General features: G+C 45.7%; 1 protein-coding gene across 1 annotated transcript; it reads left to right on the plus strand.

Moving 5' to 3' along the window:
• Window positions 1-27,355: 27,355 nt before the first annotated feature.
• Window positions 27,356-27,874, plus strand: LOC138505159 (protein LDOC1-like). Its single transcript, XM_069625432.1, has one exon. It carries the CDS (start codon window positions 27,356-27,358, stop codon window positions 27,872-27,874), a length of 519 nt encoding a protein of 172 aa, XP_069481533.1.
• The last annotated feature ends 44,215 nt before the right edge of the window (window positions 27,875-72,089 follow it).

Genomic DNA, 72,089 nt, shown 5'->3' on the forward strand with positions numbered 1-72,089 from the left:
AGATGGGACCACCGAGCAGGACACAGGGCATCCATTTTTTGTGCCCCCTTTCGACTCCATCTTGGTAACCAAGCCTCACTGCGATAGTACAAAACGCATCCTTTTGCCCGCCGCTGTAGCTCGGAGCACATGGCCCCCAACCTCGTCCCCACTCCAACTGGAAAACTCTGCGGCTCCATTCTCACGCTGAGGCCAGAGCTGCTTGCAACAAATAATAAATGTAACACATCCCTTTTCCTCTGAGATCACTGTCCTGCATGTGAACCAATGTGAGCCAAGCACAGAGCTCGTCCATCTCCACAAAAGTGTCCTTGCCCTCTTACCCTCGCCAGTTGAAACTTATTGCCATTCTAACCCTGTGACCTTGCAAGGCATCCCTTTCATGTGCCAGACTGCCAACCTCACTATGAAGCCCACCCAACAGACCCCCCAACTAACATTAGACCCCTGTGTAGTATATCTTGCCCAACACTAACAAGTGCCACATACCTGAGATTCTTGTGAGACTAACCCTATAGTCCAACAACAATATTATAGTGGTCAAGGCCCATAAACCTGTGACCTGTATAACCCAAGTGTGTAGATAACATAAACTCTTGAGTGATTTATATAACGACATGATACACTACTGAGAGTCTTTTGATCAACTGTTATTTAGTGCATGCATTACTCAGAATGTATTGTCTTAGCTTAGATAGTGACCACCATGTTGCACAGTGACCTGACCATCACCCATTCGGAGCGCAAATGTCTGACGTCAAACATCCCGCCAACCAAGTAACCAACCCGGAGGAAGAGATGATGCCCACACCTAAGTCACCATCAAGGCTGACCAATCCGGTCCAACGTAGCATCATATGTTAAAAATGTAGATGTACTATATAAATGTGATGTAACCTTGATGTGGCCAGAGTGCTCTCATAGATCTAGATAAACTTTTCCTTGAACTCTCGCTGCCTGCTCTTTTGTGCCTTATTCCCTGCCCAGGGAGTGTCTGTTTTATTCATTTTACACGTGTGAGTCAGGGTGGGCACAAACATTTGGTGACCACCTGCGAAGTGATCGGAGAGGTGCCTCGAGGACGGCGCGGTGCGGCGAGATCCGGGATGCCCCCCAGCGAAACCATCGCCTCCACGGCCGACCAGCCTGTGCACACTATGAAGAAGGGTCAAGGGTTCCCAGTTGACGAATACCCGACTTAAAAGCTGCTTGCTGAGGCGGGCCACGGCTTAGTTGGGGTGCGAGCCTGACTGGGGTCGGACTGCGAGCGGCGACCTTCGGGTCACCTGACTGAACACGGGAGTGCCCGTTTGGAAGGTTCCGAAGGAAATTTAAGGGGGGAAATAGGGGTGACAGGTGGTAACGGGTGATAGGGAAGAGTAGGGCCTGTGTGAGTGATGATGAGGCTTTTCTGATCTATCCTTTATATGGCCATTAGGTTTTGGTAAAAAGTGAAGAGAAAAAGAGAAGTGGTATCCTAGCCCGAATGGGGTAGAAGGCGGCGCCGCGTAGCATTGTCTTGTCCAGTGCAGAATAAATAAGTGAAGATAAGGAGAAAATAGTAGGAGTCTCATATATTGAGTAGACTCGAAGTAGTTATTTAGAACATTCTTTTTCTGGGCACAAAAAGATTCTTGGAAAAGAGTAAGAGTAAGAGGATGTAAGAGGTGGGGAGTGAATGAGAAGGGTAGGCAAAAAGGGCAACGGGGAGAAAACGCGTGCAGGTAGTGCATGTGCATGATAAGTGTTATATGTGCTTTTGTGTTCTGTCCATTTCTTGTCAAGGATATCCAAGTATTGTGATTAATTGTGGTTAAAGTGACAAAATATGCAACAATGAACTGTTGAATTTGAACATGCAATAACTAAAAGTTAACGTTGAAAAGGGGGTTGATATATATATATATATATATATATATATATATATACAAGCTGCAGCAGGAGCACGACACGACCCAGCCAGACACCTTTTTGGAAGTTGTAAACTTCAAGTGAACGCAGCCCTGCTCGTAAATGCAGCATAAACTCTGAAAGCTTCCGTGTGAAGGATTTCCACTGTGGTCAGAGGTCAGCAGCCTTCTGTGCTGCACGAGTCGGAGGACCCGAACAACACAGGTAAGGCAGCTGTTTTCCTGACATTTTCATCAGTGTTTAGAACATAGATCGTTTGTATCCTTTCTATTTAAAACACAGAACGGCACAAACACGCCGTATACTCAGAGTTTTCTACACACGTGGCAACATTCTTTTTACATCTCGGGATAGCAAATAAAAAGACTATTGACTTTTTAGTCCCATTTAAAAGTAAAAAGGAAGAAAGACGTCAATTCTATCCACCGCAGCAATGTGTAAGTGTTTGTTTATTCAGTAAATGAAACGTATTATAGCACTATAATGGCAGACAAGGAAGGCAGCATGGATGCAGAGACGTCCATTCTATTTAATGAAACCTTGCAACTACTACCAAAACAGGCTGAGAAAGCAATGCCACCACAAATGAAAACGATACAACAGAAGATGTTAAAATTGGAAAAATTACATAAAAAGGAAACAAACAAATGGTGGGAAATCAAGTCCTTACAAAATTATCTGGACAATCGGAGAATACCCAGAGGCCTTAGAATCTTTGCCATACCAACATATGAAGACCCAGATCCGGCAATGCTAAATGAATGGGGGGAAGCCACCAGTGAATGTTCTTTTAAAATGTTGACAATATTGGTTAAATATGCCAAAAGTGACAGAACAAAAGCACTCAAGGAGATTGAAATGCTTGAGCAGGACGTAAACAATGGTCCAGATGCTGAAGCAGCAAGCAAAATAAAGACCCAAATGCAAACCAACATCGGCAAATATGAAGAAGAAATAAAGGAACGTAAACAAAGAAAGTTTTTAAGAGACAAAGAAGACTATGCCACAGGTCGTATTTATACATTTGCAAGAAAATATGATAATGTTCGCAAAATCATTAAAAAAAAGGCAGAGGTTAATGATGAAAATGCAAGTCCGATAGAATCAGAAGTCGAAGAGGATGCTAGCACTTCCACAGATATCTCAAACTCAAGCAGTGAGGACACCCCAATTAGGCTAAATTTTTTAGAGGAAATGAGACTTTTACACCAAGTGGGAAAAACAACACAAGTGTGAAATACAAACAAAAACAAACAATTTCAAAAAACAATGTCAGCAAAAGGAGGTCAACAAGGGGGCGCCGGGGGAAAGAGGAAAAAAAGGAGAGCAATCGACAGGCCGTCTGACACGCTCTGGCAAAACCAAGAAGAATATTCAGTAAAGGACACAATGCAAGTAATTAACTTATCAGACAGACCCCTAACTCAATGCGAGCAGGAAGTACTAGGAAAGGGTCTGACTTTTTGCCCTACAGTTAACTTTGATTACTCCCAAGCAAGAATTGATCTATACTGCTTTATCCGCAAACTAAGATTGACCAAATTTCACGCCAATTTGAACAACGTGTCAATGCCTGGACTGAACATAATTCCTTCACATCTAAACATCAGTGACATACCGGCCTTAAGAGATCTTGTAAAGGAGATCATTCAGATTCCTAAACATGCAGCACCAGATGAATGGCAAATTGAATTACCAACAGAAATAGATACCTGCATGGCAGCTCCCAGTGGCATGAAAAACAAGTCCAAATTCAATCCCTCCAACTTGTTTTGTCCTACAATAGATCTATTTGAAGATCTTGTTATAGATGATCTCAAAAAACTGACGATCAGACGAGGTACAGTCCAGAATATGACGAGACTGCCACACACAGCGATGGAAAATTTACAAGCGGACACATCGATCATTATCAGATCCTCGGACAAAGGTGGAAATGTGGTAGTTCTTAATACCAAGGACTATTAGACAGAAGCAGCTCGGCAGTTAAATGATACTAGTAATTATGTCAAACTGCCCTGTAACCCCTACCCGGAGTATAAAGTACAATATGACACCATGTTGGACCGATGGTATAGTTTGGAACTCATTACCACTAAAGAGAAATAATATCTAACTAAAAACCATCCCAAAACTCCAATTATACACTTTATACCGAAAATTCATAAATCCATGATTAGACCACAGGGAAGACCCATTGTGGCATCAATAGACTCTCTATTTGAAAATACCTCTAAATTTGTTGACAACTTTTTGTTCCCGTTTGTGGAAACTTTACCTTCGTATACAAAAGATACTACAGCATTTTTTAACCAGATTGGACACATTCCTTGGCAACCCAACTTTCTTTTGGTCACGTTAGATGTTGTTTCCCTTTATACATGCATTACTCATTCAAAAGGTTTAAAAGCAGTTAAAAGATTCCTGTCAACCAGATCGCTGAGTTTTCGAGAACATTCCATTATGCTCTCAGATATGCTTTCTTTCATTCTAACACACAACACTTTTATGTTTGATTCCAAATATTATAATCAAATTTGTGGCACGGCAATGGGCACAGCAGTGGCTCCAACTTTTGCTAATCTGTACATGGGTGCATGGGAAGAAGATCTTTTCCATAATGACAACTACAAAGAACACACAGACAAAGTAATTATGTGGCAAAGATACATTGATGACTTATTTATTATTTGGAGCGGGACAAACACTCAATGGACAACTTTTTTTCACATTCTGAATCAAAACCAGCAGAACTTACAATTTACGGAACATCATAGCAAAACAGAAATAGTTTATTTAGATATTAAGGTGAAAGTCATTGGAAATAGCATAAGCACAGAGCTGCACAGAAAAGAAACAAGTACTAACACATTATTACATGCAACCAGTGCGCACCCACAATGTCTCAAAGACAGTATTCCATACGGAGAGTTCTTACGGGTAAAAAGAAACTGTAGCGAAAATGAAGTATGGGAAATAAATGCCAAAAAAACTGCGGCCAGATTCTCAATCCGAGGCTACAAGAAAACAGTTATAAATAAAGCCTGCGATCAAACCTGCAACAAAACCCGAGAGCTGATCTGGCTAAAAGAAGCACAGCCAAGGATCAAACAAAGGATCAACCGTATGAAGATTGCTCACTTAGATGTATCACCACATTCAATTCTGGAGCAAAGGAACCTAAACAGATCTTAAAGAAACATTGGCATCTTCTGAAACGAGATCAGGACATCAGTCCACACTTGCCAACACATGCCACAGTGACTTATAGAAAACCACCTTCTATACAAAGCAAACTATCACCTAGTATGTTCCAATCACCTAAACAAAGTACCAACACCTGGCTAACTACCAAAATATCAGGTTTTCATACCTGCGCTAAATGTAAAGCATGTCGTCATGGAATAAACATGAAAATGTTCTCACATCCTCGAACGAAGACAGAAGTCAAAATCAAACAAGATCTGAGATGCTTTACACAATTTGTTATCTATGTGATTACTTGTGCCTGCAATTTATGGTATGCTGGTAGCACCAAGCTGGAAGCCAGGCTAAGAATATTGCAACATCTATGTGCAATCAAAAATCATGATATGTCCTACCCACTTGCAAAACACTTTGAAGAGGTACATCAAAATGACATCAGTTCTTTTAAGTATTTCATTATTGACTCAGTAAAAATTCACCCAAGAGGAGGGGATAGACTGCGAACCCTTAGACAAATGGAATCTAGATATATAGTAGATTTTAATACCAAGTATCCTGGAGGTCACAATCGTGACAAAGAATTATATGCATTTTTGGGATCTTGAAAATTCCAAGACTCCAAAATTCCAATCATTGGTAGACCTGAGCCTGTCCTAATTTTTCCAAATACTCTGGCACTTTTGTATATTTGGTGTGCATGCACAATGAATAAGGTTTTTAGGAAATTATGTTTGATTTGGACGTCTGTGCATCTTTATGCGGTTTTTTCTGCAAGTACTTTTTACTTTTATTGTGTGTTTTTTATATCACAAACAATTTTAAATCAATAATTTAGCAAAGGGAGAGGATGTTTTATTTTTAGTTTCATTGAGTGCTGTTTTTATCAATATGTAAAGTGCATTTATCACCCAGTTGTTAATCGCATCACAAGTCTCCCCAAAACAATGTTTATCAATTGCAGGATTGCTTTGAATGTAACTGATGGGATTGAGGTATGGGAGAGGGCAATAATTTGAATGTTAAAAATATTATGTTCCATATCTACTAAAAACTTTAGGCATAAAACACTGACATATGAATGTGACATCTAGCACTATGCACTTTAATCTCGAGTTGTAGGTTTCATTTCTCATCGAGTGATATATTCATACATTGTGGATCATATTATATTTTAGATTGTTTGTATTTGAATTATAAGGTGTGATTTTAACACACAACATCAAGCACTTTAACTTTTTAGATATGTCCTTATAACAATTTGAAAAGGCAACATTTATTCTTGTATTTGCATTAGTTACCTTTTACCACATTATCGAATATACAGGTTGGCCAAGTTACAATATATAGGCGCCCGCAAGGGTAACATACTGCCTTTGTGTCTGTACCAGACCAACCTGTGTGTTTTATTATGAATATTCACAATATATATTATGGACTCCATGTTTTCCTTAGTATATTTATGTACAGTGGAATTGACCGGTGTATGACAGGAACACACCATAGAGGCGCCCGCAAGGGTTACATACAGCCTCAAGTCACAGCACATAGGTGCCCGCAAGGGCAACACACTGCCCATTTTTGCTGTATTAGATCAACCTATGTGCTTTAGTATAAATACTTTTGATACTTTTGATATATATTAATGATAGTTTTATGCCCCCCCCTTTTTTTAGCATTTTTTAGCGCTTTTCAGCGTTTCTAAGTAAATTTTTGTGGAGTTGATGCGATCTGAGTATGATAGAACATACCATAGAGGCACCCACAAGGGTTACATACAGCCTCAAAGGTCAAAGTACCAACTACTTGTGATTTTGCAATATGCACTTTATATTATGCACTTTATTGATAGCACTCAGCACTTTAGTGAATCAATAGTCCTTTAATGTTTACATAGCACACAGCACTTTATTACCTATGAAATATCTGCAAATTTTAATTTTGATGTCTGCAACATGTATTTTGTAAACTTTTTTGACACCACATTTCAGTTCATGCTAAGACACTTTGTCGGCCCTTTAGGGCTGAATAAAACAAGCCTAGTACAATAGAAGACGATGTACAATCGTTTCTTTTAATTTTAATTTTGTTGGCATTGGCGAACACTAGGATGGAAAAAATAGCATTTTAAACCAGTAATTCCGTGCAAATTGTCCATCCCCAACCCACATGGGTTAATTGGTTTGTTATGACAAAAGCGTTTCGAATTACTATAGTGCCTTTAAAACAACGTGTCTTTCATGAATGCACTGAAATGGGCGGTCATGCAAGTTCCAACATGGCTGCATTCTTGTCTACCAATTGTTACTTTATTTAAGTGCAAAACACTGAAAATGGACTTATACACTTTTTTCTATAACACTACAGTCCTCTCTCTGTGTCACATACCAGACGAAGCCCGAGTAGGGTGAAACGTGTCGTTCCTTTCTTGCATCCAAGACCGTTGCTGCCTCCTTTGTCCATGCATTTCAATTAATAAAGGACACTTTGACTGCACGGTACACAAGCCTGTGTGTGGATTTGTTAGAGGCATCCAGTCTTTCTTTATTATCACAGCCGGGCCGGAGTGCCGATGTAACTCGGATTGGTTTCCAGTCCACCTTCTTTTATACATATATATATATATTTATATAAATCTGATACATATATGTGTATACAAATTGCAAGTAATTGACAAGACCTGTGGTATATTATCCAACAAGTGAAGAAGTGATTAAGGGGAAGGGAGGTCGAAGGTAAGTACAGACAAAGGGAGGAAAGGAAATACATCATCATGGGGGGAATAACACCACTAGCCCATATTTGTCAGCACCTTCCGTTATACAGTGAACAAATACAAAAATACCATGATCAGTGGTTGACAGAGATAAAAGGGGACAGTGTGACGCCAATTTGGCCAGAAGGAGGGTTATTCGACAAGAGAGTATTGGATTTAGTATCTACCCACTTGTTAGCAAGGTATAAGGGGAAACAACTGCAAAATAGAAGGGAAGCACGAGACCTATGGCGAATGTTTGAAGAAGTTACGCCTACAACAGAGGTAAATAAGGACAAAGTGAATGAAGCACAGAAAACGCAGGAAGAGGTAAGTGGAACGCCAAAGGGCGAGTGCACAACCACTACAGCTGAAGGTGATACAACTAAAATATAACCTTGAACGTCCAGACCAACGGTAGGATATTGTGAGCCCCTGTACGTACCAGCATGTCCCACTCCCACACCCACAACCGGAGCAGTCGCCACAGCACCACCCCCCTATGATAAAGGAGGTTTGTATGGCCCAACAAGTGCACCCCCCGTGAATTTGGCACATATCACTGGAGAATTAGACTGCCAGCTAGCGCATGCACAGATGGAGATAACGCGGGTATGAGCGTTATGCGATAGGAGCCAAATGCTGCCTGATGGGGGAGAGGTGCCACCATTATCCATAGCGGATCTAACACCAACATTGAGCACAACAGGGGAAGTGGCGCAAGCGATCTCAGAGCCAGCACGGTCAGTATCACCACAAGGAACACGCACACCACAAGGGCAAGAGAAAGAGTGGCGGTCAGGGGAGTTCCTGTTCCATCTAAATGACAAACCCGTGAGGATTATATGCCCACCCACCCCAGAAAGTGAGAGAGAGGAAGGATGTGAAGGGAACCATGAGCAAGAATCAGAAATAGAAGAGGTGTGGATTGACTTAGACGAATATGAAGAAGCAGCGGCCGAGACCGGGTCACCACTGCCAAACCGCCGGTACCCAGATACACCATCGCCACCACTATGGCAGGGTAGATTGAGACAGCGAGGGGGAAATGTGATGGTAAGTAAAACAAGGAAAGGTGCGGTAAGTAAGGTAGTGAAGAAACACAAGTTACAAATGCCATTGATACATGAAGGAGCAGGTAGGCCACATTACATTCCATGGGCGCAAATGGATAAAAACAACTTGCTAAAGGCCCTCCCCCCACTGTCAGGCAGGGCTGGGAAATGGATACACGCTTTTGAGAAAAACACAGCAGGAGTGCCGCTAGCGATAGGAGATGTGAAGAGCTTATTAGTGTCAGCAATTGGTGACCAAGCAGACGCAGGGTGGGAAAAGGCTGGATTCCCCGGAGTAACAATGAGTTGTGACTGCCATGATGGATCGGCGTTCAATAACGTTCAAGCACAAGTATGGGATGCATTGAGGCGCACGTTTCCGGATATTCCAGATTTACATTTAGTGATGCAGTGCACAATGGAGGAGAACGAGGATCCTACGCAATTCATACTGCGAGTGCAGGATTTATGGAGAAGCAAAACTGCCACGGCGTGGAACCAGTCCATCGCCTTGTTTTATTTTATCATCAAGAAGGGGCTCCCGAAGGAGGTGCAGAAGGCCTTGGACAAAATAGCTGGGATAGAAGCCAAGGGCTGGCCTGAAATACAGAGTAAAATTGTGCACCACTGCAGGAGGATCAAAGAGAGAGAAAAGGAGATAGCACAAAAAAGGCTGGCAGACGAGGCAAAGCTGGTGCAGAACCAATTAGTGAAGGTTGCCGCCGTCAACGCCAGCGCAACCACAGACCGATAAAACGAGGGGGACGATGGAGCGGGAAATAGACCAGCAACAATAGCAGCACTGCGGGCCGCAGGAGGACAAGGGCAGTGGAACGGAGAAGAGCAATACGGTGGGCAACAGTGGCAAGAAAGACCAGCAAGAGGAAGAGGTGGGTACCGTGGCCAGAGAGGAGGGTTTGGAGGTATGGGAAATAGGGGATTTGGTGGCCAAGGAATGAGAGGCGGACCGCAAGGGTCATGTTGGAACTGTGGGAGATAGGGACACCACTCTAGAGATTGTAGAATGCGGCCTTCAGGGTATTTCCAGGGGCAACAGCCCATGGAGAACGACCAAGGTTGGGGGTGTCCACACCCAGGTAGCCCCTATGGGCTACCCATGGGAAGCGGGAGACAACAAGATCTATGCTATAACGAACCTCAGGAACAGCAAGGGCAACAACTATCACCACAACCAATGGCAAGACAAAACGCAGTGGGAAGTGCAATCCCTAATTGTTATGCAACATCTACAAACGGTGCACCCGCACCGTACATGGCGTGACCGTGATCGGAGATAATATCTTCTCAGTGCCAGGGCAAGAAAGACATTCAGATTAGGACAGCCCACAGGGAACACTTGCGTGTCGAGTCCTGTCCTCGACCCTATGTGCAGAAGAGGAACCACTAGTGGGGGCAGAGATTGGAAATAAGCAGTTTATCTTTATGGTAGACTCTGGAGCGGAGAAATCATGTCTTATGGAAGGGCGGTTTCCACTCTCAGGCAGGAATTTAGAGACGCAGGGGTTCTCTGGGGCTATTTTAAAAGTTCCTTACACTAAAGATCTTGATATAACGGTGGGGGGAAAATCCGTGCACGCACCCTTACTGTACCACGAAGACGCACCAATCAACTTGCTGGAGAGAGATTTGTTAAGCAAATTGAATATAACGATCTTGTTTACAGAACGAGGAATAGTGTGCTCAACACCAGGAGTATGCCCAGTATGAGCAATGTTGATGATCAGCACAGTAATGAACAAAGTTGTGGTGCGAGGAATACCCATTGATATAAGCATGTTTATATATGGTATCAAGGTGTTAGCATGAGTGGTGCCAGAGATAACGAGAAAAGAATGGAGAACACCATCAGATTTCATATTCTGCCCAATTGCACACACAGACATTGTACCAGGCACGATAATGTCCATAGACATTGAGGCAGTTCAAGTATCCAACAAACGTATCGTGGTCATAGGGTTGGACGCGCAAGGGTGTGAGTGGAGGACTGTGTTATGCATAGATCCAAACATAATGCTACGAGACATAACAGATGAGGAATTATTCACTGATGGTGAGGATGATGGAGAAATAATAATGGAGATAAGCATAACATGTGACATTATGGTTCAATACAGAGAGGTACATAACCCATTGATGGCTAGCATTAGGTCCCCACTGACTATATTTGAGGAAGACATGACAAAAGTAGCACCTGAAATTTGGACCACTGGGCCCCACGATGTAGGGCTGCTGCATGAGGCGACACCAATAAAAATAAAACTCATACCAGGTGCAATGCTGCTGAGAGTAAAACAATATCCCATATCAAAAGAAGCGGAGGAGGGAATTATAGAGACCATAAATGCACTCCTAAAACAAGGCATCATAGTGCCATCAACCTCCCCATGTAATACAGCGATTTTCCCGATCAAGAAAGCAAAGGGAGGGGCGTGGAGGATGATCCAAGATATCCGCCCACTCAATGATGTCATTCAAAAAGAGTTCCCATTAGTGCCTAACCCGGCATCAATATTGTGCAGTGTGCCAAAAGAATCAACATGTTTCACTGTAATTGACTTGAAGAACGCTTTCTTCTCCATACCACTCGACCCAGGATCCCAGTACCTGACAGCGTTCACACTAGGGAACAACAGGTATGAACACCGCCAACTCCCGCAAGGGTATTGTGAAAGCCCCAGCATTTTTAACAGGGTGTTACGGGAAGACATTGGAAACATAGGTGTAGAGAGCACTATCATTCAATACGTAGACGATTTACTCATCTGCAGCCATACAGAAGAAAAGTGCAGAGAAGACTCGATAGCACTACTAAATGTGCTAGTTACCAAATGATACAAGGTAGATAAAGGGAAGTTACAATACTGTCTCGCCGAGGTTGTATACCTTGGACAGTTAATATCAAAAGATGGAAAGCGAATACTCCCAGACACAGCAGCTGACATACGCAACATAATAATACCAAAAACTGTGAAGGACATGCACAAATTTCTTGGCATTTGTAATTATTGCCGAGCATGGATCCTTGATTACGTGGCATATACACGCCCCCTACTACAAGCATTAAAAGAGGCACAGAAAAATAGAGTGGCAATAAAATGGACGCAGGAAATGATAACACAGTACTCAAAATTAAAAGACCCAGTCCTCGCAAACCCAGACTATGAGAGGGAATTTTTCTTGTTTTCACACTGCAACGGGACACTGATGACAGCAGTACTGATGCAGAAGACATCACTAGGTCACAAACCATTGGCTTACTACAGTGGGACACTAGATCCAGTAATGCAAGGTCATTTTGTGTGCGAACAGGGTCTCGCAGCTGCAGCCTTTGCGATTGAAAAAAGCGCCACTATTGTCATGGGATGTTCAGTAACGCTATATGCGGAGCATTCCCTGTTCGCCATCCTTGAGCGATCAAAATCAACACTAACGACACAAAGAGCAACAGCATATGAAGTAATAATTTCAAGCCCCAACGTACACGTTGTGGGGTGCAAGACAGTGAACCCAGCAACATTTATTACAGAGCCATGCACGACAGAGGACATACAAGAACACGATTGTGCCGCATATGAGGGGGAAGGTGAGGACATCCCAAAAGCAAGTGAGAATGCCCTACAGGAGGGAGAAATATATTTCATAGACGGGTCAGCCTCACTAGACCCCAAAACAGGGGAAAAACACGTTGGAATGGCGGTAGTACGCATGGAAGAATATGAATATGAGACAATTGTACAAAAGCGCCTCCCATCCCATCATTCAGTACAGGCAGAAGAATTAACTGCCCTGATTGAAGCCCTGTGCACAGCCGAAGGCTGTGCGGTGACAATATACTCAGACTCAGCCTATGCAACTACCAGGGTGCACTCAGGGCTGTCACGGTGGCGTAGAAGAGGATTCAGAAGGGCAGATGGTTCTGCAGTACAGCATGCAACATTGTTGAATGAGCTGATAGATGCATTAGCAGTACCATCGGTAGTGGCAGTGCAAAAATGCCAAGCCCATACCAACAACACAGATGCAATCTCATTGGGAAATGCGGCAGCCGATGCAGCCGCGAAGGAGGCCTCGTATTTCAATGTGACACCAACACTCGAATACATCACAAAAGCAACCACCACAGATTCACGAGAGGAGGCATACAACAACACCCCAATAGCACACAAAATAGATTTGCAAAGAAGAGCATCCCAATAGGAGCAAGAACAGTGGAACAAACGGGGATGTAAACCATCAGCCACGGACCTCATTTGGAGGCGGCAAGAGACGACAGGAAAAGTTGTGATGCCCATAGAATTACTAGAAATAGCATTCCAACAGTTGCATTTCCCCAGCCATGTAGCAAAACAACACATTGCCGCAGACATCCAGGAACACTGGTTCGCCCCCAATTTGCAAGAGCACCTGTCAAAATTCATTGTAGAATGTATAACATACCAAACATATAATTCAGGAATGACATTAAGAACACTGCGTGGTACCCTGCCCCGACCAACAGGACCGTTTAGAGAGCTCCACATAGACTATGCTGATATGGGAGAACGGTGTAACGGAGCAAGATATTTGATTGTGGTGGTGTGCCCCTTTTCAAGGTGGGTGGAAGCGGGCCCATGTCCCCACCCAGACGCGAAATGTGCGGCCAAGTTCCTCGTGCGGGAGGTGTTTTCACAATGGGGGATATGCGATGTGATCAGATCAGACAATGGAACGCACTTTGTGAATGACCTCTTTAAGGAAGTGACATCACTCTTGGGGGTGAAGCACAAATCATGCTCAATTTATCACCCAATGGTGAATGTGGTGGTAGAAAAGATCAACGGCTTACTGAAGAGTAAGTTGTCTAAGTTAGGTAACACATTAAAAAAGAATTGGGTGTATTGCTTGCCCCTAGCACTGTTCCAACTCAGGACGCAACTGTGTAAAGACCACCATTTAAACCCCCACAAAATTGTAACTGGGAGTAGAATGCACACACCAGTATTCCCGATTAGAAGATCATCGGATGCACACATGGCTGCCACAGTGCTGGGGGAAGAGTTCAAGGAATACCTAACCCAGTTAACACGCGCAGTACGCAGCATAGCGAAACAGATAGCACCGCTTTTTACTGAAAATGTGATGATTGATACTACTACACCGGCCACCGATAGTTCAAGTGGGCCAGTGATGCCCGGAGCACATGTGTATGTCCGCAGCTTTGTGAGAAGGTGGAATTCACCCAGGTTTCATGGCCCCTACGAAGTAATTTATAGTACATCCACCGCAGTGAAGGTGAAGGGATTGAAGTATTGGGTGCACTTATCCGATGTGAGCAGGGCACACAATAGTACAATCCCCCAGGAGGAGCAAGACAGCACCACTGGGACAACAAATGAGGTCAAAAGCAAATAACAAAATCATCAGTAAAAGAGAATATGTAGAGATAAAATTGATGATATGTATTTTTTGTTTTGCACAGCTTACCTCCTCCCTCCTTCTTTTCTGTCTCTCCCTCCTCTCCTCTTTAATTGGCCGACATATTGTCTATACACCTCAACTATCTCTCCCTCTCTATCTCCCACCTTCATTTTGATTGTTATCACTATAACAAAGTACATGAGCAATTGGGTAAAAGAACAAGCCTGGCTGAAAATAATGATTAAATGTGAAGTTAAACAGGAATGTAAATATATTTATATATTGTGATGGCTTAATGAATTTATATTGCCCCTCCAGGTGAACAATGGCCCAACGACCTACGACCGGAGAGAGCGAAATAATGCTAGATAGTGATAGGGTCGCCATTAGGGCTAAAAGATTCAGTGATGTTGAGTGCGTTTTGAAATGTGCTGCAATTTTTATGTCAGTGATGTTGTTTTTGGCAGCTTGGTACTATACCCTTTTATCTCTTTTTGATGACTTGCAAAAGGGGGGGAGCGGGGCTAACATGATAAGAGAAGGATCACAAATGATATGGACTGGGGTGAAGACTATATGGCAGGAGTCACGTGAAATTAATGTTAACAAAAGTACAAATGGAATGCAACCCTCAGACTACAGCACTGTGGGATCAACAAGTGTGCCAGTGTTACATTTCAATGTAAATATGAGTAATGCTTATGGATATAACGAATGTGATGGAGATTATTATTGGACAAATGATTTAATTAACACTAGTAATACTGCTGCTACCGATGATGATACATTTGCCATATTGAACAGTAAAGATACAACATGGACTGGGATGTTTCCAATACATTACAAAAGGGTGAAAAACAATGACCAGGAAGGGAGGAGGAGGAGAAAAAGGGGGGGCGGGAGGGAAAATATACATCTATCACGACCTGGGGTTAGATGAAATAGAGGATCCCCGCCACCCTGATCAATCAAATAAATGGTATTCTGACATGAGTGCCACGGTGAAGCAAGCAACAAATGAGAGCTGCTACGTCTGTTCACTCATCCCGCATGCATCAGGAACACCGGAAATGTTAGTGCCACAGGAAGTGCCCTTGTCGGAGGCCCAATGTTTAATTCATCTGTTTTTATGCAGAATAAAGAGCACATTCCAGGCGCAAACTGTCACATTGGAAAAGCTGGAGAATGAGAAGACATGCACAAGCCGGCGTCAAGGAGTAATTTGCCTCGAGGAACCATTTCTTGTCATTAAGGGGACACGATTTGCAGAAAATAAATGGCACGTAGAAACAATCCAATGCAAAGCGGAAGCACTTCGAGGCCTACCAAATGACACTTTCCAATGGATAAAATAAGCATGTGACCCCATCTGGTCGCAACATGTCGCAAAGCTAACATGGGTCATATCATTAGAGAAACCTATCAAAATACAAAAAGAAGTACCACATGAACTGTGTTTCCGTGGGGAAGGGAAAGTGAGCATGGGGGAAGCAAGGAAATGTAACACAACGGTAATAATACCTGACATGAAGAAAGGCACAGCTGCACTAATGGACATGTATTGGGTTTGCGGCAAACAAGCTTACCTGCACCTCCCCGCATCATGGAAAGGAACTTGTGCACTAGTAACCCTCCACACGGGCCTGATGGTAATACCAGAAAGCCATATCCAGGGGGCAGCAGGACAATCGGCTGGCATATCGGCAGCAGGACAATCGGCTGGCATATCGGCAGCAGGGCAGTCGGCTGAACCAACGACAGCGCCCCAACTAATAAGAGCAGAATCTCCAGCATATGAACTATTGTCAGAATATGAGCTAAAGAAAAGATTGACGCGGAATAAAAGGTCCTCCAACTATATCTCATCCGAATCGTCGAAGCTCCTTGCAGAGATCCCGCAGAAATACAAATGGTTGCAGATAGTACGGTGGGAGCTCATTCAATTGGCCAAAGACACTGAAGAGGGGTTCAACGTGATAAAGATAGAGCTCCGCGCGTTGCGCCTAATGACAATGCAAAACAGATATGTCCTCGATCTCCTCACGGTGATGGACAGTGGTGTTTGCCGGAAAATTGGGGGGCGTGTTGCACATTCGTGCTACCTGAAGATGCTGATAACGGGACGCTCGCCCATGTGATAAACGCAGTGCACAACCTAGGGGAAAGAATGAGAGCGGAAGGAGGAGCAGAAGAAAGCACATGGTTCGACAATTTGTTCAGCTGGATACCATCATGGGTAAATGTGGCAATGAAAATACTGATCCCCATCATTGTTTTTGTGCTTCTGTTCTTTTGTGTGTGCCAACTGGGACTACGATGTTGTGAGAAAAGCATGCCAAACTCAGCTATGATGATGGTAACAATGGGCCGACCGACAACGGTAGCTACTATGATAGATGCACAAATGAAAACAGGGGAATACACCACACCACAATACAGAATGTCAGCAGTTTACAGGCAATATGGGGATTTAGTGGATAATTTGCATCATACAACAATAAAAGAACCGAGAGAGTTGCAATGGTACCAAGAAGTATGGGTAGATCTAGATGGAGATGGAGGTATTTACCTAATGTGTACACCAGATGAATATGCTAGAAGAGGAAACAGCCTTAGAAGCGTTTGTAGAGCAGGGATGCCCATAAAAGGCACCCCCGCATGGGACGAGGCGGTAGCAGAAGCTGAGTATTACCGAAGGGAGAATGAAAAGAATAAAAAATAGAAGTATTCGTTACTTTAGATGTAACGAAAGGGGGGAATGTGTGGGAGGGAGGGGCCAATGGGCCCCTCTCAACCATCACTTCACAGTACAAAACTTGGACCAAGTGCCTCTAGTGGTGGGTACGCCCCTCGCCCTTATGCGATGCTAACCGTTGGTTACATACGCGTAGATGGGACCAGCAAGTAGGACACAGGGCATCCATTTTTTTGTGCCCCATTTCGACTCCATCTTGGTAACCAGGCCTCACTGCGATAGTACAAAACGCATCTCTTCCTTTTGCTGCCGCTGTAGCTTGGAGCACATGGCCCGCACCCTCGTCCCCACTCCAACTAGAAAACTCTTCGGCTCCATTCTCACGCTGAGGCCGGAGCTGCTTGCAACAAATAATAAATGTAACACATCCCTTTTCCTCTGAGATCACTGTCCTGCATGTGAACCAATGTGAGCCAAGCACAGAGCTCGTCCATCTCCACAAAAGTGTCCTTGCCCTCTTACCCTCGCCAGTTGAAACTTATTGCCATTCTAACCCTGTGTCCTTGCAAGGCATCCCTTTCATGTGCCAGACTGCCAACCTCGCTATGAAGCCCACCCAACAGACCCCCCAACTAACATTAGACCCCTATGTAGTATATTGTGCTCAATACTAACAAGTGCCACATACCTGAGATTCTTGTGAGACTAACCCTATAGTCCAATGACAGTGTTATAGTGGTCAAGGCCCATAATCCTGTGACCTGTATAACCCAAGTGTGTAGATAACATAAACTCTTGAGTGATTTCTATAACGACATGATACACTACTGAGAGTCTTTTGATCAACTGTTATTTAGTGCATGCCTTACTCAGAATGTATTGTCTTAGCTTAGATAGTGACCACCCTGTTTCACAGCGACCTGACTTTCACCCATCCGGAGCGCAAATGTCTGACGTCAAACATCCCGCCAACCAAGTAACCAACCCGGAGGAAGAGATGATGCCCACACCTAAGTCACCACCACGGCTGACCAATCCGGTCCAACGTAGCATCATATGTTAAAAATGTAGATGTACTATATAAATGTGATGTAACCTTGATGTGGTCAGAGCGCTCTCAGAGATCTATATAAACTTTTCCTTGAACTCTTGCAGCCTGCTCTTTTGTGCCTTATTCCATGCCCAGGGAGTGTCTGTTTTATTCATTTTACACGTGTGAGTGAGGGTGGGCACACACAATTGTTCAACCTTCTCCATTTCCAAAATGTTCTTCATGTGTGTTTGCATCATTTTCAGGTGAGTTTTGCTGCCGTTTTATATATTAGGTACCGTTCCGGCCCGTTCCGGGTTTTACAACGTTCCACAAAGATATTCTAACACATTCCACCCCCAATTCCACCCCCAATGAACATTACGCGTGCATGAAAATGCTGCTAAAATACTGGAGTCACGTTCCAGAGTCACGTTCACCAGAGGGATTCCATGCAAGTTAGCGAGTGCGCTCTTACAGAATCTTTGCACCCGTGCATGGACAATTAGAAGTACGGCAAAAATGACCTTAGTGCAAAAATCATGTCCTTCCAATGCATTTTAGCAAGAGTGTCCTACGCCAGGTGATTTGCCCAGGTGAAAACATTTGATGCAGTAAGGCAATTGTTGCCCTAGCACTAATTGCACTTGCACATATTTCTACAAGATGAGGCAATTCAACTGTGGAGGCACCACAGTTAAATCCAGTTCAGCTGCTGATGTCTCCGTCCTTATAGTCTTTTTGCGGTCATTTAATATAAAAACAAATACAACAAGTCCAATTAACAGCGTCGCTTCTTGCTAAGGTTTGATGGCGTCTCAAAAAATTCATTTTCTGTGGCTGTGCGTCGGGCAGGAGCAGGATGCAATGGCCTGGAAAATAATATCCCGCAGAATTGCGTTTTTTTCCCCCTAGCAAGCATCCGTAGTATTAACAGCCGCCAGCTGGTTTCCATTAACGTTGGGAAAAGACTTGAGGTCCGTTCGCAGGAGGAATTACGCTTGAAATTGACTTGCATTCTGGAGGCATTAACCAACTGCACCTGGACACACATGGCTATTCCTTCCGCACCAATCATAAACAAGGCTTAGCTGTCCTGTACATTCTCACGTGACGCCTGCTTTTTTCTAAGATGCATTGAAACAAATCTTTGCATATGTTAACCCTTTCAGTACCCCAGATGATATGCTATGTCATGTTACTGGGATTCATGTCGCTCACCACTCGGATTTACATGGTCGCCAGGTACTCTGGATGATATTAAAGAGAGAGAGAGAAAGCGAGAGAGAGAGAGAGGAATGGGTCAGCCCACAATGAGTAGGGTTGTGCCTTACTGAGTTTAGGGGTGCACTGGCGCCCCAAATGGCCAGTTGTCTGCCCCCAAAACCTGGTGCCCACTGCAGTGAACAGCCAGCAGTCTGCCTTGCATGTAAATGTTTCTATTTTGATGGGACCCAGTCGAAAGTAGTGAATGCAAACAACACAAAAAGTAGATGGCTATGGCGTCGATAACATGAATTTGAAATGAATGCCAATACATACACATCACTGCTCAAAGAGATCTGCAAACACACTTTGATTGTACCCTGAGCTGTGCAGTGCCCTGGCACCTGAAGTGCACTATCATGCACTATCTAAGTAGTTACATGCTGCTCACCATCAGCATAGCTCCATTTATTGTAGTAAGCCAGGTGATGAAAACCACTAAGCCCCACTACCTGTGCAGACTGTGTCTCACCACCTTCCCGGGGCACCAGAACATTGTGACTTCTCTCCTGATCAGAGACTCGTGACCGGTGCAACGGGCACACTAAGGGAGCAAATGTATGTGTAATGAAAGCTGTGCGTGCGTGTGTGTGTGTGTGTAGAATGTCTGTATGTGTGGTAGGGTGGGTAGGCAAAATCATTTAGAGTTCACTTTTTGTGTGTATGCATATTCGAAGCACATTGGCTGGGCTTACATTCGTTTCCAGCATATTGTATGTGTGTTTTGTTATGTTCCGCATTGTTATGTTGCAAACCTTTTATACTATGGCTATCAACAGTAGGAGTAGGAGGGAAACGAGTTAGACGAACAAATGTAAAGTTACAAGGAACGTGAAGGGGAAGTTGCGTGTGTATAGATATTGTGACAAATCTGCAGACATTGGGCCTCATTAGGAGTGTTGTGGTAAGGCAACAACAGTGCCCGTAGTGCTACCGGCGCTGTTATTACCTCGTCGCAAAATTCCGATTTTGCTCGCGGGTGCCGCTCTGGACGCCTGGTCAGACTAGGATGGTAGCAGCGGTACCGTTATTAAAGGTACCGCTGCTACCATCCTACCCATTCCCATTGAGCCCTATGGGGGCTCAAATGGGAATGGGGACATACCGGGTCCAGAATGGTAAGTCCCCTTTTGCGGGACCCGGACCCAGACCCGGACCCAGACCCAGAACTCCAGTTGGGAGGTAGCCATGCCCTTTTTAAGGGCATGGCTACGTCCAAACTCGTAATGAGGCCCATTGTCCCTTTTTTCCGAGGCTCACAGGGACCTGAGAAGAGAGGTAACTGAAGATAAGAAGAAGGGTTAGAGGAGCCTGACAAACTCGAGCAGTCCAACCATCCAGAAGCATCACAGGGACCCACAAGAGCTGAGAGAGCCACACAAACCAGACTTCGCCAGAACCACAGATAGTTAAGTGAGACATTGGGACAGAGGAACCCAATAGAGCCACAGGGACCCACAAGCCAAGTGAAGAGCAGATACAAGTGGTGTATGGAGTGACCAAAGCATTGATTAAAGTTGGGTGAGATCAGCCAAAGTGGTGAAGAGGGAACAGGGAAATATCCCTCCACCTAAGAAAGTTTGGTAATGTTGCGTTTTCAGGAACATTAGACTTTTGTTCGAACTTTGGGTTAACTTTTGAGAATCCTTCATAGACTGCCAAGAATAGTTTCTTTTAGGGGAACTGTTATCAAGAGATAATTATTGGATCCAGAACCAGAAGGAATTCCTGGGATGCCTGAGAGGGATTTTGGTGGAAAATCCAGAGTGCAGAGCACTCAACCTCCTTTTCTTCTACATTTTTCTAAGTGGTAGGGCTAGTTTAGTGAATAGGTTTGGATGGAGGACCATATTAATTCGGGCTGTCGAAAAGAACCTTTGTTTAGTTTTGTTATGAAAGGACCTCCCTTTTACAAAAAGGGGGCCAAGTTATATGGGGTGACCCAACACCTTTGAAATCCTGATAGACACAATGGTGAAACCTAATTCCATGGTGGAGATTCACTATATCTGTGAGATTTCGGATTCATCCACAGCCCAAAAAAGGGCTAAACTCTTACATGGGTTCCGACAGTGGATTGTCGCACCAAAACCCCAAGAAAGGAAATCCCGAATACAAAAAATGCCGAATTATGAAGTGCAAATATAGACACACCAATGTGTGGGGGGTGGGTTGGGGCAATACAAAATATAAGGGGAGTATGATGAAGGCTGCAGGGGGCCTTCCCTGCATATAATTGTGGTGACATATGCGGTTGGGGGAATCAACATTTATTTCGTAGTAATCACACAATCCGATTTCCCTTTAGTAAGACAAACTGAACTGTTAGAACTGTTGAGTCTTCTGTGGGAAATGCAGTGGGTCTGAGGAGGTTCAGCACACTCGTATGTCAGAACTCACTAGTATTTTTGTTGGTGTTATTAGGCTGTAAGATCAGCAGGGCAAGATAACTTTTGTTTTAGAGTTTCTGTCTAGAATGCTTCTTGAATGCATCTGGCTCTCCTCTGTATGGTTGTATGTTTATTAGGTCCTCTTTCTTGTCTTTATTTTTTTCCCATTACTTTCCCTCACAAATAGTTTAAAAAACAACATGAGACCTTTCCCCCCTATTCTTTCCCCCTGATCATTTCTCCTCTCTGGCACCCAAAAAGTTTTAAAAACCCCAAAAATCCTCAAAAATCCCTTCTCTCTTTAGCATTTCTAATCGTCATGGGTGTGTATTTGTCCTATTAGACCTTTAGTAGCACTTACCCTGTTTTTTAATTGAAAAACATGAAATATTTGTTCTGGTTTGTATCCTGGTTTTTTTGTGAGGTCTAAAAAACGTGCCATTTGTTTGTCCACCAGAGAATCCTTTGAGTGTCTTGAATGAGTCCACTTCATTTCCCTAGTCAGTTCCTTGTCTTTGTATTGCTTTTCTTGCTTTTTTTGTTCTTTTTTTGTTCTGAAAGTGTCTTTAGCTATTAAATGAAGCCAGGAAGCTGAAGACTGGGCATTATATTGGGAGGGAGATGTTGAAGGAAAAGAAGGTTTACTTCTTGGAGGGTGAAGATATTCTCTAAGTCTTGGTGGAGTATGCAAGCCTGTTGTGGTTGAGGGGTTCTTCATCCTGCCCATTGCCCAAAGCCACAATAGGTGTTGCCCACGGAGGAAGAGTCATTGGGAGGAAGTGGAGAGGAGGTAGGGAAGAGTGATTGTCACTGCTATAGGATGAGGTATTGGAGGCCCTAATTAGATCACTGATGAAGGTTGTACATAAACAAATTAACTTACTGGAAAGTTGAAAAAGAGTTAAGGTGTTACTATGAGTAAAAGGACCTTATATCAAATCTATTCAAAATAACACATTTCACTGAATCGTATTGTCAGTGCATGATAGCATATGATTGTGAACGTGTGCTTTGTAATGCAGTCATCATATTCTCTGAAGGCAGAAATACAATTATTTATAGTCCACGTGTTGTAACATATTTGCATTTTTCACCCACAGCAGGCAAAAAACACTGTGAGCTAAGAATGGCCGTTGAGTCATTATTCTATCAGAGATGGAAGAAAACACAATGGACCCGATTCACATAATTTATTTATTTATTTTTTCATTTCTATAGTGCACAGAAACCCTGAGGCAGAATTAATTTTAGATATATAACTCGAAAGTGTATTTTGTTTTTGTGCCCATTTAAAACACACTGCAGAAAACACATAAAGCATTTTATAATGGCACAATTCCGAAGGAAAAAGCTCTGTGAATCAGACCCAATGTGTATTGGAAATGTGGAAGACTTATGGGAAATGTGCCAAGTCGCCACTGAACCCAAAGCCAATATTGACTGGGCTGAATAAAGAAGACGCCAATAAACAGAGTAATTCTTGGAATTATTGTGCACTGAAATGTCTAGCGCAAGCATGAGAAACGCAGCGCACGCTCCCTCTCTGCGCTAGGCAAGTGCGCTACTTCTGCGCTGAATTCTATGAATTGGCCCCAAAAGTGGGATGATATTGCACAGAACCGCATAGTCTCGAAAGGCTTCTTGAGCAACATATGTTGTTAGCTCTGCAAAGGCTGTATCTTTTTTTGATTGCTCGGGGATGATGTTGTGTTTCCTATAGCAACTGTTTAGATGTTTGGAATTTTGGCAAAAGCGCAGCAGAGTACTTAATACCACAGAACATGAAAATGAACAATAGAACATTGTTGAAGTTGAAACTTTCTGTATATAAAAATAGATGTCTGACAACATATTTCTCTCCCGTTGTTCTGTGACGAAACTTGAAAGACACTCCACCGAAAAATCATGTGTTCCTCCGTACTGGGCAAGCTTTGACAGGTGAACAAACATGTGTGTTCTGGCTGTCATGTAAAAGGGGCTGAGGTGGTAAAGAATACTTATGTTTTCAGTAGAGGTTGTGGCCAGTCAGATGCAGGAGATGGAGAAGAGGGCATGTCCAAAGACAACTTCTAGTTGAAATTAAAGTAAACCTTTTCGAAGTCTTACCACTATGATCAGATCCCTGCTCTAAAAAAACAACAAACTGGCGCACATCAGGACGTCGAACAAATAAACACGCTGCTATGTCAAAACTTTAGCATTCCTAACATCTGTCCTACCATGATGAAAAGAAAGACAAACAATCTAAATTTTAACTTAGAATAGGGTTGTTCTTCCTCTGGGTTCACTTAGTGGTGGCTGTTTTCCTAACCCCCACCAAAGAGATCTAAAAAGTCTCTTCCAGCTCTGAGTTGGGTGGTTCCAACGAACAAACAAAAATGTATTTACAACAGAGAGTCTCTTCCAGCTCTTGGCCTGGTGTTTCCGATAAACAACAGAAAAAACATCTCTTAATGTTCTTTTGGCACAACAGTGGCTGCCTCAGCTAGGGGAAACAATTCTTGGTTTACCCCCTCAGGGACATATTACACCTAATGAGTTCCACTAATTTGTGCTCATTGGCATTTAGAAAACACCACTGTCTTCTTGTTTCGGTTCAGATATTCCTGATGTTAAACCCAGGTTAAGAGCTTGCTTAGTGCAACTTGGGTTTTGCCTTTGGTCGTAGTTTATTTCAACCACTCCTGGGTTCTTATAATTATTAGCCTTGGCAGAGCTACTAGCCTGCTCGACCCAACTTTGGTTACAGTTTCTCTGGCGATGTCTGTTATTTCCCCCTCAAGTCTTCTGCCTATTAGCCCCATGTGGGCTCTACGCCTGATTGGCCCTCTTTGGTGGCAGTTTTTCTGGCAGTTTCTCTAATCCATTGCGGGGGGCTTCTAATTATCAGCCCTGTGTGGGTTGTGGGACTGCTTGCCCCCTCTTTGGTTGTGGTTACTCTGATGGTCACTCCTACCCCCCTTTTGGTTCTTCTGACAATCAGCCTTGTGTGGGCTTTGGGGCTTTCTCCCTGCCCTCCACCCACAATTCAAGGATTGCCAGGTATCTTCGCTCCAGCTGTGGTGCTCAGTGGTGAAGGTGGTCTCCCTGGCATACGTGGACCCATGTTCTCATACTGGCTCATGACTTTGTGGTCAGCTGCTTCTCTCGGTTCTTTCCTCCTGGGTTGTAGGAGCAGGACGCCGGTACACCCCTAGGGTCTTCTGCCTATCAGTCCCATGTGGGCTATGGGCCTGCTTGGCTCCACTTTGGTTGCAGTTTCTCTGGCGGTGTGTGTCTGAGACCATATCATCCACCTTAAAGGGGCCCTGCACATGGCACCCTGCTCAGTTCCTATATATACAATGAATGCCTTGGACTTTGCAGTGAGGAGAGGTGAAAGGGAATCCCAACTTCTGCATTCCTTGTCCCCAGAACGGGGTCACTCCAAATGGAGTCCTGCTTGCCCTGGCCCTATGGAGGGTATTGCATAGCAGCTTCACCTCCTTAGTCCTAAAGGGGGTGGCTCTTCCTTGGGATCATCACAATGTGAAAGACAATTAAAGGTTATTTCACAAATAATTCTAGATTCTCTCATTCTTTTTGATATGCTGACAGTGGTTGTGGTGGGTGCCATGCAGATGATGGACACTGTCTTCAGATGTAATGCTGCATTTATGAGCTCTCTGATTCCCTTCGTTGTGTTGCAGTGGATATGTGTGAATGATGAATAGTCATTTGGGACATAATATTGTATTTGTGGTGCTGTATTTCTGTTTGCTCTACTTCGCTCTGCTCTGCTATCATTGTGATAAGGGAAGAGATGGACGATGCTCAAATCTAAATAAATAGATACATTTTTTAACTTTAAAAGTGAATATCTCAGGTTCAACTAATCCAATATCTGAAATGTATGTTGTCTGCAGAAGTTCCAGTTAATGGTTAGGTGAGCGCTGACAATCTAGGGAAATGGGCCAAATGTCGCCCTCACAAATGCGACGGCCAAAATGCCTGACTTTTTTTTTTTGGAACACCCCCTTTACACCACATAGATATGTGGGGGGTATGGGATATTATAGTGATATGGGGGGGTCTCCCCCCGCATATCTATGTGGTGTAAAGGGGGTTTAATAAAAAATAAAAAGTCAGCATTTTCCTCTGTTGCAATTATGTGTGTTCGCAGTGATCACATAGATCCACAATCTAGAAAAGCAAAGCAGAACTTTTTGAGATATTCTGTCCGAAAGTGTATCTTTGTTTGTGCCCATCAAAAACGCACTGCAAAAAGACAAATCTTTCCAACCTTCCTTTTTGGCGTAACCCCATACTTGAAAATTCACCAGATTTGGTATATGCTTCGAGATGTGGTGAGATCATTGTCTTACCATTATCTTACAACATTTGATGAACGCGCACTGATGGCATTATAAATTACAGAGGAAGACAAACTCGTGCTCTTCTTTTTGTATGTAAGGGGTCATGCACATTTAACTCTAGTGTCGCTGTATAATGCTCATTTTTTTAAAAAGTATTAGGACCACCATTTTCAATTATAAAGCGCCTAATCATCAATAGTGCATCTGCAATAAGTGAACACATATAAAGTGCAAGGCCAAACAAACTAAATACACAGAATCAGTGAAATAGCCTTTGTTTAATAGATGTTATGGTTGTACCAAAATGTAAAACCACTGAAATAATTACAGTAAATATTCCTAACGCAACCAAACTCAGCCATGCCCCAAGCACTGCTCATGCCATTCTTTGAGGTGATAAATACAAGAAATCAGTTAAAAAATGTAAAATCTTTACACTTCGTATCAGCTTGCTTTTGTTGAGCCTCAAACCCCTAACTAATCTGGAATTGTCATGCGCCCCTTCTATGTGAGGGTATGGGACCGATGGCGACGCTGTCGCCATAGAATTGCTCCACTACGTTGGACTGCAGCGCTTGCAGTGGTCTAGTCTTTTCTTTCTGTCATGGCCGCCGCCGGCTTTTCAGCAGCTCTCAGCCGGCAGCGGACGCGTTGAAACTGTGTTTCTTTCTACTTTGTTGCCAGTGCTCCCGTGAGTTTCTCCCTTGGCTCTGCTGAGCCCTTCTTTCCGACAGCTTTCGCCACTTCCCTCTGTTCCTTCCCTGTTTCTCCTTTATGCTATGCCCTTTCTCTGGGTGTGTCCTTATCTTTTGGTTGACTTTCGCATTGCCCACTCTCCCTGGATTCCCGTTCCAACTCGAATCCCATGCCTCTCTTTACCTACCTGGGCTAACTGCCTTTTCTCTTCTTTTTTACTCCTTCCTCGACTTATACGGAGTGGAGCAGTCCTGTTTTGTGGATCGACAGCTTTCCTGTATGACCGGAAGACCACCACATTGATTCCTGAAGTGTGTATCGGGGTTTTTTGCCTACACAGCTTTTTCCCCTTCTGGCGGCTGCAGATCCGGGGCCTCTGGTTTCCGGATTTTTTCCGGTGACCATTCTGGCGTCGTTCCGCAGACAGCAATACCTGCAGAAAAAAAAATCAGCGATAAGAGAAAGGAAAAAGAAGAAGTCATCCTCAACGATATCCTCAGGTGAAGAAGAGAGTGAGACAATTCAATCAAAGATTGAAGTTGACTTATCTGACAGCTTGCAACACCAAATATCTCCCGCAATGTCGACTGCTGAACAGGTCCAAGAGCTGGTGGCGGCAGTTCAGTCCCTGAATATGGAGGTACAGAACTTAAACCAGGAGTTGCAGAATATCAAAGCAGAGAACACTGTGCTCCGACAGTTAGTGGCGAATCGTGAACCCCACAGTACGGCTCTTCCTCCAATGCCACTATCATCCGGGAAATACAACGGTTCTTCAAAGCATCTTAAGGAGTTCATTGAGGCGTGTAACATACAATTCGCCTTTCGGCCAACCACATTTTCTACCGATTTAAGTAAGGCCGGATTCTTGGTTTCCAATTTGACGGGGAATGCTCTGGGTTGGGCGAGCCATTTGGTTACGGCTGATGACCCTATTTTAAGGGATTGGAGTGCTTTTCTTGAAAGATTTAAACAGACTTTTGAAAGGCCAGAAATCAAGTATATGCCTTGTGAAGAATTGTTGGAAGTCCATCAAGGGCAGATGGATCTCTTATCGTACATTAATTACCAAGTTCAAACAACTTGCCACAGAGGCTAATTGGCAGGAACAAGCCCAATTTACCATCTTCCGAAAGGGACTTAAGGAGGAGTTGAAGGATGAACTTGCGAGAATCCCACGTGCGGCTTCTTTCGCTGTATTGTTTTCGGTTACTCTACAAATTGAGCATTGCATCAACAAAAGGAAGCAAGAAAAGAAGAAGAAGACAAGAGGGACCATCAGTCTTCCCAGTCCTTCCTATGCTACTCCCGTCTCCCATGGTCTCTCTAAAGAAGAACCCATGCAGATCGGCACAATGAGATCTCCCCTCACTCCGGATGAAAGAAAGAGGCGCAGAGAAGCGGGCCTCTGTATGTATTGCGGACCCCCTTCTCATTTACTTCGCAATTGTCCCGCGGTGCCTCGAAACTAAGTGGGACCACGGTTCGAGGGGTGAATGAAGGTCCCTATGTAACTGCTCCCTCTCGCCAGAATGAAGACGCTCGCCTAATGGTGGTATCCCTGCATCTGTCCTGGGGTCAGAAGTCGGTAGACACACTGGCACTTATTGATTGTGGTGCAGCGGTAAACTTTATGGAAACTTTATGGACACACTGTTTGGGCCAGCCAGATGGGTATCCAACGAGTGCAGAATAAAAAAGAACTCAAGGTAGAAGGAGTGGACGGTACTCTTCACTGTTTGGGACCCATCACACATTCCATTGAGGCTATCCAGGTTGCCATCCAGGTTGCCATCCAGGACCACAAGGAAGAAATGTCTTTTGATATCATTAGGGCAGCTCATTTTCCCATCATTCTGGGCATATCTTGGCTCAGTCATCACAATTCAACTATTGATTGGGCCACCAATACCCTCATTTTTCTCTGTTCCTACTGCAGTCAGTCGTGTTTGTCTTTCCAGCGGTATCAGACTGCCTTTTGCAAACCTTAGAGTCTCAAACTCGAACCATACATTCTGTACCACCCCAGTCTTCTAAATATTCCCAAGTGTTTGTGGAGAAGGTGGAGCATGATTTACCCACCCCCACCGCCCTGAAGACTGTTCGATTGACCTTATTCCAGAGGCCTTAGTACCATTCAGTAGGATGTAATCCTTGTCTCTCAAGGAGAAATTGGTTCTTCGACAGTATCTGGATGCCAATCTCAAGAATGGTTTAATTCAACATTCCAAATCACCAGCTGGGGCTTCTCTATTCTTTATCTCGAAAAAAGATTCAGAGGAACTCAGACCCTGGCTTGATTATCGTGGACTCAACAAGGTCACCATCCGAGACAGGTATCCTATGCCCCTCATTTCAGACATACTCGAGGCAGTCAAAGGAGCTGTGATCTTTACCAAGCTGGATCTTCGGAACGCATATCATCTCCTGCGCATCCGTGCAGGAGATGAATGGAAGACCGCCTTTAGAACACGGTACGGGCTTTACGAATATAAAGTAATGCCCTTTGGCTTGGTCAATGCGCCTGCGGTGTTCCAACAGTTTATGGACCGTACCTTCTCAGATTTATTATTCGATTCGGTCATCATTTACTTGGATGATATCCTAGTCTTCTCCAAATCAGCCCAAGAGCATTCCACTCACCTACACAAAGTACTCAGACGTCTTCAAGAACATCATCTAGTGGTCAAACCCAGTAAATGTATGTTCCAGGTATCCTCAGTTCCCTATTTGGGATTCATTCTCTCCAGAGACGGGATTCAGATGGACCCTAAGAAGATTTCGGCAATCTCTGACTGGCCTTCTTCTTCTTCAGTGAAGGAGGTTCAGAGATTTTTGGGATTCGCCAACTTTTATCGCAACTTCATCAAGAACTTTTCTTCTACGGTGATTCCCATCACTTCTCTTCTCAAGAAAGATCAACTACCATTTAAGTGGTCATCAGAAGCGGGAAAGGCTTTCCGAAGCTTGAAAGGGAAATTCAGTTCAGCCCCTGTGTTGAAGCAACCAGATCAAACCAAGAGGTTTATTGTTGAAGCCGATGCCTTGGCAGATGCGGTGGGAGCAGTCCTTCTTCAAGAGCATGAAGGAGTCGAACACCCTGTGGCATATCTCTCTAAGACTCTAACCACCAGTCAAAAAAGTTATTCAGTGATTGAACGAGAACTCCTGGCCATTAAACTTGCTTGTGAGGACTGGAGACATCTTCTACAAGGAGGGGTAGGCCCTTTCACCATAAGGACAGACCATACAAATCTCAAATCTTTACATAACATGGAGTGTACCAATTCCCGACAGGCAAGATGGGCTTGCTTTTTTGCTCAGTACGACTTTGAGATCACCTATTTCCCGGGCTGTCAGAATGTGGTAGGTGATGCGCTGTCCCGTCGATGGACCATTGAAGGAACCTCGTCCCAGATCAAGGAAAAGATCTTTCCGGACCAGGTGTTTATTGGAGCCACAGTGGCCTTTCTCTCCCAAATAAGGTCATCCACCGAGCGATTGCCTCTACCTGACTTCAACTCACCCAAGTTGAAGGTCGTGATGAAGGATGGGCTGTGCTTTGTTAACAAGAAGTTATACGTACCTCTACCTGATCAACGTCTCAAAAATTGTGTCGTGGTGTCATGATCATAAGACGGCAGGGCATCGAGGTATAAAAAACTCTGAAGACCTAGTCCGGAGATCATTTTTTTGGCCAGAAATATCTGTGGATGTCAGGAGACATGTCCAGTCCTGTGTCCAATGCGCTCACAGTAAACATCGCTATCAAAGGCCCATAGGACCCCTGGAACAGATCCCGTTACCTAAATTCCATGGGAGCAGATATCCATGGATTTCATTGTGGAACTACCAGTATCTCGAGGACACACCTGCATAATGGTTACTGTGGATTCGCTTACTAAATTGGCTCACTTTTCTCCACTTCCAGGGTTACCCTCTGCATCTGAAATGGCAGACGTATTTATCCGAGATATTTTTCGCCTAAACAGATTGACTACTAAGATCATTTCGGATATAGGGTGTCAATTCACCTCCAAATTTTGGAAGGCCTTATGTCGTTAGTTAGGGATAGAGCGTGCCCTCTCTTCAGGCTTCCACCTGAAAACCAATGGACAGACTGAGAGACTTAATGTTACTCTAGAGCAATATCTACGGTGCTATGTCAACAACACTCAAGACAACTGGTATGATTTACTGCCCACTGCTGAATTTGCGTATAATAACTCTAAACATTCGGCCCTCGATCTCAGTCCCTTCTTCTGTACCTATGGTCAACACCCCAAGGGCATACTACCGGTACCTTCCTCCAGTTCCGTTTGCCCCTCTATCGATGCCCGTTTACAGCAAATTCAGGAAGCTCACAAGACTGCCGAAAGAGCCCTGGTAGAGGCTTGTTCGGGCTACAAGAGATTGGCAGATCAGAAAAGAACAGAAGTTCCATCTTTGGGCCTGGTTCCAGAGTTTGGTTGTCCACCAAATTTCTACCAAGATGGATACATTTTTCCAAGTTGTCTCCTAGGTTTATAGGTCCTTTCACAGTGGAATCTCGCATCAACCCGGTGACGTTTCGCCTTCGCCTGTCCAAGAACATGAGCAAGATACATCCTGTTTTCCATTCTTCGTTATTGCGTCCGGCCTCTAAGGACATCCCTACTGCTCCAGTTAAATGGCACAAGGAGGATAAGGCCACACAAGAGGAAGAGTACGAAGTGGCTGAGATCAAAGACTCATGTTACCACAGGGGGAGATTGGAATTTCTTATATCCTGGAAAGGTTATCCATTATCCGAAGATTCCTAGGAACCCAGTTCACATGTTCGGGCTCCACGTTTAATGAGGAAGTTTTACCAAGCCCATTCGGGGAAGCCGGGTTTCTCCCGCACTGGAGGGGGGCATACTGTCATGTGCCCCTTCTATGTGAGGGTATGGCACTGATGGCGATGCAGCCGCCATAGAATTGCTCCACTACGTTGGACTGCAGTGCTTGCAGCGGTCTAGTCTTTTCTTTCTGTCATAGCCGCCGCCGGCTTTTCAGCAGCTCTCAGCTGGCAGCGGACGCGTTGCAACTATGTTTCTTTCTACTTTGTTGCCAGCGCTCCCATGAGTTTCTCCCTTGGCTCTGCTGAGCCCTTTTTTCCGGCGGCTTTCGCCACTTCCCTCTGTTCCTTCCCTGTTTCTCCTTTATGCTATGCTCTTTCTCCGGGTGTGTCGTTATCTCTTGGTTGACTTTTGCATTGCCTACTCTCCCTGTATTCCCGTTCCGACTCGAATCTCATGCCTCTCTTTACTTACCTGGGCTAACTGCCTTTTCTCTTCGTTTTTACTCCTTCCTCGACTTATACGGAGTGGAGCAGTCCTGTTTCGTGGATCGACAGCTTTCCTGTATGTCCGGAAGACCACCACATTGATTCCTGAAGTGTGTATCAGGGTTTTTTGACTACACGGCTTTTTCCCCTTCTGGTGGCTGCGGATCCAGGGCCTCTGGTTTCCAGATTTTTTCCGGTAACCATTCTGGCGTTGTTCCGCGGTCAGCCATACCTGCAGAAAAAGAAATCAGCGATAAGAGAAAGGAAAAAGAAGAAGTCATCCTCAACAATATCCTCAGGTGAGGAAGAGAGTGAGACAATTGAATCAGAAATTGAAGTTGACTTATCTGACAGGAACACTAATGTTTTTCCTTTGCTATTTCTGTTCCCCGTGTTCTAAAGAAAATGATTTTAAACCAAACATAACTCTTCCACTGCCATCTGTGAGGGTCAGAAATGCGAGACAGACACAGAGGGATAGTTTTCTACAAATTGCCACGTTACTAAATCAAAAGGGGTGGACACACACCTATCTTTCCCTAGCCTAACAAGGATGTAACTGCCTAATAAACTAAGGCTAAAGACAAAGGACCTAGTGTCCAAAGATTATCTAACCCTCACACTAATATACACAACAACATTATACAAGGTTTGTTTGGCTGTCTTAGATTCCACAAAATAACATACCAAGTCAAACTCAAAAGTCCTAAACAGTCAACCTTGTGGGCAGGGCTGGATTCTGGACCAAAGCTCAGTTTCAGGAAAGTTCTGGGTAATAACTAAGTTCCAGTCAATGTAAAGTATGTTCCTTTCAATATATTCTTCCACTTGGCAAAGTGAATATCTCTCTTCAAGAGGCTTGTTTACAATCAAAGCAATTGTACAATATTCCACATCTTCCTGCTTGATAAAACAAAAGTTTTTTCCTCCAAACCCCTCCTGCTGTTGCCAATTATCTCCAAATTGACTTCTCTTTCTGGGAGCGTTATGCCCAGTTTGCCTTTGTATCACTCTTCTACTGACTTGACAATGAGGGTTACAATAGTCTCCTAATTGGCATCTCTGATTGGGGAGTTGAGTCCAATTTGCCTGTATTTCAATCTTCTCTGGCTTTGGCAATGGAGGTTGCAATTATCCCCTAATTGGTGTCCCTGGTTAGGAGAGTTGTGCCCAGTGTCCTTGGTTATCAATCTTCTCTGACTTTGACAATGCAGGTTACACTGGTCCCCTATTTGGAATCCCTCATTATGAGGGTTGCACCCAGTTTGTCTAATTATCACATTTCTCTGGCTTTGGCAATGCAGATTACAATGGTTCCCTATTTGGAATCCCTCATTAGAAGAGTTGTGCCCAGTTTGCATCAATTCAACTGTTTGCTATTGAAAATAAGCATTCTCACCCAGCGGTCTCCTTCGGAGTGCCCAAAGGTCACCTGCTTCAGGCCAACTCACAAGTATGCCTTGGCATCTCCTTCTGAGTCGCTGGTGTTGCTGCGGGTCTATTTGGGGCTTCTTCTACTTCTGCCAGCTCTGTTTGGTCTGCCATCACCCACTGAGACCTTCAGTAAAGCTCTCACGGCTCTGTTCACTCTCCGGTGTAAATTCAATAGCGGAGCAGTTAACTGTGTGTTGGGAGCTCCACTGCCACACAGTGTGGCTTGCTTCAGCACTTCTTCCTGCTGCACGCTCTCAGCATGGCCACGTCTCCCCAACATCTACTGCAGCTCCTGCTCAGCGTCCTGCTGTCACCACAACAACCCCATCCGCTTCTGCTTACTCTTGCTTCTGCTTTCGCACCTGAAAGTCCTTTAAATTTGTAAAGGTCCCGCTCATGGGCTTCCAATTCAAACACCTAGATCGCTCATAAGACTTCCTTAAATCTGAGCCCCTCTTCCTTGTCTCAGTACTATAGGCATTATTGGACTTTAAGTCCATAATGTTCTTGTTTGTTTTATTATTAGTTAACCCAATCTGATTGGGTAACTGAGAGTGTTCAGACTTAGCGTAAATTGTATTTTACCCTTGGGTTTAGGACCTAGATAAAAGGCAGAATCTTAACAGATAGCAGTTTTAATCCTGATCCCTCATTATACAATTTCTATGTTTCTAAAAAGGGTTCTTCATGTTCTGTACTTTGGGCACTTCTGGGAGAGGGAAACGCACAGTGACAGCATGCCATTACATATTTATGCATTGAGGGAATCTCATCTTCAGAAGAGGATGAAAACCTGTCTCTCCTAACTGAGTCACCAGTTCCCCCGTCACATCCAATGTGATCATCACTCATGATACCACCCCCAGGGTTGGGATCAGGTAGCATCTACCTTCACCTGGCCACATGCAAGGAGACTCTAGGCTGGGGCATATGATATGATATGATATGATATGGCATTTATAACGCACCTATACACAAGTGTTTAGTGTTTAGTGATGACTCTGAAGGATTCATCACACATCCTAACGCAACCATATATCTGGCACTGCCATGCACTGCACATGACATCTCCCCCTGTGCTGCTTAACAAGAACAGCTCATGAGCTCCATGAACAGTTATGCTCGCATACATTAACCAAGTAAGCTTCCCTCCCCCAAAGACTGCCATATCTGACTCTACCACTGGATACCTTATTGTTAGCACTTCCAACACAGACACATTTAACACTTTTTTGATAACCTCAAATGAGCCTGCCTTGGCCCTGCAAAAACTTACCAGACTTGTTCCTAATTCAGGTTGTTTTAAGTTGTATTATGAATAGCCAATAATTGAGCACGCAAATACTCTTTAATGGCTCAATACAAATCCTACTCGTAGTATTATTGTTATACATTTTATTTTTGTTAAGGTAAAACCCTGTACTACAGGGTCGTTGTTTCTAAATGGGCTGCCACCCATCTGGGAAGAAGAATGACACTTAACCCCAGTGAAACAATAAACATGACCAGAAACGAAATATACCAATAAGTACCACTTATTGTAGTACATATGTACGTACATATTTGTATTCTATGCAATCAATCACAACAACCTATAAAACTGTATTCAATATTTGTTTCAAAAAAGCGAATGCATACATGCAAACAGAATTAAAACTCTGCACTCGTCGAGATGCATAATAGGTTAGTTCATCACATAGCCTAACATCCTATACCTTCTCGGATGATGACTACATATGCAAATGATTTGAAAGTTTCAATACAATTGTACGTATCCGCATGAGGTTCTCGTAGATATGTCTGAATCATAATCCATTGCATAGCCTGAAGTCCTATACCATCTGGAATAATATATGCACATACAGGTGATTTGAAATTCCCAAATCAGTTGTACTTCCCCACAGAAGGATCATGCGAAATCTACAACAACAATGTGTACGTACAGGTGTGTAAAGAGGCAACAACATTGAGAATCCCAATTCAATGATCAGTGCCCTCACAAGGATCATATACAAGCTCCAATGACAGTGATTACACATAGGTGTGTTACAAGGCCAGCTAGATGCCCAAGCGCTGTCAAAACTTCATCAATTTCACCAGCGCCAAACCGTTGCTACAGGCAATGGCCATGTGCGGTAAAGGCCCCAAACTAATGGAAAACTCGTTTTTACTATAACATCTGAACTGCTTTCTCCTGCCTTGGCCCTACCCCATAGCCCCCTTTCACTCTTTGCTTTGTGTGGCAGTGTCGGTGAATAGGAGTGAATAGCGTTTTTTGGGCAGCTTATGATTGTGGCGCAATTCAATGAATCGCATGAATCTTCACAAAAAGAGAACTGACTTTGAACATTCTTGCAATGTTCGGTAGGGTTCTGTCAAGGGTGGGAAAAGTTGTATGATATGATATGATGTCATTTATAACGCGCCTGCACACAAGTGTTTCTAGGTGCGACAAGACAAGGGAGGGAAGGCAGAGCGAGGACAAGACAAACGATCTTACTATGCTTTGTGCCATTCAGATCGTGCAAGCGCACAAACGAGAAGTCCAAGGGGAAATGGAGGGGGGAAATGCAAGGGAGAGGCAAGGGGAAAACAGGGCAGCAATGCTCTGAGTAAGTGCAGCCAGGGCAGCACGGCTCTGGGTAGTGCAAGGAGAACAAGGGACTTTAGGGTTACAGTTACAGCGCCTAAGTGCGTGGTAGGGCTGGAGGCAGTGCAAGAGTGACTGGTCAAGAAAGAGCCTGGTACCCAGGGAGACTCAGATGGTAGCCAGGCAACCAGTCAGTACAGAAGACAAGTAGGTCAGGTCAGCAGGGGAGAGAGAGAGAGAAACCAGACAAGAAGAGGAAGGTTCTGCTTCCGTAACATCAGGTGGTCCGGCTGAAGTTTGAGAGGGGCAGGGAGGTAATTCCAGAGGAGATAGATCTACCCCCTGCTATCTGCTTGGAGAAGCGTCTAACCCTTATAGAGTTGGAGGTAGCTGAGCGAAGGGCTTGAGAAGGAAGGTATTATGGAAGAGAGCGTTGGATGAAGTGCAGGCCCCGACCCCAGAAAGCATTGTGGACAATGCAAAGGGTCTTGAAATTGATCCTTGTGGCCCCCGGGAGCCAGTGGAGAGATGTCAGGGCTGGAGAGATATGGTCCCTGGGCTGGAGGCCAAGGACAAGAGGCTGCTGCAGTAGTCCAGCCTAGAGAGAACCAGGACTCTGGAGACAGTAAGCTTCTTGGGGAAAGTGATAAAGCGAAGAGTCCATTTGAGGAGGTGCAACTGGTAGTGGAACTTCTTGGCAATGTCTGAGATGTGAGGAGAGAAAGAAAGAGTGGAGTCGAAGATGACGCCAAGGTTTTTTGCCTTGCAGGAAGGTGAAGGAAGAGGGCCCACGGCGGGTGGCCAGAGTGAGTGAGGAAAAGCAGGGCCCCAATGAGAAGGATCTCCATCTTACTGGCATTAAAACAGAGATCGTTGGAGGCACACCAATCCTGAATCACGGATAGACAGGAATGAGTGAAAGAGGAGAGGAGACTGAGAGGAAACTAAAGGAAAGCTGAGTGTCATGCGCATAAAATTGAAAGTTGGAGGAGAAGGTAGAGATCAGGTGGGCCAAAGGGGCCAAGTAGAGGTTGAAAAACCAGGGCGAGATGATAGAGAACTGGGGAACAACACAGGTAGAGAGAGAGAGAGAGAGGTGGCGGATAGAAAAGGACCAATTTGGACCTGCGAGGGGCAGTCCAAGAGGAAGGAGGTCAGCCTCTCCAGGTCCTGATCCGTGATGCCCAGATTCTCATGGAGTCGATTGATCAGGATGGCATGATTGAAAGTGTCGAAAGCAGAGGAAAGATCAAGGAGGATGAGGACAGAAGGAATGCTGTAATGTAGAAGGATGCAACCATTTTAAAAATCTCAATTGAATAGACTGGAGACAACATTTTGCTTGCAGCTACAGCCTTTACCGCAGAATGAATTTGCACTAAACTTGCGTGAGCATCTTTGGTCGGGTTCCTAAAGCGTGCACATTTGGTGTTGATCCCTCCAGTTTTTTTTTTCAAACGTGCCAAAATGTAGGTACAAAATATAGTGATATAACTTTGGGTCCTGAGACTGCTCCTTATTAAGTATGTTTTGTTCTTTAGTAGACAGGTGTAAAGTCATAATTTGAGTATTCAAATGTCTTTTTTGCATACGGACTGTTTTTAGAACAGAGTGATAAAGGTGTTAGAGTCTCTCTTCATAGCCAATACTCAATCAACACAGAGTAACTATGAGGTGTAAGAATGCCTTGGTTGTAAATGGCCTATATTTTTAAATGTGAATTCCAACCAAGCTTTGCACCTGAATCCTTATATGCAGAAACCTGCTTTTTAAATGCTGCATCTCTCTTTCTTGCACGCTCCATCTGCTGTACCAGTGATGTCACTCATAATGCTATAACTGATGTCATGTAATATCAGCGATGCCATTTGTGATGCCATCAGTGTGCTTAGGGTCTACACAATGGGGGCCTCATAGTTATGGTGGCATAGCTTCCAGCCCCTGTTGATTTTCAAGGGTTTTGCGGCAATAAAGTTGAACCTTAAAGTCACGTCTACTAATGTTTTTTCACTGAATAATTGCTTAATAATACATACAATTCAAACCATTTGTATAGCGTTGCATATTTTTATTTTAAATGTTATAAGTGCCTAAGTACTACAAATGAATGCTTTACATGTAATCACATGATACTTCTGTACACACTTGCACTAGGAGAAATGTCGTCAGGCCTAGTATGCTAGTTTCAGTTTATATTATCCAGAATCTTCAAGGCCAAAAATTATCAATGTATTCCCTTGTTTTCCTTCGCACCTTCAAGTGCTTTGAAGCACTTCACCTCTATATAAGCCATATAAAATTAAACAATAAATAAATAAATATCAGTTGATTTTTCTATGTCATGTTGCTATTATTGTTAAATGTAATGAAATAAAAAATGTATCAAAAGAGGCGAACAAAGATATTCTAATTTATATAATAAATAATTATATATATTATGTAATTATTGATCTCATTAGTGATGTCATCTATGATATGATATGATATGGCATTTGTAACGTGCCTATACACAAGTGTTGTAACGCGGCTATACACAAATGTTTCAAGGCACATCTATGATGTCATTAGTCACGCCATCAGTGATGCCATGTATGATTTAATTAGTGGTGTCACCAGTAGTGTCATCTGTGATGTCATCATTGTGGTCATACACTGCGCAACAGGGGCTGCATAGTTAAGGTGGACTTGATTGAAATGCAAGTGCTGAACCCATTACCCCCTACCCTGTAGATGTAGGTACTGCAGATGATACACCTTTTTTTTATAACTCCTTATCCCCCTGATAATTTCACAGTAATAATTTCCAATAACAGAAATTCCTGTGTTAGAGTGGCGGGTCGCCAGTTCCCACTATAATGTGAAAAATTGCTAAAAATTAAGAAGTCTTCCACATCCTCAGAGGCACTCAACATGTGCCCCCTTCTGTTTTCCAGGACCCCTCACTCCACCCAATTGCCCAATTGCCTTTTCCTCCCTAACCCTCTCCAATTACCCTCTGTCACTCATTGCTTTGTGTGGTGCACACATTTTTGTCTGAGCGCATCTTGCGGCATTGCCACAGTAATATCGTGAGATTCCCAAGGTCCTCCCCTGATAAACTAAATATTTTCTACCATAAATGGCTCCCTAACCCAGCCCCCAAATCATGAACTTCACATGGTGTCTTCTTTCCCATTCCCGACCTTTAGCCTGATGCAGAAGTGTTGCCAGCAGGGGATTAGGGGGTTATATCCCTGGGTCTTTTGGTTGTAGCCCTGGATAAAATCTCAGGGTCTACAACCAAACACGTTAGCTAGCCCTGAGTCCAGACAACCCAACATAAGTGTAGCCCCAGATCTTTTCCAGACCTAGCAATACTCCTGGCCTGATGTGATTGCTATTACTATTGGTATGGATATATTTGGCATCATTACGAGTTCGGCAGTAACCTACCGGTGCTACTGGCGCATTACAACTAATGGTAGCCCAGGATGTCAGGCTACGGAAAGTGCAAGTCACCATTCCTTTGGAGTCCGACAGGACTCTGTGGGAATGGGGACATTGAAGCACCAGCACCGGTGCTTCCATGAAAACCAAGCCTGCACGGGCCAGTGCCCCCAGCAGGTCAGACCTGCCAGGAGCAACATCCCCTGCATTTCAGACTTGTAGTCCACCAGGCTTGTAATGAGACCACGGCCTTATTCTGACTTTCAGTGAACAAAAACACCTGGCCTAGATATGTCAATGAATAAAAACAAGTGGCCTAGATATGTGATATCATCCATGATGTCATCAATGACATTTGTGATATCATCTTTGATATCCTAGGTGTTAGTCTTAGCAGTGCACAGTGATGGCGCGAGTTATGCTTGCTTAGCTTACTATAACTTGTGAATTTCTGGGGGTTTTTGGTTTTACTTGTAACCATAACGACCCTTTAACAACGTTTTTTCACTGAATTTCATAGGTTTTTATTAGTGCAACTTAACCATAACATCCCTTTAACAACATTTTTTCTGTGAATTTCATGGGTTTTTATGAGTGAAAATGTTTCATGATGTTACATCACTGTATATAATTTATTATAATTCCTCTTTTAACATATATGAAAGAACTGAAAACCTCCTTTAACAAACATATTTTTTGCAGCGCATACTGATGTGCGTCCTTTTTAGCAGCGCATGTTGGGCATGCAAGTCATGGTTGACTTGCCTAGGGCATAAGGCTTGACCATGACTCCAGCCCCACCAAACCACCCCCATTATCCACCTACCCTGCATCCTAGATCAGTGTCCACTATACTCTCATAATGTGACCAATGGCCAGTGCTCGAGCTAGTTGCCATGGGAAGTCTCCTCAATCCATGGGGCATGGGCTTCCGCCATGTTGCATGGCCCAATAAACAAATCAGAGTAGACATTTGTCCTTGCCAAAGGCCAGGCCCACTGCCAAGGTAGCAAAGTTATATCACTATTTGTTGTACTTATAATTTGACACTTTCAAAAAAGTATAACACAGGGCAGATTTGCAAAAGCATTGCTGTCAGGTCCTTGCTGATGCTCCATGCACAGGTTTGCTGCAATCCCATCCAACACTTTTTTCCCCCATTTAAACCAAGGTCTCCGGCCATGCCAAATGACCCAATACGTAAATCAGAGTAGACATTCGTCTTTGCAGAGGGCCAGGTCCACTGTCCATGCACCAAAGCTATATGACAATTCTGTGTACTTTCATTTTGACACTTTAGAAAAATAAAACACAAGACAGATTTGCAAAAGCATGCTTTCAGGTCCTCTCTTATGCTCCTCAAACAAGTTTGTTATAATCCAGGCCAGCACTTCAGGGTGTAGCCGCAAGCAGATTATTATTTTTTCCCATTTAAACCTAGGGCTTCGCCAATGACGCAGCTCCAATAAGCAAATCAGACTACACATTTGTCCTTGCTAGGGGCCAGGCCCCTTTCCCATGGACAAAAGTTATATCACAATTGTTTGTACTTACATTTTACAAAAAAATAAAACTGGACAGATTTTCAAAACCATGCCTTGAGGTCCTTGCTGATGGTCCTCGCAAATGTTTGCTGCAATCCTGTCCAGCATTTTGCGCTGTAGCCACAAGCAAAATATGTTTTCCCATTCAAGCCTATTCCAATTTCAAAAAACTTCACTGCATAGCTGGTCCCTCTTGGCCTTGGACAGTAGCCAGATTGTCCGGGTCATGCCATGACTCGGACAATCTGGCTACTGTCCATGACCAAAGGCTATACCTCAGTCATCAAACGAATATCACTATTGTTTGTGCTTACATTATGAAACTTTTCAAAAAATAAAACACAGACACATTTGCAAAACCATGCTTTCGGGTAGATGCCAATGCTCCTTGCACAAGTTTGCTGCAAATCCGTCCATGTTTTATTTTTTGAAAAATATCAAAATATAAGTACAAACACAGTCATATAACTTAGCTCCCAATTTACAAAATTAAAAAAGTTATAAACCATCTAAAAATGTTGAGACCCCACTCTGATTTTGCCTTCTCTTGACAGAATCCCACCAAACATTGAAGGAACATTCACATCGGGTCTAAAATCGTTTTGCAAACTTTTGTACAGATTCGTCAAACAGCACAAAATTTATAAGCCTCTGAAATATTTTGGGAGCCCCCCTCTAATATTGCCCCCTCCTGCAGAACCATTCAGAGTCAGATCTAAAATTATATTGCAAAATTTCATGCAGTTTCATTGAGTGATGCCAAAGGTATAAGCCATGCAAAAACTGCTTTTGACCGACCCTGTAATGCAGAAATGTGCATGGATGTATGTCCATGAACATGAGATGTTCATAGAATTCGTAGAAGAAAAAAGGCCATATTCCATCCCATCCTCATCAACCCTCACATGCCCAGAGATTGTTTCAATCGTTTGACAAGTGCAATGTTGTTTTTTAAATGTTTTTACTGCGTGGTGCGCGGCCTATGGGCGTAGTTCGTGAATCCACATGGTGTCCATTCTGTTTTGACACACCTCACGTTTTTATTTGACAAAACAGTGAGTGTGTATGATGTCCGCGAACATCACTCTGCTCTCTGATTGGTCCAGAGGTGTCCGCAGACTCAGAATCAGGAGATGAGTCCGCAGACCGGAGCCAGAAATCACTCAATTTTTAACGTACCTTTTTGCCATTTTAAAAAAGAAATGACTGGACGGATTTACACCAGCACACTTGTGCACTTTGGTGCAAATCTGTCCAGCAGTTTGGACTGTAGGAGCGAGCAAAAAAATATTTTCCATTGTGTCTATCAGGATTTCAAATGTGTTGGGTCACCCCATATAACTTTGCCCCCTATGGACGAGAGAGAGAGAGAAAGAGAGAGAGAGAGGGCCTCATTACAAGGTCGGGGGTACCCCACCTGTTCTACTGGCGGGTTGCTGCCAACCTTATTAAAATGTTCTGCCTCCTGGAATCCCGATGCCACCAGGACATTACAAGTCCTGGCGGCCTGGGATGTCAGGCAGGGGACACTGTAAATCCTTTGTGGAGTCCCATAGGATACAACGGGAATGGGGGACACAGAAGCACTGGCACCTTTAGCAATGGTGCAGGTGCTTCCATGAAAACCATGCCGGCAAGGGCCGATGCTCCCGGCAGGTCAGACTTGGCAGGAGCAACTGCCCCTGTAGGCATACTTCTAGTCCGCCAGGCTTGTAATGAGGCTCAGGGCCAGGCCATCTAAGCACTGTCGCTTAAAAAATTCAGTGATCCCCTAGGAGTAACCACATAAATATTCTCGTAGTATGGCAATCAGGAAAGGGTGTTGCTACGTTGCTACCGGCACCCTTATTTCTAGACTGCCACACCTGGAATGGGGCCCAGAGAGCGAGAAAGAGAGAGAGAGAGAGAGAGAGAGAGAGAGAGAGAGAGACAGAGAGAGAGAGAGAGAGAGAGAGAGAGAAAGTAGGAGAAAGAGTGCAAGAGGGAGCATTCCAGTTTAAATAACATTGAAATTGCAGGCAATCCACATTGCACATCTTTCTTCCAGCTTGGAGCATCAAAGTGTGTGCAAAACCATGAGTGCAATAACACCAGCTGCTAGTGCAATAAGACAATTTGTTAGGTGGGTGACATTCCGAATGACAAACACTTGCTGGAGGAGTACAAAAGGTTTGTCTGGTCAGAAAGATGCTCCTGACACTTCTCTGAAGTGTATGAAAAAAGTAATTTCATTTAGCATCATTCACAGAGCAGTTTGCCGGGGCTCCAGATGTTGACCGGGCCAGATGTGGCTGCTCGAATGGAATTCTGCTCTGACAAATGAAAAACAACACCAGGGATTTTTGACAGAATGAGACGTGAGGAATCTTGTGATCAGCAAGAAATTATGTCTACTGAATAGTTCTGAGTACTAGCCAGTGTTTTATTTTTTACAGACCTTCAATGTTAACTTACTGTGTAGAAAAATACACATTTGACAAAATGAAAATGCTCCCTAATAAGAGGGACACCCTCAGGCAGTTGGTAATACATTTATCGGGAAAGTGATCTAAATCAACAGTCTTAGCCATGGCCACAGTGGGCATGGCCAAAGTCCATTGCCCGTTGCCCCGAAAAAAATATAATGGGCATGAAAAAAAACATGGTATAACAAAACCCTTGAAATGAAAGGAACCGGCTTTACTCAGTGCATTCCTGTTGCAAAGTCCAGGAGCACATATATGTATAGAAATAAGTTACAGTGCCATACATAATGGTATTGTGGGGATTTGGTATTATGGGGGAGATCAATAGGGACGCTCCAAGGTAAGCTGTTCCTGAATTTCCCAATGCGTTGAATTTGAAGGGTTTTGTTGCGTTAAGTTTACTCACCTTAACTGCACTTCAACTAGAGTTTTTTTTCCCTGAATACGAATATCAAGAGGGAAGGGGAGAACCTAAATATGAAATCGCTGCCTTTATTTATTTATTTAACTTATTATTTATTCTGTTCTCTCCTCTGTTCTGCTCTTTCCACTTCTCCCCCTTCCATGCGCTTTCCCCCTTTTCCATGCACTTCCACATTCTTAATGTCTCTGGGCCTAGTAAGATAGTTGTTTTTGTTCTGCCCTGTTCCCCTCCCTTTGCGTGGTCGTGCTCTGAAACACTTGTGTACGTGCGCGATGTATCTAAAATATCATTTCATAACAACAAATAAATTATGAACATTGCTACATGTAAGGATATTTGGCGTGTTACAGCACAGAGTACAGCACCACTGCACAGGATCAATGTGTAGCATGTTTTTTTTATGCAGCGCCAATGCATGGGTGGTGCATTGCTATGATGCAGTTGTTTCAAGCTATGTGTTGCCAGTGTAACATGGACATATAAGTAAGGGCAGGTTATTCAGTCAAAAACGATTTTTACATATAAAATGCAAATACAGTCATCTTTTTTGGCATTCTGGTTATCTTGTCTTCACCTCCACCTGGAGGCAGGCATCTTTTGGTCTTCATCCAGGGGACTCCAGGACTCCATCGTCTCCCGTGACCGCCGTTATCAATAGTTAATGTTCTAAACCAAAATAGAAAAGAAACAGATTAAGTATATAGCACAATACTAACCACCCTTTTGCCAAAAATAAAACATATTTTTTTCTGAAATTAAACACAGGTTAAAAAGAAAATAAGCATACATGAAACAACATTTTAAATTCAATGCATTTTCATTCTGCACACCGACCATGAGCTTCCATTATATTTTTTTTTTACTTTTTATATTATTTATTTATTTACATATATTACAGTGTTTATGTGCCATTATAATAATCAACTCTTTAACTTCTCTGTCACTGCCTCCTGACAGTACCCATTTATCCTATCTTTTTGTGTTCAAGGGACTTTCTGTTGTATCAGTGGGAAGCAGCCCCAGGGCTTTCTGTTTCTACATGCTCAAGCCGCCTGAACTCGTGTCTGGGATGGCATGGCTTGATCTGATTTACATGGACAAACTGCTCTATCGCTGTTTCACCTTCATTCTTCAAAATTTTATACACTACAGGAGAGACCTTATCTATAATTCGAAATGGCCCCTGCCAGGCTGCTAGAAATTTAGAATTTTTCTGTTTACTTTTTCCAAAATGAAACTTGTACACCTGATCCCCAACACTGTATTCTCTCACTGATGTTCTTTTATCATAGTATGTCTTAGCACTGTCAGCAGCCCTTTCCAGATTTCTCTGCACAAAAGCAAATGCATGTTGCAAATGCTTCCTCAGTTCATCAATGTACTCATGAACTGTGGATGCGCTCACAAGTGTCTGCTCATGTGTTCTGTATAGTAGGTGTTGTGGTAACACCATTTTCCTACCCGTCAAGACCTCATGGGGGCTAACACCTGTTTCTTTGGCAGGAGTTGATCTGATTGCCATCAAAACTAACGGTAAAAGTAAATCCCAGGTGGAACCTGCTTCTGCCACAAATTTCTTTAAAATATCCACAACAGACCTATTGCTCCGTTCAACTCCACCTGAAGAGGATGCCCGATATGCGATATGTAGTTTCCTTTTCACACCCAGTATTTGCCATACCTTACTCATTAGGGTACTTGTGAAATGACTTCCTCTGTCTGACTCAATTCTTTGTGGCAACCCAAACCTTGAGAACACATGGTTCACCAGCAATGTGGCTGCTGTTTGCGCACTACAATCTGGTGCAGGAATACATTCAATCCACTTCGACATTAAACATATCACACTTAAAATGTAACGGTGCCCTCTGCTCGACCTTTTTAATGGGCCTACATAGTCTATCTGCAAATCTGTCCATGGGAGAGTTAGGCCTCTTTTCATCAATGGTGCTCTATGCATTGGTGAAGCAGGTTTAAATTGGGCGCATACTAGACATCCTCTAGTATATAATTCCACATCTTGGGACATATGTGGCCAGTAAGCATAATCTTTCATTATTTCCAATGTTTTTTGTGAACCTCTGTGGCCTGCAATTATTGCATCATGTGCATGTTGTAGCATTAGCCCTCTGAATGAAAGGGGTACCACCCACTGTATCTGTCCTGTTATGGACTCTCTAATCATGAGTCCATCTCGTAATCTCATTTGTTTTTTATTCTTTAATAGTACCCTCAACTCTTCTTTTCCCATACAATCATTTTCTGTTAAAGGGTTTTGTTCAGGATCTATCAAATGATTATAATAGATTCCCAAAATTCGATCATTCTTTTGTGACTCAATAAAATCTTGGTCTGGCGTGTCATGGCCCCATTGCACCACTGGTTGATCTACCTCCTTTGGTGCTTTAGAACGTGTTACTGCATCAATCTTTATTTCACCCAGTAAATCATCAATAGGTAACAATTCTCCCATCACAGCCCCAATTTTAGCCAGGTGGTCTGCCTTATCATTTCCCTCCTTATCCTCTCCTTGGGGCCGATTCATGGAACAAACTTGCGCCGAAAATCCATGCGCAAGCAGGCGCAAGGGAGCGCAAGCGTGAGAAACGCAGCGCACGCGTGCGATTCAAGGAAGACGCTGCGCGTGCTTCCCGCTGTCCGTGCGCCCAATCCAGCCATGGCGCACGCAGGCATACACGGCGTGCGCTACGCACACAGCAAAAGCGCACATAGCGCGGCGCACACAACCAAAGTGGGCGGAACAGTGGGCGTAACACGCGGAATGGGGAACAACGCGTGAAAAAGAAGGCGTAACTGGGGAAGTACTGCAGGGAACTACACGGAACGCCCACACGCATGCGAACAAACCGTATTCATGGATCCGAATACGGGAAACCCGCGCACGGCAAAAGACGCACACAGGCGTCAACGTGTCCGCCACACGAAGGCAGGGGGAAGCGTCCCCGCGCACAGTACAAAAGTGCGCGCAAACAACAAACACGTATATACAGCTACGATGAATGCCCCATTTGTCGCAGCACTGATCGTGGGACACCGCAGGAGGAGGAGAATAGCCAGGACATGCATTTTCGCACCACGGACAAGCCTTTTTGGGATGCCTGACGACCAGGTCTATGGCAGGTATAGGTTTCCACTCCACATCATCCTAGACCTGGTCAGGGAGTGGGAAGATGACCTTACATCCCCCACCCTTTGCTTCCAAGCATTGAGCCCCTTGGAGAAGCTGCTCAATGTCCTGCATTTTTTGGCCACTGGGTCATTTCAGCGGACTACTGCCATAGTGGGGGGGTCTCACAGGCCACGCAGTCACGCTGCCTACACCAGGTACTGGCAATCATGACAGCGCGCCCCTCAGTCCGCAGGCACATATACATGCCCAGAACACCCGCAGAAAGGCAGGCCGTTGTCCTGGATTTTTTCAGGGTGGCACACTTCCCCAAAGTGCTCGGTGCCATAGATTGCACCCATGTGGCCCTACGTCCACCTAGGGCCACTGAGCCCATCTACCGAAACCGCAAGCACTGGCATTCCATCAATGTACAGGTGGTATGCGATGCAAAGGGAATCATCACCTCTGTCTATGCAAACTACCCTGGCTCCACCCATGACAGTTTCATATACAGAATGTCCGCCCTGAGCCGGGCCCTGGAAGCTGGGCAGCATGGCGACACATGGCTCCTAGGTCAGTACAAATGCCCTTGCACATGCATGCAAGTCACACACAGACAAATACTCAAACCCTAATAATCTCAACTATTATCACCTCCCCAGGGGACAGTGCCTACCCTCTGAGCAACCACATGATGACGCCAATCCGGAACCCCACCACACCATCCCAGGTAAGATACAACGCCGCCCATATTGCAACCAGGGCCATAGTGGAGAGCACATTCGGAGTGCTCAAGTTACGCTTCTGCTCCCTTGACTGCTCCGGCGGGCAACTACTCTATGCACCACCAGTAGTCTGCAGGATCATTGTGGCAGCATGTGTCCTGCACAATGTTGCAATCCGGCAGGGCGTCCCGGTGGACATGGTGGTGCCCCCACATCCCCAACCACAGGCACAGTAGCTGCCCATGGGAGGGGACAGGGCACGTGGCGAGGAAGCCCGGACCCAGCTTGTGGCCACATTTTTCACCTAAACCTCCACCCCTGTGGAGTGCACACAGGCCTGGCACATACCAGGTGACAATCGATGATGACAAAGAGACAGTCAACTGTCACAACCCTACCACCCTGAGATAGTTGCCATGGAAGTGCCACATCTTCTTCATCCCTAGCTACTTAAACACAAGCTATCCTGTGTGACCAAAAGGCACACATATGACATATGACATGATATGGCCTATACACAAGTATTTCAAGGTGCGATGAGGCAGGGAGGGGGGAACAAGGGAAGACAGACAACGGTACTACTAGGCCAGGTGTCATTTAGATTGTGCAAGTGCAGGGGTAGGGGGAAGGGAAAAGGGCAAGGGGAAGGGGAGGGGGGGAGTGCAGTACAGGGGAAGTAGACCAAAAAACAAATACATAGGTCAGCTGGTGGCAACTGCAAAGGTAAGTGCAGACAAGTGCTGGGAAGGGGGGGCTGTAGGGATAGAGAGACAGTACCGCAGTGCAGGGGTTGCCAGGGAGGCAGTGCAAGTGGAGAGTGGCTGGGCCAGGGACCGAGGTCGGTGAGAGTGGCCCAGTTGCAGATCCAGTGCAGTTCCAGTGAAGAATTCCGCAAGGGAGAGGCAGAGAGAAAGCATAAGCAAAGAGGAAGGACTTGAGGTGCTTCCCGAACCGGAGATGGTTCCCCTCAAGTTCAAGTGAGGCAGGAAGGCAGTTCCAGAGGGAGGGCCCTGCCGCGGAGAGAGATCTACCCCCAGCTAGTTGCTCTGAGAAGCGGATGACCCTGACATGCAAGGTGTGCATCACACACACCTGCAAAACAGGCCATGGCCATCACTGTTATGTGACCACAACATGTGACCTCCCAAACCACAACATGACATGGCAAGCAATACCCATACACGAACACAGTAACAATAAGGTACACATTGCCATGTCCAAAATGTACAGTGGCATCAGACAATGATGCCTGACCTGGAATCAGATGAAATGACTGACCAACAACCTCCCACCCAAAATAAGTCATTTCCAAATGCATTACAAGAGTTGTAGACGTAACATAACAATGAATGCCTGTCTGCATGCACATTGTGCATTGCAAAATCAACACTGCAGCTTCTGTGTGCTGTGTCCTACTCCTGCAACACACTGCTCAGAGCACATCACAGTGAACAGCCATTGTGTGTGATGCACACCCTGAGCATCACATCTATGCGACAGACCACATCAAAAAGCAATTTAGGCATCAGAGTGCAAGTGTGTCGGTCTGCAAGGACATGCACTCAACATATGCATGTGCACTCAAGTGACCATCAGTGTTCTCTACACATCACATGTGAACATTCACCATGTGTACACCCCAGCATGTCAAACCACAACTATCCCCTCGCACCTGAAAGGTAAACACAACACATGAACAGGCATTGATCAGCACAACACAACATGTACATAGGATACCACCATTACAATGTCAGAGTTCCCATCACACTGCAGGGCAAGGCAACTATCAACAACAACCCCCCCCTCCCTCACAAATGACCATGACCCACTGAACAACTGCACCTGGGTCATGGAGCCTTCAACCCTCAATTCTACCTGGCCACAGGATCACCTTTACCCTTTGTCACCATCTCCCACCTTGTGTGTAAAAAGGTGCCTGCACCCTCAGAATCCACACTCATTTCCAAAATCACAAAATCCAATCCATAAAAACGAACCCGAACACCCTCCAGTAGATGACTTGACGTAGCAGTACCTCACAAAGGCCAAGTACTACCACAATGATGCAACAACCAAGGTAGCACAGTAAAACAATGTCACAACAGGATGTGAACCATGTGTGGTACATAACATAGGATGATGCACCATGAACGGATGTGTACTGTCACAGGTCCCGTGTACAGGTGCGGGAGTGTCACGAAACAACTACCCCCACCGTGTCCCGGGTGCCTGCAAGGTCAAACTCACACAGGCCCTTGAGACCCTTGTGGGGAAGGAGGTTCAGGGATATGCAGTCAGGACAGGTGTTGGTACACTGGATAACTGGAATGAGTGGCAGGAGAGGGGAGGAGGAATGACACATGAAAGTAGGGAATGCACGAAAATGTACTACCTGCATGAACACATACACAATCCAAACAAACTTGGACATCATTGTCATGGCCTTCTGTAGTCCAGGCTTAGGAGTGGTACGAACCAACCACCCCCTCTAGGGTTTTGGCGCCTGCAAGTTCGGGGCTTACACAGGCATCCACAACCCCAGCGGGGAAAGAGGGTTAGGGAACGTTGCTTGGATAGGTACGGGAAGCAAGAACACCGGGTAGAGGGTACAGGGTTCAAAATTGCATAGGATTCCGGGTGATTAGGGGGAAAAAAACATACCAAATTGAATCACACATACATCCATGCATTAGTGCACCCCTAGCAAGCCTATGCAGAGCAGTTTGAAAGAAAAACAACAAGACACTTAGCTCTGGTTTTGAGTGCTGGCCTCCTGCCTGCGCATTCTCAGGTCCGGTTACAGGAGCACTGCAATGCTGCAAAGACAGCCACAGTCAACAACCTTTACGTGCCAATTACACAAAAACAAACCACCAAACATGCCCCATAGCAACAAACTACTCTACAAACAGACAATCTGGTGTAGATGCTTCATACCCATATATAACATTACCCCTGTGACGGGTCATACACAGTCAATGCAGTAAGTCAGCCACCGGTGGGTGCGTGGCAAATGGAACACCAATGTGTCACAATTCACACAACATGCAATGTTCCCTGGGTAAGCAGACAGACCCATATAGCAAGCCATGACTTCAGAGCAAGTTGAGTACCACCATGACCGAGACAAAGTTGGCAGTGCTTTTATCATTAAGTACATGGAAATGAAATGCACTGCACCCGAGTATGTCCCTTGCTGTATGTCCCTGTGAGCTGCCCCTTTCCATGTCTCGGAAGGCTACATGGTTGATACAAGTGCCTCAATGGACCTTGGTGTACCGGAGGACATGCGCCACTGCCCCCGCAGGTGTCCCAGACAACCTTACAATCAACAGCCATCAGTCCACCAACACATCTGAGCTGCATTGTGTGCTTCAACACCAATATTCGTCCTAGCTCACCCTCAGTGCTGTGACTAAGCCTGCATGTGCAACTCGCCTGGTGCAAGCTTTGCTGTGTTGTGGCCACCCTGTGCTGCTCACCTTGCCTGGAGTTCCTTGGAACACGTCAGCAGTTCTAGGATGTAGGTCTGCAATCCATGTGCCTCTGCTTGTGCACACATGTGCATGTGGGCACCAAAAAAAGTGTCCAGAATTCCGTCGTCCAATGGGCCATGTCTGCTGGCAAAGGTGCTCTGGAGGCTCATCCCCCGGCAGAAAGGGAATGAAACACATGATTAATGCTTCAAAGTCATCTGTGTGTGTCTCTTCAGGCATCTCATTACTTGACCATGTCAGAGAGTCACATCATAAATCACACCATCAGTACGTCTTTCACATCCAAAGTGTGGAACACTATCTACAGCATGAATTGCAACAAGCACGTGTACAGTAAAGATAAGAAACATACTACACAATGCACAGCAATTAATGTACACATTAATCATGAAACACCCCATCTAGCAAAAGCTGAACAGTGGACAATAACACCAAAATCATCCCCACTAGGGGTGTAAACACAAGTCACACAGCACCAGACATGCCACAGATATGACTGTCCACAGCCCTTGTGTTAAAGTTTGTGACACCGAACCATCCTTTCGAGCCCATGGATAATGGAGGCAGGAGTGGCATATGTGAGTCAAGGACCCCACGCAGCAAACACATACACAAGACAAGCCTGAAGGGCCCAGCTGGAACAAACAGTGGATGCCTTCAAAAGCCACAAAGCACCACACCGTCACATGAAGCACAATAGAGAAGCAATTTTAAACTATAGTAACTATTAACTAATTACACTAACTATGGAAAACCTACATTACCTAATTAAACTAACTATCAAACAGAAACTTAACTAACTAAACTAAAAGAAAAATCAAAAATGGCACATATGACCCGGGGGGGAGGGGAGGCACCCAAGAGGGGGGAGGTACAGGGTGCTGCTCAACATCCACATGCGATGATGCTGAGCCAAAAAAAAAACCTCCATGGGCTCAACGCCTGCACAGCCCGACCTATGTGGGAGATAGATGGTCGTCCGACTATGGCTCATCCTGTAAAGGAGGACGTGGCACAGTAGCCTGGCCACGCCTAGCCGCAGCTTGCCCCTCGTCGGCAGCAAGTCTGCCGGACGGGTGAGCCTGGTTCTGTGTGGCGATGTGATGTAGGTCTGCATTCAGAACCTCACGTGATACATGTGCTTCCTCTTGCAAGGTAGCACGTGTAACACGGAGTTCCTCCTGCAAGGCCTGGCTGGACAACCGCTACACCTCCCGGCAAGCCTGTAGCTCAGCCGAGATGGTACGCTCAAGATGTGCAAACCTCTCCTCTGCCTGCTGCCTCTGGGACATCATAAGGACACCCAGAGTGGATCTGAGGGAAGCATACTCCTCCCTCAGGGCATCCATGTGCGCCTCTGCGTGAGCAGCAATTGCTTGACGCAGAGACGACATTTCAGCCTGGCGTGCCCTGTCTGAGGCCGCCATGCCCAGCCTGAGCGAGCGGCCCGTGGACCGTGCCGCCTACTGCTGGAGAAGCACCTCCCTAGCTGGGGGGAGCACAGATCAGGCCACACGCTCCATGCTCTCAGCGATGTTCTCCATTGCTGCCCTCTGCCGTTCTGAATTGGCAGTCATGTCTTGCTCCCACTCAGTATACTGCGGTTGCGCGCGGCGACCACGTTGCCGGGCTTGACCCCTGCGGGACCCAAGGACCGGGGGTTCTCGCTGTGTTGGCACTGCCCGCGGCTGCACGACTACATGCCCCCGTCGACGTGATGTCCCAGGCACATCAGTGACTGGTGTGGAGGGTGACCCTGCGTCCCGATCCACCACGGGTGGAGGAACCAAGACTGTCTGATCCCTAAGTGCAGGGGTCGCAGACGGAGGAGTGTCCACATCAGAATCACTCACCCCTGACACATGGACTTGATGCTCATCCAACTCAACATGGACGTCAGAGTCGTCATCAAGGCTGGACTCATAGGCAGCCAGAGACAAGATGGACTGTAGCACTTGGGGGTTTTCGTGGCCTACCACCCCACGACCCCCACTAGTGCCGGGTTGATGTAGTGGTAACAACCCTGTGTCTGGCATGACAACAGCATCCTCCGCCTCCATTGCGTCATCACCTGAAAAATAGAGAGAAAAAAGGTCACTACACATGTCAGAAGCACACAACACACACACACATGGACAGCAAACACATCAGGCAGACATGTGACACACTACATATAACCTGCCATGCATGCTGGGTCAACTTTGAATTGCTTCTGTGATCAGACCTGTTGAAAGGTGGCAGTTTCCATGGAAGTGGGTCTATGCAGTGCAGAAAATGTGTACGCCACTCACTATCTACATGTACAAGGACTCCATGGTGTGTGCCAGGAAATGTGAAGGCAGTGCAATGTCAAATTCAGACATCACTTGCATTGTGCATTCAATGTGTACCATATCTAGAAGCCAAGCACCCCTCCACCCCAGTACCAAAGCAGGGATGCCTAGCATGGTATCAAAAGGCTGACCATACACCTGTGTATTGACAGGCAGCGTTGACTGGCATCAACAGCTGAATGTGATTCAAGTGACAACACTGCAAATGATGCAGGGACAGTAAGCAGGACACATGATGAAAACTCTGGATTCCGCCCATGTGTGAAGAAGACACAACAACAGTTGGACAGAGTCATCGGCCATTGAACAGGCTGAGGCCTGTGAGCCACACAGATTGTCAGACCCTAAACATGTGTGCAACGCAGGACTGAGCCACAGTTGACATGGGAAGGCTGATGAGATGGCAGGCAATGTATGTAACCAAGGACTTGTATTACAGTGATCATCCAGTCAAGGACACATAGGGGCATGCGTGTAATGCACATGGAGCATGAATGGGCACTCATGTCCCTGCGGGACATCTGACCTATGCACAATACAAGTGAGATACCCTGCATCAAGTACTAAGGCTGTACCACACGGCATATGTTTGGCAGATTCTACGCTGGAAGTTAGCATCTACACAGGACGCATGAACAAGAAAGTACACATTGGCAAGATTGAAGAACACCAGTGCAAAGGTGGAACTGGGGTGCAGAGTGGCGGAGGAGGGGCAAGGGAGCATGCCTACATGGAGTCCCTGCATGCAGGCAGAGGAGACATGCATGACGGAAGCATTGCATTACTTACACATCAGAACAATGTACACGTCACATGTAGCGGCAATCATGCACAACACATCCCACAAGTGAAACACACACGTCCTCAACAAACACGCATCAACACTCACTGGACTGGGCATCAAAGTCCAGCATCTCTCCCACTCCTTCGACCAATTCAGGTGGTATGAACTCCGCAACGAGTGCCTCATGCGGAGTGAGCTCTTCCTCCTCTGGTGCACGCCCACCGCCAGTCACCAGAGTCAAGTTGTAATTAGAGGCACGCTTAGCCTTAGTGCCGCGTTTGATGTCATTCCAACGCTTTTTGCACTCTTGCGCTGTGCGCACCTCATGGCCGAATTAACTGACATGTTCCGAAACATGATTCCAGTGGGTGTCACATTGGGCAGCCGTAGTCTGACTATTGGCACCCACTAGCATGTCACGGCAGTGGCCCCGCACGTAGTCCACAAGGAAGTCAAGTTCCTGCTTACAGAAAGGCTTCTTCCTCGACATGCAGGAGGTCGTGGCTGTGTGTGGGGTCCCAGCCTGTGCTGCAGGTGCAACCTTCCTCCTCTTGGACTGTGGCGCAGACCCTGGCTGGCTAATACCGCCCTGACCAGTATGGCCAGTGGGTTCGGTGGATTGAGCCAAGGGAGTGGCAGGTGGAGGGATGACCAAAGGCCTGACTTGTGTCAGTGGCAGCTGGGTGCCCACTAATGGACCCTGCGCAGCAACATCAGCTGTGGCAGGGTCATTGACCGCAACGGTCCTGGTTGGCAGACTCACAACCGGGGTGCTGTTGGGTGCATCTGCCCCTGCACTTGCCAACACCCGGCTGTTCGGGGCAGCAGATGACATGACTGCCCCAGGGACACGTGTCTTGGTCTGAGCAGCCTGGCCTGCCCCTATGGTTTCCCCCCTGGGCTGTTGGAGATCTACCAAGGGCTCTTCAAGTGCCAACGCAGCCTGCGCTGGCAGACCCCGAGCCTGGGTGGCGGTGTCTACAGCTGCACCTGCAGCTACCACTACCCTTGGGCCCATGGCAGTCGATGGAACGGACTGCCGGGTCACATGGGCGCCAGTGCCAGATGCAGAAGCTGCATCCCCCGGAACCACAGGGGGTGGTGGCATGACTGCACCGATACATTGCACAACATTGTGCGCAAGTGGCGCACCCCTGCCTCTTCCCCCTCTGTGGCAGCCCTGGACACCCTGGAGTCCCCATACTCCCTGGTCACCCCGGCCACGTCCCCGACCACGCCCGCCATGAGGAGGATGCCCAGCTGAGGCGCCCCTCACCTTTGGTGGCCTTCCAACCATGGCACAGATGTAGTAGTGCCAGCACAGATGAAGTGGTGCCAATGGGAGGTGTACACCACAATTGACCTGGGCAATTGGGGTGAAGGGGGTGGGAAGCAAGATGTTAACAGCCCCCCTGCACCTGCAAGGCTGTATGTGACCCCGGTGATGTAGTGACGGGTCACGCAATGCTCTGGCACCCCAAAACTGCAGTAAAACCGTGCACGCAACCCTGCAGCCTACGTGCGTGGATTCAACCTCCCGCAGTACACGGTGGCACCCAGTAACACGAATAACGTGTACGCGTGGGACACGCAGGCTACTATGACATCGAAAATGGGTGCGATACACAGGGGCACCCGCAGTGGGAAAAAGAGCGTGTGCGACTCACCGTCTGACTAGCGCGATGCAGAAAAACACGCGTAGCCAATACCCCCGCCAAAAGAAGAGATACGTCCTTGATAGCTGTGAAGTTGTGATGGCGCGCGAAACAACAGGAAGCAGCAACACACGTCGGTCTCCACGAAAGGCACGTACAGCAAACTGCTGGTCCCGCTCACCTTTAACCCGTGCTGAGGGAAACGCACGCGCGCGTCACATCACTTACGCGCATGGGCCCTTTCCTCGTATTACACGCGGACGTGCAGTTTTTCACGCGCGGTGAAATGCCCATGCACGCCTGTGCGCGTCACGTCACAGGGGCGCTTGCACTTGAGGGTCCTTCTGTCCAATGAAATTGCGTATGCGTGCAGACGCGCTTACGCGCTAAGGGCCTTTCCTCGAATTACACGCTGACGTGCCGAATTTTCACGTGCCAAATCACTCCATATCAAGCTGACCACGCGTAAGCAAACGGAAGACCATGCTCCTGCCCAGAAGGCCGAACTACTGCCCCCCAGAGCCCCGAGCATGCTCCCACCTGCCATCTGCTGCTGCCTGACTGCCTGCTGCCCACGTGCCCTGCCATTTGCTGCCTGCACACCAGCCAGGGGTGCTGTTGCTGTGACCACCCCTACTGGAACCGAAGACTCCCGACTGGGATTCCATCGCTCCACAGCCCAGCCCCAGGACCCAGTTGCCCACCCACTCCTGCCTCTGGGGTTGTCATGTCGGGCACTGCAACATCTGGCACCACTGAAAACCCCAGGCCGGAGAGGCAGAGGGGCACCAGCTTCAGTGCCAGGGAAGTTGGTGTCCTGGTGGAGCAAGTCCTGGGGCAATATGATGCCCTCTTCGGAAGTTCCCGCGCCGACAAGGAAGGACGGACTCGGATCTGGATTGACATCGTGACTGCCATCAACGCGGAGGGGGTGGCAGTCCGCGACTTCCAACATGTCAAGAAGCGCTGGGAGGACTTCAGGTCCAGGACCCTGAACAAGGCCCGGCGCCTCTTGAAGGCAGCGGATGCCAGGGGCGCCGGGGCCACTTGTCGGAAGATCAAATGAGGGTCCTGGAACGCATATCCCCAGCGCTCCACGTCCAGGTTCTTGAGAGGCAGACCCGTCTGGAGACGAGCGGTAAGTGTACATGCATCCTGATTGTGAGCTGTGCGTGTGGTGATGTTTCAGTAGTGTGCAGGTTGCACATCTGTTTGTATGGGGTCGAGTATGGGTGGGGGTGTACAGGGCCGTGGGGCTAACACATGCGAGGGCTGTAATGTGTGAGACATGGATGGTGCTTGTGTGTGTAGGCTTGCATGCCAAATGCAGTTGTGTGGGCACACATGTTTGGATGAATGTGTATGTAAGTAAACATGTCCGTGATGTCACGCATGTATGTTGTTTTCAGCTGCATGTATCAGCACTGTGCACATGTGCATTTGTGTGTATTTGACAAGGGTGCAACAGTGATGCAACATGGATGCATGTGACAGCGGGATGTGGAAGCCTGATTGGCAGATGTGACATTGATACCCATCTGAACACTGCGACACTTGGCAGAGGTGTACACATGCATGCAAGTGTGGTGGTGTGTGTACATGTGTGGTGCACTTCCTGTGTTGCATGTGATGTCTGGCTCAGCTTTGCCTGCTCATGCTGTTGTATGTGTATGGATGGTGCTGGCAGTTGCGATATGGCTGTGGTATGGCTCATGTGTGCGAGTTGAAATGACATGTGTGTTGGGGATTGTGATGGCATGTCTGAGGTTTGCCAATGCCACTCATGTACAACTGTCATGTGTGTATGTGTCCATTGTACAGTGCCCTGATGCCTGTGTTTTATTTCTCCCTGTCTGCAGCGTCGACTGATGAAGAGGGCGGAGAAGGTGCTGTGGAGCACAGCAGCGGGGATCCCACCGCCAGCCGGAGACGCAAGGCCCGGCTCCCCTCCCAGGTTGTCATCTCGTCGGGGAGTGAGGAGTCCGGTGCCGCGTCCCAGGCCGCAGCTGCCGGGGGAGGTCCAAGAGGCAGAGGTTGGAGTAGGACTCCTCGGCAGCAGAAGGGGCAGCTGGGACCCCACAGGGCCCAACGGGGGAAGATGGCATGGAGTCATCCAGGTGGTGGGGGGTTTGGTGGAGGAGGAGGCCGTGCAAGCAACAGAGACGGGGTCTGGAGGTGGGGATCCCACTGGTGCTAGTGGTGCAGTGCAGGACCAGGGACAGGAGGCAGCACAGGCCGCCGCGGAGGTGCCTGTGCGCAATCCTGTCCCTGATCCTGTCCCTGCATCATCTTGCACCAGCAGGGATGCCTACTTCCAGAGCCGTTTTCAGGCAGGGGATGAGCAAACGACAACTGGCCTTCCTCTGCCTGTGGACGTGGCTATCCGGGTCCGGGTTGAGCCTCTCCTGACTGGTGTGGCGTTGCGTCAACGGGCCATGCAAAGTGACCTGCAGTCTTTTCATGAGGAGACTGCACGTCATCTCGAATGGCTCGTTGACCACGTCAGCCTACTGGGACAGGTCACCCAGGCCGGATTCCTCCGTTTGATGGGGCTTGCTACGACCCCCTCCTCAACTGAACCCCCTACGCGCCAATCGTCCTCCGTGCCATCTTCCCACCCATCAGTCACCTGGGTGCCCTGTGGAGCTGCCTCTGACGGTGCGGCCAGGCTGGTGGAGGAGGCATCCCTGCCACAGTCGGGAGTCGGACGTCCAGCAGGGGTGGCCACATCAACGACTGCACCCCAGCCGGCAGAGGATGTGCAGGCAGCAGGAGGCAGTGCACAGGCAGAGGCACAGCAGCAGCAGCAACGTGGTGGGAGCCATGAAGGCTCGGGGCCTTCAACATTGGAGGGGCAGGCATCGGCCGGAGGGCAGGAGGACCCAGGACAGAGAGTGTCTTCCGTGTGGCAGCGGTTGGGCCACGCCATAGATGCGGAGCGGCAGCGGGCGGAAGAGGCACGGCTCACAATGGTCAGGGCCGAGAACTCCATGCGGAGGGCCCTGAGGCGGGCCGAGTGCCTCGACGCAATCCGCAGGGGGTTGGAGGTGGACACGTCGACGGCCCTGCGGACCCTCGTGGCCATGGAGGAGGACCACCTCCGGGACATTGAGCAGGAGTTCGATGATGCCCTGGCCCGGGACATCCAAGAGTGAGCCGTCAGACTAGCCCGCTGCCCTTGTACATAGTTATATAGTTAGTGTTAGGTTTCCTTTGTTTTTTTATTTATTTTGGACCTTTTGGACATTGGCCACATTTTTGTTTATAGTTTATTTTATTAGTTAGTGTTGTTAGATAGGTTTCATTTCTTTTGTTGGGAAAATGGACCCTGGCTTGTTCGTCTGTACATAGTTCACTTTTGGATTTTATTTTTCTTTCACAATTTACCCATGGAGCAATGGCTTTCAATTATTATTTCCCATTGGATTTTCTTTTGTGGACAGTGACTTTGGACACCATTACTTTGGATTATGATTTTTGGTTTTGCTTTTTTTCACGGACATGCTTCTTTTCTTTTTTGTACATTCCCATTTCTGTTTCTTTATTTTTTAATCTATTTATGTTTCCTTTAATACATATTTTTTTATCGAACTTCAATGTGTAGTATCATCTCATTGGTTTCATGCATATCATGATATGGGTTTTGAGATTCACTGACACCCATTGGGTGTATGTGAGGGACATGTGTTTGTTCCGAAACTTGCAATTGGTGTTCTGTCATGTAATTGCCATTTCTGAGTGGGTGGATGCAATACTCGGGTGGGTGTTATGCATTTGGAGGCTGACCATAGGGACCAGGGATCTAGATTGTGATGACATGTTGGCTGGGGAACATGAGTTGGGGCCTGCTGGCAGGTGCCCCACAGTGCTGGGGGGTGGGGGTGGTGGGGAACATGAGTTGGACATGGGTGGGGGCCTGGTGGAGGGTGCCCCTGCACTGCTGGGTGGTGGGGGTGGTGGGAGACATGGGTGGGGGCCTGGTGGAGGGTGCCCCTGCACTGCTGGGGGGTGGGGGTGGTGGGAGACATGGGTGGGGGCCTGGTGGAGGGTGCCCCTGCACTGCTGGGGGGTGGGGGTGGTGGGAGACATGGGTGGGGGCCTGGTGGAGGTTGCCCCTGCACTGCTGGGGGGTGGGGGTGGTGGGGAACATGAGTTGGACATGGGTGGGGGCCTGGTGGCAGGTGCCCCACAGTGCTGGGGGGTGGGGGTGGTGGGGAACATGAGTTGGACATGGGTGGGGGCCTGGTGGAGGGTGCCCCTGCACTGCTGGGGGGGTGGGGGTGGTGGGAGACATGGGTGGGGGCCTGGTGGAGGCTGCCCCTGCACTGCTGGGGGGTGGGGGTGGTGGGGACATGAGTTGGACATGGGTGGGGGCCTGCTGGCAGGTGCCCCACAGTGCTGGGGGGTGGGGGTGGTGGGGAACATGAGTTGGACATGGGTGGGGGCCTGGTGGCAGGTGCCCCACAGTGATGGGGGGTGGGGGTGGTGGGGACATGAGTTGGACATGGGTGGGGCCTGGTGGAGGGTGCCCCTGCACTGCTGGGGGGTGGGGGTGTTGGGAGACATGGGTGGGGGCCTGGTGGAGGCTGCCCCTGCACTGCTGGGGGGTGGTGGGGACATGAGTTGGACATGGGTGGGGGCCTGCTGGCAGGTGCCCCACAGTGCTGGGGGGTGGGGGTGGTGGGGGACATGAGTTGGACATGGGTGGGGGCCTGTTGGCTGGGGAACATGAGTTGGGGCCTGCTGGCAGGTGCCCCACAGTGCTGGGGGCTGGGGGTGGTGGGGAACATGAGTTGGACATGGGTGGGGGCCTGCTGGCAGGTGCCCCACAGTGCTGGGGGTGCAGGAGGACATGCGTTGGTGGGCAGTAGTGCAAGTTGACATGTGGGTTGGCTGGGGGGCATGGCCATGGTGGATGGGGTGCCTGCAGGACATGTGCAGGGTAGGCCCCTGTGGTGTGAGCCACCTGCAGGGGCCATGGAGGGTGTAGAGGGAACACCTGGGAGGACCCACACGTGCAATTCACGTGTGGTGCTCCCCGTGCACCCCTGTAATACACGTACCCTGATGGAATCGCGTGTGATACTTTCCGCGCACCCCTGATATGCACGTACCCTGCTGATATTGCGTGTGAAACTTCCCGCGCACCCCGAAATACACGTAGCCAGGACATTCGCGTGTGTAACTTCCCGTGCACCTGTGATATACATGTACCCTGCTGACTTCGCGTGTGAAACTTCCCACGCACCCCAAGATACACGTAGCCAGGAGATTCGCGTGTGTAACTTCCCGCGTACCCCTGATATACATGTACCCTGCTGACTTCGCGTGTGAAACTTCCCACGCACCCCAAGATACACGTATCCAGGAGATTCACGTGTGTAACTTCCCGCGCACCCCGAAATACACGTAGCCAGGAGATTTGCGTGTGGAACTTCCCGCGCACCCCGAAATACACGTAGCCAGGACATTCGCGTGTGGGACTTCCCGTGCACCCGTGGAATACATGCACCCTGCTGATATCGCGTGTGAAACTTCCCGCGCACCCCGTAATACACGTAGCCTGGACATTCGATTGTGGAACTTCCCGCGCACCCCTGGAATACACGTACCCTGCTGATATCGCGTGTGAAAATTCCTGCGCACCCCTGATGTACACGTACCCTGATGGAATCGCGTGTGGAACTTCAAGCGCACCCCTGTAATACACTCACCCTGCTGAAATCGCGTTTGGAACTTCCCGGGCACCCCTGAAATACACGTACTCTGCTGAAATCGCGTGTGGGACTTCCCGCGCACCCCTGAAATACACCTACCTTGCTGAAATTGCGTGTGGGACTTTCAGCTAACCCCTGAAATAAACGTACCCTGATCGAATTGCGTGTGAAACTTCCCGCACACCCCTGAAATGCACGTACCCAGCTGAAATGACGTGAGGTACTTCCCGCGCACCCCAGTGATACACGTAGCCCGCTTGCTGTGCTGGTACAGGGTTAGCGCAGCCCTTTGCGCTGGATTGGGGATTTTGATGGCTTTTCCCTGCGCGAGAGGCGTTCTTGGGGGCGTAACTGGCACTGCTGCAGGGTCGCTGCGCCACTGTGCGCCACGGCTGGTTTTGGTAGCTGGAATCCATGAATACACTGTGCGCAGAAATGGGTTTTGGCGCACGCGGCTGGCGCAGGGATTCGCACGCGCCAGCCGAGTGCGCCACTTGTGCGCTGAATTCTATGAATTACCCCCATGGTGTTTTTAAATGCCCACAAATTTTTCTCCAGTATAATGTTAGATCATTCTCTGACACCAATTTGTCTATGGCTTGTATCATTTTTCCATGTTTAAGTGGCTTTTTGTTGTATGTAATCATTCCTCTTGCTTTCCAGCCAGGTAGATATTCCACAAAACTATTCTGTGCATAGTCAGAATCAGTCACCAGGACAATTTCACTGAACTTTCTATCAACTGCAGTAGTAATTGCTTTATAAATGGCTGCCAATTCCGCCACTTGACTGCTCCTAGCTCCAATCCTCATTCCTATACTGTTGGCTCCTTCACATTTCAACCAGACATTTCCTATTCCTGACACTAATTGTTTATTACTGTCATTTTCAATGTGAAAAGCACAACCATCCACATATACAGTTGGCAAATCCTTGCATGTTTTTTCATCAAAAGCTTTGTGTGGTGATTGTTCAAATTCCTGCCAATTAGGTTCCACTTCCATTTCATTTGATATTTGTTCAGCTGCACAGTCATGTAAGTCAGCTAACCCTTGAGCAATTGGGCTCTTTTTATTTTGTCCATATCTCACTTCTACAGGAAAACCTTGTAATGCCAGCGTCCATGAAGTGATTCTGGACTGCGCTAGATTACCTGACCTAATTCTTTTACTCTCTAAAAACTGCAAAGGTTGATAATTTGTTTCAATAATCACCTTTTCTCCCTGAACAATGGGGCCGAAATGTTGTAGTGCCCACACAGTGGTTAATAGGGCCTTTTCACATTCATTAAATTTCATTTCAACTTGGGAAAATGTCTTACTTGCATAGGCAATTGTTTTGTGATTCAAATCATGTTTTTGTGATAACACTGCTGACATACAATGTTCAGAGAAACTATAAAGAAATCCCTACCTTTTATGGGATATGCTAAACATGGTGCCTTTACCAGACATTCCTTCTGTTTAGCCACTGCCTCAGACTGCTCTTTTTCCCATTTCCATGGAGTATTCAGTTTAAGCAGTTTAGTCAATGGTTGAGTGATTTCTGCATAATTTTCAATGAACTTTCTGTTATACCCTGTCATTCCTAACAAACTTTTTACTCCCTTCACATTCTTAGGATCCTTTAATCTTTGTATGGCCTCTATCTTCTTCTTTTGTGGATTTAGCCCATGTACAGTCACTTCATAGCCTAGAAAGTTCACTTTTTTCTTGCACCATTGTGCTTTTTGTAAGGACACTTTGGCGCCTGCTTTCTGCAATTGGCCAAGCACATGTCTTATTTCATCAAAATGGCTTTTCAGGCCTTCATTTTTTATCAAGACATCATCCACGTACACTATGGTTCCTCTTTCCGCTGCATCCGGCATGGCCTTTCTCAAAAATATGCCAAATTCACTCCCACTATTGATGTACCCGAACGGAGCTCTAAGCCAGGCATATTGAGTCCTGTCAAATGTAAAGGAAAATAAATTCTGTATCTCCTCTGCCAATGGCACGCACCAATATCCAGAGGTGAGATCTAATGTGGTAAACACTTTTGAACCATGTATCTGAGCTAAGCCCTGATCAATAAATGGCAATGGCCATCTGGACACTGGTACTCTTTTATTTAACTCTCTCAAGTCTGCACATAGCCGTCATTGACCATTTGGCTTTAACACACCTAAAATAGGTGTATTGGATGTGCTATGAATGGGCCTGATGATTCCCCGCGATTCCAAATTTTCAATAATCTCTGCCAATGATTCTAAACATGCCAGCCGTAGTCTATACTGGCGTACAAACACTGGACTTCTGGTGCACCCTTCTGGTAGTGTGGCCACGTGTAAATCAGTTAAACCACAATCATAAGCATCTTTTGCAAATACATCCTTAAACTCCATAAATATCTCCCTCAGATTGTTTCTATCCTCATTGCTGTCACACGCATTTGCTAGGGAGATCTGCTCTTCTACCATTTTGGAAAATTCTGGAAAATCTTCTGGTAAGGGAATCTCGGTGCTTTCCTCTAACTGTGTGGCTGTGTCTTTTTGTAAAGCTGCCACTTTTAAATATTTTGGCATATCAGCTTCCACTTCAATGGGCTGATTTTCTGTTTCATTTTCATTTAAATTAAATATTATGCAATCCTCTTGATGGCAGCATACTGTCTCATTTGAATCATAAGGATACACAGAATGAATTTTAAATATTCCTTTGGGCTGAGAGTCCAGGTGTTCTGTCTGGCAACTCACCCTTGGCATCTACATACTTTTCAGGGATATTTCCAATCACCAGGTTATTTAAATCTGCCGTATAATGTGATTTTTGTATGGCCATTCCTAATGGGGAGTTTTCTTCTAAATGAATATCCTGACAACCTTTATTATTTACCATAATTTTTACAGATCCTTCACCAATATCTACCAATGGAGTGTATTCATAATCCAGGCCTTGCTGTTTTACGGATTCATTCAGGCATACAAATGCATCAGAATCTTTCATCTTCTGTCCATTTTTGCATTTCAGTGTTATTGCAAACTGTTTTGTAAATGCAGGAATAATAGTATCTTTCCTCATTTGTGATTCGATTGCATAAGGAACCAGTTGTGCACAATGATAAGCCCTTCTTTTGTCTTTAAATTCAGGTGCCGGGCCACCTAGGCGTGACCATATTTTTTGATTAAGGAAATCTAACACCATACACATTCTGTGCATGATGTCATTGCCCATGTAAAATTCATTTTGTGCTCCACTCACTATCCATACATTATGGTAAATTGTTTTCTGCCCAATGCTAATTTTAAGCATGCATCTGCCTGCAATTCGGTTTTCAAAGTCTGGACTGTCCAACCCAGAAACATATTGGTTTTTAATCCTACATTTCGGGATTTCCTCCCTCTCCATTATTTTTTGCAACAATTTCTCATTAATGAAGCTCCTCTCCTGTTCAAGCGCTAAAGTGGCTTTTATTGTTTTAAAACAGTCATTTATACCAACATGAACCCATGGTTGCTCATCTTCCATGTGTATTTCAGCAAGAGTGATAATGTGTTTTTCTGAACCTGTTTTAGAAGCAATATTCTGTTTGATTGTTTTCTCTTTTAAATAAAAACGTAATGTGTGCTCATCTATGGCAGTCTGCCAATTTTTCCTTGGGTCCAAGTAGATTTGTACAGGTAGTCCTTCATTATCGCTCTGCATTTTGTCTTGACACATTAATATAACAGTGACACTAGGTATGCAACTATTCTGGAGATATACCTCCACAGCATCATTTGTTTTGGCAACGGTGTGACATTCATTTATGTTGCTGTTTTAAGATTTTAGTTTCTTAGGGCTCAATGGTTTTTTGGTTAAGGACCACAGCACTCCATTCACCCCATCTATGAGAGGAGACAATCTTTTCAGGCAATCTGTCCCCATCAGAAATGGAATTTCACAAATAGATGTGATCAATACCTCTTGTTTCATTCTGTGCTTTCCTATTTTTATGTCAACCTCAGTTACACCTATGATGGGCACCTCCTCCCCATTAAAGTTATGCAATGGACCTTGATTTTCCTTCACTGTGATCTGACTCTGTGGGGGTCTCCCTTCATTGATACTCTTTACCAGCTCCTTGGACATAATTGTGGCATGTGCGCCAGTGTCAATCATATCAAAGGTGTGGCATTTTTCTTCTACAGTGATGGGTGCATAATATCTGTCCTCAACTTCCTCTAATACACATAAGAAGTTTGAATTCTTACTGATTTCAGGGCTCACCTTTCTCAGGCCTTTTTCACTTTTGGCTAAGCACATTGGTAAATTGAAAGACATTTTTCCCTCCTTTTTACCCATTTCTGCGCGAGAGACTTTATTCATTTCTCCATGATCAGAGGTTTTTTGGAGTGTGGCCACTGTTCGCCCATCCATCTGGGTAACATCAGAGACCACATTACAACCTTCCAACTGAACATGTGTAACAACATCATTCAGCAATTTGTCATTTTTTAATTCTGTGCATTTGTGATCATTTAGTGTGATACCAGCCCTTTCAGCCTCTTCAAAAATATGTGGCTCAAAGAATTCTTCAGGTGATTGACCTGTACCCTCATTTTGACTATTTCCTTTTTCTACCTGTGTTTGGTCATTGTTTTGCTTGCCCAGAGAAGGAGCTATAGCATCCCCACTTACTCCCTGTTCACTGGTATTCCTCATGCATGAGTCATTTTTCTTAAATCTGTCTCTTTGTTCTTTTGGAATTCCAGGTGTTTCTTTTTTATTTGCACACATCTTCAATGTTTGATTTAGTTCTAGGTTAAACCGTACCTCTTTTTTAGAAGTATTTGCATTTTCTGTTACATGTTCATTTATTGGTGCTTTCACTTTTAAATCATTAGGCATCTCAGAGTCCTTATGAAAAATTACATCAGGGCAATCTGTCTTTTTGGCACTGCAGGTGTCATAAGTACTTAGTCACTTCTCAGAAGCCCCCCGATCATTGCTAGGGCCATCAGCCCCCTCTTTAGATGGTTGTTTTTGTGCTGTATAGAGCTTTCCTATTTGCTCAGCTAACATTTTCACTTGGGCCTCAAGGCACTGGAACCTTTCCATCTCTCTAGAATCCTCTTTCTGTGGCCTAGGTCGATATTGGTTGCTTTCCCCCTGATTGGATCTATGCTGATACCTCTCAGGTGATTGATGTCAGTTGGGATGGTTTCTGAACTCTTGATTCATTTGTGGAGGGGAGCGGGGTGCACCCATCCTTTGATTATAGTCCCCTGGTGGGGAATCATTGTACTGACGTGGATTGTAGTTCATGTTTTGCCTCATGTCCTGTCTCACAGATTGTGGGTACTGGCCCCTATGTTGATTTCCATTATCAGTAAATCGATCCACATATCAGGGTCTATCCTGATCACCATATATCATGGTGTTGGGATCAAATCTGCTCTGTGTCCCCAATGACTGGTAGGGACCATCATTTCTTTGATCTTGATTTTGTCTCTGGTTATTGTTCATACGTGCCATATCAGGCCGATATCCTACCCGGGGTCTGTCCCCTAAATACCAAGGGCTGATGTAGCTCTCCCTATTACTAGGATCATGTGATTGGAACATTGGTACAGGAAAGGGCGATCTTTGTTGATTACCCCTTTGTTCAGGTGTCACATTATTTTTACCTTGGCTTTGAGCAGACTCAAGGGACATTTTGGCTGACCTGATTTCCATTACTGTGGCTGAGGGTTCTTTAGATTTAGGTCTAGTATCTTTCATTTTATCACTTTCTCTACCCTGACAATAGAGTACCTCATATAGTTTTGTGCTTTGATGTACAATCCATTCAAGGGACTTGTCACGGTCAAATTCACGGACCAATTGGGATATGATGTCTTTCTGTAGCCCATAGAAGTATGCAGTTTTAAACTCATTGGAATTTGGGTCAAAAGATACATCAAAGCGAGAAAATGCTCTTTTTAAGTCTTGTAAAAATTGGCGAGGGGATGTATTAGGTCCAGCAGTGATTGTGTAAGCGACTTTCTTTGCCTCCTGCAATGACTGAAAAGGAGAAAAATGACGCCTAATTTCTTTTTCAAACTCCACCCAGGTCATATTCTGCTGTTCATTTAATCCCCTTATGATGCTGGCCGTCGGGGCATCTAAAGTTAAATGAAAATATTGTCTGTACTGTTCTTTAGGTATCTGGAGTGCTTTAAAAATGTCATGCACCGCTTCTAAGTGATCCTCAATGCAGCATTCACCTCCCTTTTTAAATGGTTTGATCAGGGCTTTAATGGATTTCATTATTTTTATGGGGCTACTTGTTGCAATGCATGGAATTGCACTATTTTGTGATTGAATCCTGTTTTCAGGTGTATGAGATTGGTGGCTGCCCCCAATGGGAGTATCAAATCCCCCAAGGGCGCTGCAACCAAGTTCAGTCACCGGCCCAGTCACTGGAGCACTAGCTCTTTGGGCAGAACTAGAATTCACCTCCACTCCATTGAATATGGTACCCTGCCGTCTCTCCTGGGACCTGGGAATGCACATTTGCTGTTCTAAGTCCTTACACTTTTTAAGGAGTCTGCTTCATTTTGCAAATAGTTGTTTTCATCACTCATCTTATTAATCACCTCCTGCATGTCGCACGTTTGCATTTGGCATTCATTGAACTCTTTATTTCTCTTGTCTCTTTCTTGAGTCATTTTAATCATTTCTTGTTCTGCACTCTGGAGATCACATTCTTTTTCACAATCTTCTTTTTGTAAAATCCGCATTTCTGAAACAACCTCATCTTTATCCTGTCTAATGTGGTCCACTAAGGCTTTTAAGTGTACCAATTCTTGCTCACTATCTTCAAATTGTTTCTTGCTTTTGGATAACTGAGCATCAAAGTCTCTGCATTTTAATTGCATGTCTTTTTGGCATACATCCAATTCTGCTCTTAACATTTCCTGATTTTTACTTGCCCCATCTAATTCAGTCTTTAACCTGTTAATTAGATGGGTATCATTTTCCTGCATTCGCAGGGACCTATTCAAAATAAACCATATTTTGCCGCATAGTCGTATTAAACAGTCTTTCTCTGCACTTTTATCGGCTGCATTCAATAATCTTGTAAGGCAGACCTGAATTATGCTGCCTTCTGCAAAAATATTGTCTAGTTTTTCTTTCTGTACCTCACCCTGAATGCGGTCATGCCATTCTAAGGTACTGTTCGACGACCACGTCCCATGTGCAAACAACTTTGCCTCTAAATATTGCACTAGGTCTGAAAATGTGGTTTACCTTTGTGACATTCTGAAATTAGTTTTTAGTGGCACACTGCTATTATAAAATGGGTTCCCTTTAATGTGCAAATGGCAGTGTGAGACACGCTTGCCACGCCCAGTAGGTACTCTATGATCACTTTCCCGGCCTGCAACGCACCATAAATATGTTGGGTATTTTTGTGGAGATTTGGGGCCTGACGGTATTTTCTTACCGCCGAAAAATAATTTAGCAACAATCACTCCTTGTATTCAGATTGGGCCATGTACAACAATAATACAGTGGACATGCATTATTTCAGCACACAGACATGCGTGGTTGGTATGCGTGGTTGGTATGCGTGATTGGTGGTATTTTGGTGAGCATAATTCCTTTGTTTTATTTGTGTCCCCAATATCCGGAACCCCTTATTTTTGTTTAGATTTTTCGTGTAATCACTAGAGAGACCTCAGGCTTGCATTTCAGGAACACCACATTTTCATTTTTAGTGTGCCACCATGGGCAATTTCTCTCTGTCTTATCTACGGCAGCGAGCTATCATGTGGTAGTTTTCACTATCTTATATACGGTAGTGAACTATGTCCCGGGCCTCCCTTTTTGCCGACTCATAGACCTCCGGCAGACTACAACACACACAGTTAGTTATAATTGCTCATACTGAATTACATTGCGCACACAGCCGCAGCCAAATCTTATGTTTAGCTACCTTGAAAATGACAATTGCACTGTCTAAACATCTCCTCACATCATCAGCACTGTATTGGTAAATATAAAACACACCACCCGTCTGCTTTCAGATATTTTTGTGTATTATAAAAGTTGCATTTAAACACGATCTCAATCTTTACAGAAATAAATGAAATAGCACAGTAACAGCATTATCTGTGATACACTGAAAAGAGAGTGGCGGAGACAAGAACTCAATTTGCAACATTAAACATGTGAGTAAAGCACAGGAATCTCCTTTCCTACACTGACTGAATATTCTCGTACACACTCAGCCCCCACACCTCAGCGAGGTAATTACCAGGCTTATTCAGCATGTAACTTCTTTGGCTGTTCGCCTTCTGGAGGGGTTCACCCAGCAAGGACAAGCATCTGCCTTCACTCGAACTGGGACTTGTTGACTGGAAAAGCCAGTCTCTGCAACCGAGTTGAATCTGCTTTAGGAATCAGGCCTCCCCAGCTGTCAACCCTGTCCTTCTTCGAGCTGTGTCAAGATGTCTCTCCCTTCTCCCCCAGATTCTGCAGCAAAAACACTAGTCACAGCCTCTAACATGATGCTTGATGTGACGTGCTCCAATCAGAATCAATCATGTTCTATCCTCCTACTTTTAACAATGGCTCTTCTTGTACAGTTGCAACTGTAACAAGCTGATTTCCTGCTTATTCGAAGTCTTTGCTTCCTGCAGTTACTGTGGACAGAGCACAGGAAGGCAAAGAAAAAAAAAACTTGATTGTGTGTTTAAAACTGATTTTCAGAGTCTGCCTCTTTTTGCAGTGAAGACACATTCTTTTATTAATGAGTTATAATTATTAGTCTTGTTAGTGAGATTAGTTTGTTAATTACCTAATGTGTCTTTTGCAACATAGGCATTTCAGGTGAGAAATGGTGTGCATTTTGAAGGTACAGATGTGTGCTTTTAACTGTGAAAAATGTATTTGCATTTTATATGTAAAAATCGTTTTTTGACTGAATAACCTGCCCTTACTTATATGTCCATGTTACACTGGCAACACATGTCTTGCTGTACCACATTATATAAATGCACCAAACCCATGCAGTGGCGCTGCATAAAAAAAACATGCTACACATTGATCCTGTGCAGTAGTGCTGTACTCTGTGCTGTAACACGCCAAATATCCTTACATACAACAAGAAAGCAATGGATTTAATTAGAAATGCTTGTGGACAGTGAATGTTTTCAATGCCATTAAAAATATGAATTGCAATGTTCCTTAATCAAAACCGTTCAGGTGGCCACCTAAACGCCTATACACGTCTGGCATATTAGGCACATGCATGACCTTCCCACGTGTGGAGATGTAATCCCATCACCCAGTAAGGATGGGAATGGGACTCCCACTCTCATGGCATCCACATTGGGCTCTTTGGCACTGGCCAAGTTCTAGTCTTTATCTAAGCTTCAAATGATACGTGAGATGTCGCAGAGAACAGTATTGCTGTAAGGCAGATTATGTTGGGTACTCATAAAAACTTGCCAGCTTTCAATGTGGTTTGACCATAAAGCAGGCACAGAGGTCACCATGAGAGGCTGTAAGGATGACTCATGCAACATTGCAAACATGACCCATGTAGAGGTCCTGTTTATAGTGCAGCTCCCCACTGCTTCCATACTCTGGCCAGGGTATCATAACTGAAAATTCTGTCCAGTGTCATCCACTCTTCTCCGTCCACTTATAACTGGTTTCAATCACTTTGTGTCATTGGATTCCCTATGTGAAAAGGGGCCCATGCTCATCTTAAAAGATGTACCTTTAAGAACTGGCTTCAAATCTGCAGTTTTCACAGACTAGTGCCAACAATAGCCAAATATATGTTAGGGTCAGATGCAAGGAGGATGCTTTCTTTTCAACCTCAGCATTGGCTGGCATTATTTCAGGGTTAGAGGTTGGATAACTATCTTTAACTGAATGGTGTTAAGACCCAAAGGTTCTGCAGCCTTATAAGCTGCCTGTCCTCCTTTACTTTTGATCCCTCTATCCATGCATCTAAGAAGGGAAATCCCTGATGTCTGCTCTGATGCAGAAATTACGCTGAACCTTGAGTCAACTCCATGGTTGGTTTTTCTTCTGTAATTCTCAACTTTAGAATCTAACCAAATAATACCACTTTCTGACACAGTGGCCCTCATTACGAGTTTGCCGGTTTCCTGGGGGTAATTCTACCAGGATACCAGCAAAATGCAATACCGTTGCTGGTACTCGATCCAGTGGAATGACCACCGGGTTCTGAGTGCCTGTGGGACGGTGTACCTCCCCATTCATGGAGTCACATAGGAATTCATGGGGAAGTCTACCTG

The sequence above is a fragment of the Ambystoma mexicanum genome, chromosome 11 (assembly GCF_040938575.1).
Source record: "Ambystoma mexicanum isolate Mex_15411 chromosome 11, UKY_AmexF1_1, whole genome shotgun sequence".
Classification (NCBI taxonomy): Eukaryota; Metazoa; Chordata; class Amphibia; order Caudata; family Ambystomatidae; genus Ambystoma; species Ambystoma mexicanum.

Bases quoted from the DNA above. Each gene is read 5' to 3' on its own strand.
- LOC138505159 (XM_069625432.1), top strand. From the start codon at position 27,356: ATGTCGACTGCTGAACAGGTCCAAGAGCTGGTGGCGGCAGTTCAGTCC.